This window comes from Pipra filicauda, unplaced genomic scaffold, assembly GCF_003945595.2.
Source record: "Pipra filicauda isolate LSUMZ 115617 unplaced genomic scaffold, ASM394559v2 scaffold5_size6683894_pilon, whole genome shotgun sequence".
NCBI classification, from domain to species: domain Eukaryota; kingdom Metazoa; phylum Chordata; class Aves; order Passeriformes; family Pipridae; genus Pipra; species Pipra filicauda.
Window position 1 is genome coordinate 2,659,182 of NW_024104754.1, and position 72,089 is coordinate 2,731,270.

The 72,089-nt window shown below is 39.2% G+C and overlaps 1 protein-coding gene and 3 long non-coding RNA genes across 6 annotated transcripts in view; all 4 read right to left on the reverse strand.

The window, feature by feature from the left end:
• The window catches only part of LOC113994460, a 4,894-nt gene extending 4,411 nt beyond the window's left edge, over positions 1 to 483 (reverse strand). Inside the window, exon 1 of the long non-coding RNA XR_003543084.2 lies at positions 404 to 483. This is a non-coding gene — a long non-coding RNA (uncharacterized LOC113994460). The remainder of the gene's footprint in view (positions 1 to 403) is intronic.
• Positions 484 to 9,150: 8,667 nt separating this feature from the next.
• LOC113994560 lies at positions 9,151 to 15,190 on the reverse strand. The gene is made up of 4 exons (XR_005566038.1): positions 14,927 to 15,190; positions 14,029 to 14,133; positions 13,793 to 13,921; positions 9,151 to 9,307 (listed from the first exon to the last, which is right to left on the reverse strand). It is a non-coding gene; the product is annotated as an uncharacterized LOC113994560 (long non-coding RNA).
• A 5,920-nt stretch (positions 15,191 to 21,110) lies between these two features.
• SP3 (Sp3 transcription factor) lies at positions 21,111 to 55,773 on the reverse strand. 2 transcript variants are annotated; one of them, XM_027733594.2, is made up of 8 exons: positions 55,509 to 55,773; positions 55,050 to 55,174; positions 54,757 to 54,870; positions 44,457 to 44,547; positions 43,182 to 44,351; positions 31,923 to 32,115; positions 25,102 to 25,298; positions 21,111 to 22,880 (listed from the first exon to the last, which is right to left on the reverse strand). In XM_027733594.2, the coding sequence occupies exons 1-8, from the start codon at positions 55,513 to 55,515 to the stop codon at positions 22,564 to 22,566; spliced, it is 2,214 nt and encodes a 737-aa protein (XP_027589395.1). In that variant the 5' UTR covers positions 55,516 to 55,773; the 3' UTR covers positions 21,111 to 22,563. The 2 variants fall into 2 exon arrangements, with proteins under 2 accessions (XP_027589395.1, XP_027589394.1); XM_027733593.2 differs by having other exon boundaries at positions 43,182 to 44,547.
• Positions 55,774 to 63,307: 7,534 nt separating this feature from the next.
• The window catches only part of LOC113994486, an 11,540-nt gene continuing 2,758 nt past the window's right edge, over positions 63,308 to 72,089 (reverse strand). For both annotated transcript variants that reach the window (XR_005566032.1, XR_005566031.1), the window contains exons 2-4: positions 70,472 to 70,682; positions 66,625 to 66,761; positions 63,308 to 65,292 (exon numbers count right to left, since the gene is read on the reverse strand). This is a non-coding gene — a long non-coding RNA (uncharacterized LOC113994486). The remainder of the gene's footprint in view (positions 65,293 to 66,624; positions 66,762 to 70,471; positions 70,683 to 72,089) is intronic.

A 72,089-nucleotide genomic window follows, 5' to 3' on the forward strand; every position in this document is an offset into this window, starting at 1 on the left:
TACAGCCAAAACTTTCTGGCTTTCCTTGTCTCAACTGAATATACATATTGTTTTTCTGACAATTAATGCAGCACGGGCTACACTATGTTCCTAGTCCACTTCTTTTAAAAAAATGTAAGACATAAAATTGTATTTAACTGTGTATAGACATAAATATTAAAGTGGTTACACCATTATATTTCAGAAATTTCATTAAACAGAAAATGCCAGTGTAGAAGCAAAGTCCCACTGGGTAAGAGCTGCCCCCTTTTCTAGGGTTCCAAGGAATTGTTGCCTTTGAAATACAAAACACATTCTTAAAACTGCTTAATGTATACATTTTGCTGGACATTTTTGGTTCCTCCTTCAAGGTCTATTTTGAGTATTTCTGTATAAGCTCATTTCAATTTCTGAAAATACATACAATTATACCCGTAAGTTTGAAATCTTGCACTTCTCTATTTCAAAATGAGATTCCAGTTAATCATATAGCTGTGCAATATCAGCCTGTGATAGTGATGATGCCCCTAAAAAAAAAAAAGAGTAACAATTGTTTTGCTCTACAATGCTTGATGTATAATAATCTGTGAATTAATACCCATTTTGTTCTAGAAGTGCATGAAATACAGAAAAACATATAAGTCTTGACAGACAAACTGACCAGAGATGCATGTGCATTACTATAACATTCAGAGCACATACTTAGTGGTATCACAGTGATCTGTAGTAGAGTAAGTCGAACAAATGAAACAAATTTCTAGAGCAGGAAAGGAGGCAGATGTAGCAATTTTTGGGGTTTTGAGGAGGATGTCTTGTGTAAAAATATCCCATGGATTGGCATCAATCTGCAGGTATTTTTCTACCCTTCTGAAGATTTTTATATTTTTTTTTCCAAATAAATTAAAAATGTCATACCAAAAAACAAGCCGAAAACCAAACTAACCAACCAAACAAAAAACCAAAACCACAAAAAAAGCCAAAGAAGAAACCTTTTTAAGAAAACAAAACAAAAGAAACAAACAAACAAACAAACCAAAACCAGAATGAATACTTAATATCAGATGTTCTGATTTTTTTTTCATTTTGCTTTAGTTTTTTTCCAAACATTTTTGCCAATGTTAAGCAGAAGTTAGGAAAGGTTTGAATTTTTCAAAGATTTTTTTTTATGATAAGTACACAATGAACAGTAAAAAACATCATCCTACTCTTAGAGCTATCTTTTCCTCAACATCATGCAAGATGTAGTAAATATTTACATCCTCATGCTTCACTCTACTCCCCTGTATAATGATATGCTGCCATACCTACACTGTCTTTATCTAAAGTCTGATTCATTAATGATTGTAAGGAACACTGAGAAGCTCACTTAAAAGCATAATATCAGAAACAGCTTTTGCAAGGAGCATCATAAATGAAGTGTCATTATAATAAAATTCAAGTTTTCTATAAGAAAGAATACTATTACATCTATATGCATTTCTTACAGACTAGAAAGAATTATATTGAAAGGTTTTAACCAATAAAAACGTACTGCTATCCACGTTTAAGTACAAAAGAGATCATTCAGTAATGATTCTATTATTAACATCATATATTTGTGAACGGGAAGCCAAGTACAAGAACAGGCTTAAGCTGATCCTTACCAGACACCAGGCACCTGAGGGTTAAAATCTGCACCCCTGCTTTGTTCCTGCTCTCCTATGCCAAGGTGCAACAAAGAGGCCTGGCTCCAGGTGATTCCATGTGCCATATGTGCTGCATTTCCTGCACACGCTAGGAGTTGGGAACAGTGTTTCCAGGTTTACAGCTAGTCTGATTTTTTTGCTTTTTGTCAGTTTAAGCCTGCCCTCTCCTGTTGTTTACACATTTTATTTAATTTGTGCCTTTTATTTTTCCCCCAAATACCAAGGACAATTAAAAGCATATAACAGGCAGGCACAGCAGGGAAAATGGAAGTATTCCCTCAAAGATATACAGCCAAATTCAGCCCTTTGCAGAATCTGCTCACACAAGCATGAAATTTTCACAGATGTCTGGGTAGTGCAAGGGTAGCATGACTGACGTGTTCTGCTGTCTTTGCTATCTGGAATATTTTCGTGGCTCTAGTGTGGGAGGGGCTTCTCTTTCAGAGCATTTCAAAACACAAATCCACATAGCCATTTCCGAAAGGGGAAGACATACACTAACAATGCTGACCCACATGCTGAGCTTTAGCCTCTCTGAGCGGTCCTACTGGCTTTGAAGGAGCCATTCATATGGAAAGGCATAGGCTTAGTTGCATGGCCAGATTTTAGGAGGTATGCCAGCTTTGCTGAGGCACCTCAAACTGATTACCGGGTTCTGAGTTCTACCATGGAGGGGCAACAATGAACACTGGAGGCAGAAACACTGTGGGTCATGCTGCAGCTGTGCTCTAGAGAGTTCCAACAGTGGTGATGCTGGCATGAAAGAAAAAGAACAGGGAAACAAGACCATTCAGACAACAGTTTTGAGGCTATTACTATAGCTGCCATGCAGCACATCTCTACTAGAAGAACACTCTACAAGCCAAAGGTAGTTCCTCGTACATAGACTCTTCATGGAGCAAGCATACTCACCCAGGTTTGCAGAGGCGCTAAGATGGCAATCACTGGCAGTAATTCTCTTTCTTCCTCTTGAAATTTGGAATGATCATGCTCTAAACATTGCCAGGAATGACAGAACAATAAAATAAGTCCAATGCTACAAACTAACCACTTTTCAAATTTATTTGGAAATTAAAAGTCTACAAAAGCAACTAGTATTAGTAAACATTTTGCATTTGTTACAAATACCGTGATCCATATTTCCCCCTCTCCAAATATCTCTCTTCCATAAAAAAAAGACAAAAACATTTTAAAATAAATTACATACATAAGCCTATTTTCCTATTTTTAGCAACCAAGTTATGTGTCTACAAAATCAGGGCTCAGGGTCAACAGTGTTAATAGAAAAAACACTGCTTGCAACAAAACCATATATTCAACATCACAATCCTATTTCCACTTTCTGGTCAGAAAGACTTTTTTCTGACCACATTCATGTAATTAAATAACAGTGAATCTCCTATTAAATATAAGGCCTGATTCTCATCTCACAAGAATTGATGACAAAGTTGCTAGCTGAAGTTTAAAAAAAAAAAAATCACAGTTTATTTATATCTAACATTATAAAATGCTACGTTTGGGGCAGAAGGAGGGGCCGTGTGATTGTTGTTGTTATGTGTTCTTTTTTTCCCACAGGAAAAAGATCAGGCAGCATACATCTGTTTCACAGTAAAACCAAGATATTAATATTATCCAGTAATTCAGCTGCTTCCCAGCCTTTGGGCAAACTTTGGTGAAGAGAGCAATACTTTTTCATACTTGTTAATTCTGCCAGTTTCCTCTTTAGGAATTTACATGAGAATATGTTCATTTTCATGCAAGTTAGAGTCTGGGGTTCTTTTTTCAAATAGTTTACCAGAGTAATAAATATCATCTGGTTGTAAAGCTACACCCTGCACTATGAGTTAGGTGCTGAGTGTCTGCTTAGTAAAGAAAATACAGTAAACTAATATCATAATGGCACAAAATGAAATACAGATACAATTCCAGACAGTTACATTGAATGCTGATCACTGGGGAAAAAAATTAAATCTTTCAGACAGTGTATTAATAACTCACAACAACACTGGAAAAACTGATAAACTTATAAATAAACTAAAAAATAATTGCTTTTTGTACTGAACACATTCACTCCCAAAAGAGAAGAAAGAGCTTTCTTGTTACAAAAAACTACATGAGGGTAGAAAATATACATTCTAGAATTCCAGATGAAACCCAGAAAATTAATATTTTCTATTTCTCCCAGGAGACATTTTTAAATTATCAAGGTAGAGACTCAGTAGGAAGTTATTTAACATATGAGTTTTATCAATTTTATCTGCCTTTGGAGTGAAATTGTTGTCCTTGGCTGCCTTGATTTCAGCCACTCCTGAATCTCCTTATGCCAGTTACCAACCATTCTTTCAGTGTATCAGCACAGGTCAAAAAATGAACACGTGCTTACATTCACTACTCCCACAATTCCAGTTCAGAACAAGCTAAGCAAATGCAACCTTTGTACTGCCAGGGCACTGGAAAAGGGCCTTTGTGTAAATCAAATGCAAGTCTTCAAGTTATGGCCTAGGGAAGACTTAAATAGTGCCAACACCTTTGAGTTACCCTCCATGTGTATCCTCAAACCACTGACTGAACTCCCAGCGTCTTGTCCCAGCACGCACAGGATTCAGAGTTAACCCTGGAGCTTGCTACCTGAGAAGACAGTTGTTTCAAGCTCCTAGTCAAGAGTTTGGAAGTGACGCTGACACAGCGATAGATCCTGAAAGCCAAAGGTTCAGGCTTTCAGTCGAATGGATGAAAATCACTTCTTGAAACCTGGACTACAGATAACCTAAAACATTTCTCTCTCTTAAAGAAAAAGTGAAGTGTTCGAAGTGTTCTCCCTTAAATGTGAGAGAGAGCATACAATAGCAAAAAAAAAAAAAAAAGCTTGTGAGATATATTCTGGAATAGTCAGTGTTAATTGTTTGACAAGAAATTCTAACACTGCTCAGAGATGATCTACATCGTTCAGAATATAATGTAATATGCTCCTCTTGAAAGAAGTTGTCAGTATCTGATGGGTTTTTATTACAATTGCTCACTATAAAACGCACTATTTAATTATTAGCATGAAAGTGATTCTAGCATAAAGGAAGAAGGGGAAATGAGACCTCTCCACCTTTTCAACAGTTAATGCACTTGTGCACGTAAAAATACAATGCTTTTTCATATGTATTTTTAATGATGCATTGCATTTTCTTAGATCTGTGAGATCTAATTTCTCTGTTGATGTCCTTAGATATGATGTAAAACCTAAAGCAATATATGATGACAGTATATAATTTAAATAAATCTAAAATTCTGAAGATATTGGTCAAGAAGAGATTTGTGATTTTGTGCCCAACTTGACAATCCATTAAATGGCACATGGTGCTCAGCTTCTAAAATATACTATCATTCCTAAGACATTTCATGTTGAGCTTCTAAGATAAGACAATTGTTTCCAAAATGTTGAATTAACACTTCTGCAAGGTTGTGTATAATCTGGAACTTTACGTTTTTTAACCAGACAGCCAGATTTCAAAACATCCATTCTTCAGATATTGTAATAAAGTAATTGTCAAAATAAACATACTAACACAGACCATAATGACAGAAAACACAAATATTTTTAACAGCGAGTGTCAGGTTTTCAATAAAGCAGAGCATAAGTCAGAGTTTATGACAAACAAGTTTTTTTCTTGTGTGCATCTTAGAATCTACAAACTGCAAGTGTACATGGCCATTCAATATTTATATACACTATCAAAGAAAAAACTGAACACAATGTGAATTTTCCTTACTCTGACTGAAAACTCTTGTACCAGGACAACCGTATCCACTAGGAAAGCAGTATTATTTGGAAAGAGGCCAGATCAGACAGATGGCAGAGAAAAGGGAATCAGTGAAATGTTCAGTGCTGGAAAGTTTCAGTAGCAATGTAACATGTTAAAGGACAAAAAATTGGTCAGTCTCTTCAGCTTCTGAGATTACTGAAACCAAAGAAAGGTATAGCATAAGCAAAACATTTTTCGAAATTAAATCAAATAAATATAATCACCTGTGGTTTTGAGAAAAATATCTGAAATATTTAGTGAAATAAGATATCAAGCAGTGCACTTTCTCTCCATATATAATCCAAAATATTATCCTGTGTTTTCCAAATGAGTATACACTGTATAAAAAAAATCATGGCCCTTTGCTACCTTAATTTTTAACATAAGTTTATGAAACTAGGGTAATTTGTTTCTTATTATTTTTATTATCTGTATGGCCACCTGTAACTTTCACCCTCCTAAGTATGATAAAAAGATAACAGACAGTTCAGGTGTATGATCAATAGGCTACACAGTTCAAGTCACTGATCTTTATATGATGTAGTGCTGCTCACAAAAACCCGAGACAGACACCATCTCTTTTCCTGTTTCAGGCACTGAGTTTAGAGATGCCTAGTGCAACCCTAAAGTAAAGATTTAACCAGAGCTAATTAAGCTATAAAACAAAGATTTGAGCAGATCTTCTTCTGTTGCAAACAACACACAAAATGTTGATGTGGCTCCATCATCCAGCCACTTGGACTCCTCACCTGGATACTCTGGGAGATTGATACATTTGGGAATGAAGCTCTGACTCATACGACAGCATCCATAGTGGTCAGGGACATAGGTGGCAACAAGCATCTGCTGAGACACTGGGGAGAATCCTGCGGAACTACAGTGAAACCACCTATCATTTGCAGACCCTCTGAACAGTTCAAGGGAAGTATTTTACATAGCCACACTATCAAGGGTCCTGCAAAAATTTTTGTTTTAAACACAAGTAATTTATATGTACATATTCTCTGTGTCTTCTCCTATCCAGCTCAAAAACAGGGACAATACGGATTCCACTGTGCCAGCCATCGTGCTATACAACTATTTTCATTTGTACTGCCACAAACAAAGAATTAAATATAAAAGTGGTACCTCTGGTATGAAATCTAGCTTTTGTTGTTGAGATTATTTCCTTGCCCAGTGACATAAAAGTGATCAGTATGCCATTATGTGGATAAAACAATTAAAAAGTTTCTCAGAACTAACTCTGTCATCTTGGACAGCAAAATTACTGCTGCAAGGAGCCACCAGCAAATTTGTTTTCATTATAATCAAATACATCGTCCTAATAAAAATGATAATTTGACAGGTTTTTTTTTGTTCAACTCATGCCAATTTATCTATGTCAGTTCAGTGTTTATTATCTTACTGTCATGAAAGCTCTTATGCAGACTGCTAGTTCATTATCTATACATGAGTTTAAAGCAGTAGTTTGCCTGATCAGAAATGCCAAGCAGCTTATCCTTTTACATTTGACAAAATTATTTTGTAATAGGTCACTGGGTTTTCCTCTTAGAAAGCAATCTGTACTGAATATTTTGTTAAAATATAAGATAGCCAATGCCTCTACTGGATAACTACAATTTCATTGGAGTACAGTGCTATTGTTTCAATTGATTGTATCTTGCAACAAAAATTTTGGCTAATTGTAACAAAAATAACTATCAATTCTCAACCATATATTCTATTAAACACCTCTCTGTAAATTCTCAGATGTCATTTCTTTTGTCCCCTTACAAGAATATAAAGCTGAAAAAAGTAGATATTTTTATTGGCAAAATACCAAGATTAATAAATGCTGAGTCTTAGCAAAAATCTGAACATTTTACATACTACTCTGGTAAAGTAACAAAGACACAGTAAAATATAACAACAAGGATATAGCCATGTAAAGAAATACAGATTACATTAGTGACGAGTGTTTCATTTATGAGGGAATTGGATTTCTAGCTGTAGTTTGTTCCTTCAAATTTTAAGATCTTGTCTGTAAAAAGCCTTCTCATAATCCTTGTAGAACATTTTCCTAACTACCACCAACACTCGGTACGTTCAGCTTCATATGATCTTGGTATATACTTTCTAAAGTTGTTTCATCTCTTCTGCCTGAATTTTTTTCTGATGTACCCCAGCCCTGACTTAGTCAGCATCAACAGTCAGCAACACTCTTCTTGATATACTGGTCTTTCTTGAGTTGAGGTTTAACATTTTCTTTTACTTTTAATATCTGCGCACCTTTGCAGGGGCTGTGTGAAGAAATCCCTGTGATTATGCCCTCCAGCTTGCCAGCTTTCTGTCAAGTGTTTTGTTTCCTTGTGCTCCCCTGTCTGCATCTGAAGCCTCTAATCTCACACCTACACTGCAACTTCTTTGGGATTCTGTCCTTGGTTAGTCTTCCCCAATCCCACCTTAAAAACCACCTCTCTTGACTTCAATAAATCCCTCTAGTGTACATGTGCCAACACAAACTACTTCAGTTCCCCAGTATCTGCATCTTTCTGTGACAGCTCTCTCTGAATCACTAGCTGATGATCAGTATGGCTGAAATAAAGTTGTTATTCTCTACACCCTTCTCTCTCTCCAAGTTAACCTTGCACAAGGTCTCCTGTTGTAATACTGCCATCCTTATGATCAGTCAAACACACAATTCAGATATCATCTTCAACTTAGACCTCTCTATAGATCCTCTCCTAATAGCCATGTACAAGGATTACAGAACCTTACTGCTTAGTGCATGAGGTAGTTTTCCCACACATCCATATAGGTAAAACTCTTCTCCAAACTCTTATCATCTCACATCGCAGTTATTCCAGTATTGTTTCTTCAAATCCTGCCCAAATGCCATCCTGTTGGATGGTCAAATAATAACACATATACCTTAGCCTACACTGCTTTTCATGCTTGAGAGGAGATTTTCAGAAATATCTGTAAAGGATACTGTTACCTTCAGATCCTTCCTTCAAACTTTCTCTTACACTGTGCCAATTAAATGCTGAGAAAACTGCTGTGCTACACTCTCAGCCCCGCACTGCCATTGGGTCTTCTGCTTCCTGGTTATACCTACACTGCAAGGACTTTTGGGCAGGGCCAGCTTCTTGTGTTTGTATAGTGCCACCCAGAGCAAAGCCCACTTTATGACCAGAACTTCTGGAGGACATTGACCAGTACTGCAAAGCACAGCAAAGCATCACTGTGGTAAAAGCAGCTCTCTTTTGTCAGCATAACTTTCCTTGATGCAGAAGGGAAACCCCAGCAGACCTTTCTTCCCAGACTTGTCTGCTGCAGCTTCTCTTAACAAAACAGTGTCTGCTTGACTTGGAGGCAGTCTGTCCAAGGGACATATCAGTGTCTCACCCTTTGAAGCCTGTCTAGCAGTCAACCAGCTTTCTTTTCCTCATCAGAGAAAGAATAAGGTAAAGTTTTAAGAGACAGAGTGAACAAAAACAGTGTCAAAACAAGCAGGGGCCAGATCCAGAACCTATTATATTTAAAGGAAATGCTAAATTTACTTTAATGGGATTTGACAAAGGTCCCCTGTTATAAAGAAAAACAGGCTAAAGTTGGCCGAGTCATCACAGTAAGAGGCAGAACTCTCTTCCAGTTCCACCACTGAGTTATTCAGCCATTCCCAGCCACCTGCTGGCAGTTCACACTCCCTCTCCAGGCTGCCTTCCTGTAAAACTAACATATTCCAGCTGTTCTGTGGTCCCAGGCCTTAACTCTTACCTCCCCTTACTAAGTACTTGTCTTCCTCCATATCTTCATTTTTCCCAAGGAACTTCATTTAATGGACTTTATGCAACTCTGTGATGAGGCCTAAGAGAAAGGTGAACTGTTTAGATTGTGGAGTAAAATAAAAAAACAAACAAGCCCCAAATTGGCATCTTCTTCCTTTGGGAATTCTAGAGGGGTGAATAAGATAAAAATAATAATCTGTTCTGGATCTGAATATTTTGCAACCACTTGGTATTTTAATTCTAATGAGAACATAAAAATAAGTGATAAACAGGTCTTTAGCATTTCCCTTTCAAATTTATATCTCAGGAACAAAATTAGTCCTTGCCACCCAAGTTTTACATACATATTCTATCTATACTTTTCAGATATATATGGATATAAACTTCTTTATTCTAGTTCTACAGGACAATTGCTGATTTGGTATATTTATAATACAGCAGATATAGCCTTAGTACTGTTGCCATGTGTCACCGGTCATCATGTGAAAAAAATCAAGGAAAAAACCCTACAGTTTCTTTATAAAAACAAATGAAAGCCTTAATTCAATTTCACTAAACTAAACAAAAAAGTGTTATGATAATTTTGTATGTGTCTTCTTGTCATACTGATAACCAGCTACAGTACAGAGAATGAATACTTCAATTCCATCCATGGTTCCCACCTATTAGGGGAAAGGTAAATAAGTTCTTGAAGAAGATTGCTTTACTTTGCTGCTTTTCAAAATACATTTTCACATAGGTTTGCACATCCTCAGGTACTGTGTGTGGCCAAGCATTGTAATTGTTTCAGTTGGAAGCAACATCAAGTAGAATCTGTCAGTAAGTCAAATGCAGGGACATAATTTAGGTTCTAAAATGTGAATCTGGGAGATGATGGGGGAAAATATAAGAGGTCTACAATGACAGTACAGACACCAAGATAACATGGTAGCATACATTTAACCTCCACCTTGCACTCCACCTGTTCACATGCAAAGAGTCAATTTATATTCTGTAGGTTCTGTCTGTTTTGTGACAGGACATACACAGTTCATATTACAAAGTCATTAGCTGATATGCCTTATTGCAGGACTAATGTACTCTGTCAAATGCCTATACATGGAAGGAAGCATTTGGGATTGCAATGAAAATATCCATGAGGGATAGCATTGATTCACACCTTACTGGAGGTACTTACATAAGGCAAGCCAGCTGTTAAAAGGAGAAAGCTGGTTCAGTGCATTCTACAAGGACTTAGGACAGTTTGAGAAACAGTCTCAGTTATTAGAAATACCAAAGTTTTGGTGATCATCAAACATCCTAACAGGTGGCTAAAATGCACCCAGACCTAGCTTACATCTCAACTTTCATGTAGTTGAGAGTCCTTATCAATAAAGTAAAAAGGATTAGAATAAGTTTTTACTACAGAGAAATTAAGCAACAAATAAAATTTATTCCAATTTTGATTTTTTTACTTGTATACAGTGATATATGTACATTCTCAATCTTTAAAAATAGTTTTAAAATTATATATTATTTCTAAGAGTATCAGAAACTGTACAGCATGAAAAGCAATTAGAGCATTGTATATTCATAGGAAGTACTTCAACAGGTAGATGTAGAAAAAGAGGGATAAAATGGATTCCCCTAAAGCATGCAGGAATTGGTCCAGAAATGTTTCAAAATTTTGCCATTGAATTGTGAAAGAAATAGTGAGAAAATATGGGAAATCCTATGCAAACCACAAAAAAAAATCCTGTGGATGATGACTAATCTTCTCTACTGAGCCCATATGCAGAGGTTTTTCCCTGCCCCTAAGAAAGCTAATCAATAAAATATGGAATCTAATTTGGATATTTATTTCTAGATCAAATATAAATTATTCATTGGTTCGTTTTGCCTTTTGTAATTTGGGGGGGTTTGATCCTGCCTCTTAAAATTTTTAAGTGAAGAGTCTATTTGAAACTTTTCACTATGATATGAGTACCCTGTGAAAGGAGAGAGTCAGTAGTGTCTACCAACCTAGACTACAACTGACTTTCAAGACAGCTAAGACGGCAGTCACATGGGGTTTGGTATATACTTCATTTAAGGATGCTAAAATTATATGTCTGAAGAGTGGAAATTTGAGAAGTACTGATTTTAACTCTGAGTTACAAATCTCTCCAATTTACTTTTGTATCTGACTCTTTAGGGAGATTTATAGGGGGAACTAGAATATGAGTCTCCCACGTAAACTTCCTTTTGTGTGAAGTGGTATGCTAGTAAAATAGCCTTCAATTGCCACACTCTTTAAATAGCAGGAGGTCCAAGGTGTGGGGACATGGGGCAAGAGACATAGAGCTTTGTCTACTATTTTAAGTAACTGGTGACCCTACTATAAAACAGGTTTATGCTGATGATTATATCTTTCTAATATACTGTACAACAATGACAGTTAACACAGATGCTTTAGCAAGATCTTGCTAAGCAATCTATCAACTTCCAAAAGCAAAGGCTGACAAGTCTTTAAAAGCATAGTGATTGCTATTACAAGTTGCTAAGTAAGGTGTTTAGAAGTATTTAAAAGACACAATCTCTGGGCTAGCTGACATTTTTTCTGACGATATTTTCTACTTTGTTTCTTACTCAGATGGCTTCAAATGGTGATTTGGGCAGCTGGAACCTGGGGGCATATTTGCTTCATTACATAGACTATTTTGTCAGCTGGAGCTGATTTTTTGTTAACACACAGATGGACACAGAAAACCTTCAAAGATGGTACAAATTTATTTTGTTTTAAATGTAAATACCACCCTGGTATCATTAATAGCCAAGCTAGCTTGTTTCTCTTAGCATTCTATGCCTTATATGCCAATAATCTCAGGGCTTTATTTTGCCTGATATAAATTTTCATTAAGCCTGAGGAGGGCTCTTTCTGTCTTTCCTGACTGATTCAGGTTTAATTGGCCTCTAAGGATAGTAAGCTGCTTGAGGGTTCTTTCAGAATCTGTGTTCCTCTGCTTCTTTGCCAAAAATTTTTTTATTTCATCTAGCAATTTGTTTCCATCAGCTTCTTTTCTCCATTTTTGCTGCCAGAGACAAAGCTGCTACATTTTTTCTCTCATTATATAAGCATTCCCCTTTCCATGTTCTTGGAACAAACACCATTTTTCAGGTAGCTCCACCTTTTCTTTCAAAGTCTATTTCTGACATGCCTTTAAAAAAGGTTTAGCCAGAAGGTTTTTGCTATTTGCCTCTACTCCGGTCTAACTGAATCTCTGTAATAGATGTGTGGGCTGACCATGCCATTTAACTTCTTTCCAGCAAGGCCAAACCAAGTATAAAGAAGTCAGAACATAACTGAATCTAAGATAGAGACAGCATGAAAAAAATAGAAAACCTTATCATATAAGAAATTCAAAATTATACAGAAAACTACTTTCCTCTTAACTTTCTTTTTCTTTCTTATAATCATATAACATTCTTGAAACTTTTTTTCCTTCTTTCTATTAGGGAAGACTAGGATTCTTATATGATTTCCTTTAAGCTGAACAGTTTTGCTATCCTTGTTCATTGTCCTGGTTTTTCATTCTCTTCAGTGTGGATATAGAAGCTTCCATTTCAGCAATATTTTATTTCCATAAGAGTACCGAATCTATTATTTGCTTGCCGTGTCTCTGTGCTATTATAGTTTCAAAAATAGTCCCATTCTGCAACAGCAATTAGCAGATTTCTAAGCTGGTAGCTCACGGTTTGCTTTTTTGGGCTGCCTTTGTAGCCAGTACTCCTCTGTTCCCCTATGCAGCTTTATTTATGTAACAGATTTCCAACCATAAAGTTTGTGACAGTCAAAGCCATCTCTCTTTTCATAGATGATCACAACATTCAAATTAATGGCCATTTCATATGGCTGAATACTCAGACAGCCAAGCTGAGCCTGAGATGGATTCTGATCTCTCACAGATGATACTTGGTTCTTCAGTGGTGTACACTACAAATTTGGAACCATAACATTGTCAAATATGCTCACATGTTCATGTCATATTCTGACATTAAAGAGTCTTTTAAAAAGGAAAACTATTCCAGAATTTGGTGAAGTCCTGGATAGTAACAGCAGAAATTTTATCAAGAGGAGTCTAGCAAAAGTCAATAATTTACTGCATAACATTTTTTATGTGTAAGAACTAAACATTGCACAGAAAGGCTAAAAAAATGTACTATTTATATAGGGAGAGAAGAAAGATGAAAGACTCCAGAGTGATAAAAGTAATGGGAAAGAAATAATAGGGAGGAGACAGAAAAATAAAATGTTAAGACAGAGATGACTGACAGAAGCAGTCTGCTTCTGACCCAAATGTGGTGAATGCTTCCCATTAAAGCAACTGTCTCAAACTAACGAACACCTTGAATGAAATTCTGCATCCACTAAACATCAAGGGGGACAAGATTCCATCACAGTCTTTGAGATAAAACCAAATAACTGTATAGATGTTTAAGACTGCTGTTAGTGTGCTTTTTGTAGTCTTTCTTGAAATGAAAAGAATGAGAGAGAAGAGCATGGAAGTAAATAGTTTAACAGTCTCATGCAAGTATTTATGCTTACCTGGCTGAAGAGAATCAGGAAAGTAAGTTCTCCTCACTCAAGTGCTTGTTTGTAATTAGTCTTGGACCCTTTAGTTACCTTTTTCTTCCTCAAAATGTGCAAAACTTTCATGCTCCAAGAAATATTAATCTAAGGTAACAAGTGATAATATATTTGCCTTAGTAAGTTTGCATATACAAAGAATATATGTCAATGGATACAAGATCTCTTTTATAAACAACAAAGCCTCACATTACCTGATAATCATCAAATACAGTAGCTGTATCTCAGCCTGGTTTTGAAGTCTTGGGATTGCAGGTTCACATTTCACTTCTCTGCTATGCACAAATTGTCTGCACACACTAAATGAACAGATCAAAAAGTGTGCTGCCAAACACAGAAACTAAACAAGAAAAGAGTAGAAAACTTTTGGCCTCTGTGGCATTTTCCAGGTATTGCTACTTTGAGTGTTCCTCAGATTAGGCGCAGGTTAAAATACCTCAAAGAGAAATGTCATTTTAAATCGCAGGGATCACTAATATGTGCTGAATGGTGCACTTGAAAAACAAATCACATTTTGCATGCACACACCAGTCTTTAAACACTCAGGCTGCAAACTGTTTATATTTGACATGCCAAGTGTTGGGGGGAGGGTTGGTGTTGACTTTTTTATAACTTAGATAACTATTAATTTTTTAAGAACTTCGTTGTAATCTTTTACAGCTGTTAACATTCTCTGGTTCTGAAATCTACAATCTTCTTACAGTATTTGGTGCTGAACTTCAAAACTAGCCTGTTTCTAAAGCATGAGAAAAGTCATGAACATTGAAAGAAAATTCACAGCCCTTACTCAAAATAATAAAGGTGTTTCACTTGACTCATTTTTTGTGGCATAACACTGAACAGAGCTTTAATATGGCAATCACTTATTTTTGTCAAAAAACTTAGCAAAACAAAAGAATATAACTTTTGTGTAAGCAATAAATTATTTATGAATTTGTAGATTTAATTATGTATTTTTATAAAACTGAGAATTTTTTCTAATTTTATAGGTTTAATTGCATGAAGTTATATAGATGGGATAATGCAGTCTTGCACAGTTTTAAAAACCTGTGTGATAACTGAACAGGGGACATCCACAAACAGCTCTTTTACCTTAACATTCTCAGATGTAAAGGTCCCTTGCAGTGACATCAGGCCAGTTAACTCTGCCTCCTTTTTATGTGTTCAACATTCAAGAGCAGAGTCCTTAGTTTGTTTTTTCACACTATCTCACTCATAAGCAGGACAGAACAAAGTTTTGACCATTTCTGCTCCAATGCTCGCTGCCTTCCACAAATAAACAGACAGGAAACATCTGTTGCTCTTGCTTGAAGAGGCAGGAGGAGCAAAGGGGCTTCTAAGAAATTTGGAGAGCTGCAGAAGAGGTAAGTGTTGAGTGAGGCTGAAAATGAAGGCGGTGAAAGGATTAACACTGGGAAGTTACAGTTCACTTCACATACTCTGCTCCCGAAGTCAGAGCTCATCCATGATTATTCCCACTCATTAGTGTTTGGTATCGTACATGTTCTAAGCAGGAAAATTGTAAAATATGCCAGATCCTTCAATCCTCCTGCATTTAAAATATCTCTTATAGCTACAGTCCTCTGAGGACTGTTAAGACTTTCAGGGAAGCTCTCTCCAAATCTCAGATGAGCAGATACATAATTGGTCATGTAAAGAGGTAATTAGCACAACCGAAAATGGTACTATTTCAATTCTTCGGGTAAATACTGATTGGAGAAGTCATTTTTTTTCTAAGAAAACACAAGAGAAGTCCCCAAATGACATTAAGAATTCCACATAACTTTAAAAGGTGTGTTATTTACAGAAACTACTTGAATAGCTCCTTTGGAAGCATTTTGAGCTGTTAAATAATAATGTATTTAGGATACATTACATGTAGTTAAAACAGCTACAAATGTACATGGAAAAATTATGATTAAATCCTGTTATCTCAGACGGGAGCTTTGGCACAAATAACCCCCAGACAGAATTCTGGATTTAAATCAAGAACACAAGGCTATGGCACCTGTGACCACCTATGACGCCCCCTCACCTCTCACTGGCATGGCAGCACGCTGGACAAACATCACTTAAAAACAAAGGCCACATGTTCGCACCCACAGCCCACTCTCACCACCTGCCTTTTCCCTCCTTAGCCCCGCAGGCCTTGTGCCACCTGGTAATGGGCAGAAGGGAGACGGGGCTTGGGGCCACAGTGCCCACCTTGCGCTAGGCCACAGATCCCCACTGCGAGCAGGACCTGGGCCAGCCCTTTGGGATGGTCTCTAAAATAAATAATGTCCATCAAATTGTGCTCTGTGTGTGCACATCCCTGTGGAGGTGGCTGCAGTGGAGTGATGGCCCGGGAGCTGCAGGGCTGTGGAGATGCGGGGGTCTGTGGGTCCTGCACCTGGCACGAGTGTATTGTGGGCCTGGGCCACCACAGGCCAGCTACCAGAGCCATGGAGACCAGCCCTCACCACAGCAGGGAGACTTGGCCCATGGGGCTGGGGAACTGAGAAATAACTTTTTCCTCTGACAATGAATAAAACCAATGTGCAAAAGAACTATGGAAGAGTCAACCAAGCTTGATGTTAGCACAAGGCCAACTCCCTCTCTCATTCTTAGCCTCCAATCTAGTTCCTAAACTAGCTACAATATTCTTGTACTTAAAATGAAAGGATTTAGCCAAGACACCACTCAAGCAGCAGCCCAGTTCAGTCATTAATGCACATCTGTTTTCCTCTATCATAAATCACCTATAGTAGTGCATATTGCCAGATACAAGCTTCATTAGTTCTCAAGCAATAATGCATAGTATGGCAAACCCCAGTGTAGCACGTGGGCTCCTGCTAGGATTATGGTATCTGATGACCTAGCAGGAGAATTACAGCAGGAAAGAGGTGCAGTGAAGAACCAAAAGGCAACAAAGACTGCTACGAAAGCAACATGAATATTAGAAAGCTTTATGCAGCTCTCAACTTTTTCTTTCTGGCCCCCTTTCCTTGCTTTGTTGCATCTTGTCTAACCCATTGATGGCCTCCCCCCAAATAGCTACAGTGACACTTGTCTGGAAACTGGACCCTAGAAGGTTTCAGTAAGGGCACCAGGGATTAGGACCCATATATCAACTCTTACTATTGTCTGTCTCCACAGCCTTCTGCAGCCCTGCTCCAACCCATCTGTTCCTACCTCTTCCCACCATCCTCCCATTGTTCCTGTGTTCACAAGTCTTCTTTCCCAGCCCATAAATTTGCCACAAGAACACTCTTTTCTTAACTGCTTGTTCAGTGTCTGGTACTAACAAGCTGCTTTATACCTGCTCACTTACCTGAGCTCTTCTTACCCACTCCCCCCTGCTGCTCTCGAAAAGTATGGCAAAGTGTTGCCATACAGCCCTGTGTCTGTCTGCTCCAACCACCCTTGAGCACGAAATGTTCCTTTATGCAAGGCTATAGCTGAGGTCCCAACAGAGATCCAAGGCTTACATAGTAAGGGATACAGCTGTGCCAGATTAGCTTGTCCTCAACAGCTCTGAAACAGGCAAAGAGTGTGACCAAAACCAGCAGGAGATCAGAGAAGTGGAAGGACTGGTGGAAGGCCCCAGGGCAGGTTGCAGCCAAGCTAACACTACAAGACATGGCTACTTCCCTTTCAGAAGCCATCATTTTCACCACTAAACCTTTCAGCAGTACCACTTGTAGTACTAAAATCAGACTCTAGTACCAGGGAGAGGAATGACTGATAGAACACAAAAAAAAAGTCTCCAAACCCTCAGCAGCAGAAGCAATAGGATCTTTTTGTATTCTAATACCTTCCCTACATACCAATAATGATTCATGCAGTGGCCTAGACAAAGAGAACAGAAATCGGAAATCAATTTAACCAGTAAATGTAGATCAGTCCCATCAGAAACATCATCGTAATGCCTCCACCACAGAGTAAACATATGCACAGAATCCCATTGATTTTCCCTGCAAACCTTACCATCATGTAATTTCTTCAGACACAGCAATGGTGGCTTGCAACATAATGGAGTAGACTTTCTCCTGTGTTTGTCTGTTAAATCAAAACATGTCCTGATGGAAGAAAAACATCTAGTTAGGAAGCACCTGTGATGAAGTAGCCACTTGTGGGGTTTGTGCATAAATTATAAATAAAATTCTGTGAATACCTTGCATGGAGGAGTATGTTCCACAGAAACAGAAGGCAGTACTTAACAATGTGGGTGGGTGGGTGGCCCAGTGTATGTGAAAGTCAGGGACTCCTTTAGATAATGTAAGATTTCAGTGATATTTTGTCGAGGCCTTGAACCCAGCTCAACCCTCTCTCTGATGGTTCTTTTCTTGTCAGGGGTCATGATATCCTTACTTGAAAGACCTTTTTGGATAAAGGCGTGCTGGATTATGTGATACCACTTATTGACTAATCATTGCTGCTTAAAAATTACTTGCTACTGTGATCTGGCAGCCTATAATCCTTGCAAAGGTTCTTGAAGTAGTCTTGTGAAAAATGCAGATACGGTGTAAGATACACAGAGAAGTAAATCTTGTTCTATCTGTAGGCATGACAGTAGTATGGTCAAGATTTGAGCTTTCGGAGGCCACAAGAAAAGCTATGCTCAAGCAACAAATAGTTCCGAATCTTGCTTTGGAACCTTTTTCTGGTGGTGTCCATCTCACATGGAGTTCAGAATCTGTGTAACTGAGCCTTTTGACTAAATAGAACACATATTTGGGGAAGAAAGGTTATTTCCTTGCAGGTAATTTTCATAGCATTCTTCTGCCAACTGTACTGACTTGTCCAGACAGAGGCTTGGTCAGTGTCAAAATGCCAAAGTGAGCTCTGGAGTTACATAGAGACTGTTTTGAAACAGAAATGGGGCTTTTTTTTGTTTTGTTCCAAGATTAAAGAAGGAATTGCACGTTAAACCGCTTGTAAAAAATTCTTCCTTTTGATACCATCTTTTAGAAACTAGAGCACAGAATAACCTGATGTCAACCACTGGTGTGGAAAATGGCTACTATTCCTGTCTAGTCGAGTCAGCCATGTCATCTTCTTCTGCCCTTTTCTACGGTACATGCTCTGCATTTGTGGTGGTAATGGTAGTAGTAGTAAAAAGCTGGAGGAAAGATAGCCAGCTGCTCATTAGTACTTTACTTAAAGGACACAAGAACCACTCTTGACAGATGACTATTTGCTCCATTCCCTCTTTCCCCAGTACACAGAACAACTTGTGAGAGCACATATCAGAGCTTTCCTGAAGCCATTGGGAAGGCTTATCTTACTGATTCCAGCAGCTCAAAATGCCTGAAATCAAGACCTGATATTTCTTCTTCAGACAAGTCCAAAGAAGTGCTTTGTTGAGTTCTTTGCCAGAGGAAAATCTGCATCATCAAACCAGAAATCCTGCTCCTCACAAGTCTTTCAGTGACGATGATACTCTTCTTAGTCATACTGCCCCTTGGCCTGGTAAGTAACTGATTAAAACCTCCTTCTCTGCAAGAATCAGTGGTCGTTTGTAACTTGCAAGGATCAAACCATTAGTTCATTCAGGAATGAGCCCAAGAATACTTAGATTATAGCAAGTGTATGTATGTACAGGCCTTGTACTTACTGAAAGTAAGTACCCCGACTACTGAAATTGATGCTCTCAAGCTCATGCTCTCTTGCAGAGCCAGTTTTAGAGTCTTCTTAATTAGTGATTACACCAGACTGCAAGAGATACAAACCACCCAAGGATCTAAAGGCTACTATACCAAGAAATCATACAAGCAAGGAAGCCTGACATGAAAATGAAAATAAGTATGTAAAATGCTAGACTGTACTAATAAAAAGCAAGAAGCACACCAAGCAACCCTCGTCAGGAATCCATGAAGAACTGGAAAGCCTCCTACAGAACGCACAATTTTGTCTTAGTATTGCATGAGTGACTAGAGGACCAGGAAAGCATGCCATGAGGTAGCAACAACCCTAGATACACCAAAGATCTTATACTTAGGCTTGTGAACCCTTTGCCCTGGAGGTGAGCAGAGGGTTTTCAAAAATCACTATCACACAACAGAGAAACAGTGGCTGTGAGCCATCAGGCAGACAGCCCTTAGACTGCAGGTTTTCCATCACTTTCCTACACATTTCCAGAGTTACTTTCTTCCAAAACATCTACCTTCTGACTTAACAACAAAATATCCTTTTAAAAACTGTGCTACCTAAACACTAATTAAAGTAACTATTTGATGTAGTGAGCATAAAAGCTCTGAGAGAAAAAAAGCAATCTCATCTTCAGCAACGAGGCATTAAAACACCTTCATCCACAGATGGACTTCAGTGAAAGTGTCATTCCATAGAACTTGTGAAAAGCAGTTTAAGAAAGTAGCCCTCTTCCCTCCCACTTAAAATAATGCACTAATATAGCTACTAATGGCTAGTAAGATGAGAAAGAGTACATAAATATTAGAAATATACTAACATGCTCTGTGAACTATAACAGCTTTTGGAAACCAAGCCCATTCACCTGCCTAAAGGAAGTGGATTCAGAGTATGTTAATATATTGACAACATCCATGGAACACTGAAGTCTGAGCAGAACTCTGTTCTCTCACAAGCTGCTGCCTTTGACTTCCCAACCAACTTCCCCCTTTTATTTATTAAACAGAAGATTAAGCTGATGGTGAATTAACTTCTCTGTACCTGTCAATTCCTGTTGCTCTGGATCTCAAAAGATTTGCATTAATTTTTTTTCCCCACTAAACTGTAAATTCGGAAAATCTTACCTACATGACTTTTTCCAGTTCTCACTTTTCTAGGCTGAACTCCACCTGGTTCATCCAAAATTATTCTGGTCTGTCCTCTGGCCATTTCATACTCCAAGACTTTAGACTGCACAAATAAAAGCTCTTCACTTTCATTAAGCATCACATACAACCATCACTCTAATTAACTCACAGTTCCCATTTAGTCACAGTTCCTTATCAGTACTCTCTGTATTATGGCATGTGCCAGAGGACTTAGATGCAACCTCTAGGATAGGGCCTACGTGTCCTTCATGCCCTGCTCAGCATAAGGTCAAAACATTACCACTACACCAACACAGCATATAGTACATTCACGTCCATGCACATATACATGGGGCTTTTTTTGGAGCGAGAAGGTGGTGTATTATCTCTACGCCCACAGGGAAAGGAAGGACCTTTTCTACTTTCCACCACCTAGCGCAAAATAAAACACGTCAGGCTATCAAGATGCATTATGAAATTACACCTTGTTAGTTAACAAGAAGCACAGTAAACTCATGTCAAAAGAAAAAAAAATAGTGTTTTATTAACTACCACACTGTTATAATACACTTTAAACGTACAATAAGGTAGCCTTTAAATTTGAGGTGGTTTTAAGAATAACAAATGAATAGATTTCCAAATGTTTGTAAATAGGTGAACTGCAGTAATTATTGTTGTACATTTTTTGAAAATGGTATAGCACTTACAGACTGGCTATATAACTTCATTTTGTACATTTTCTATAATTGAAAATATAAACAGTAATTAAAAAATAAAAAGAAAATTCAGCATAATAAAAAACATATATGTTTATCAGTTAAATGTACTGGATACATACAATTTTTAAGGGAAGAAGCAAAAAAAGGAAAGATGGCTGATATTTAAATGCAGATTGACTAACCAAAAACTAAACAACAAACAAATAAAAACCTCATAAACCCCCTAGTTCACTATGACTATATCCATATGTTTGGGAGTACTGTCAATATGGAAGTGATTTTTCTGTTGTATTTGCATATGTTATATTTTACTGGTAATTTACAAGATGGCTTTTAAGGCCCTGGGAGACACATGTTTTTTTGGAAAAAGATTTGAAAAAAAATCACTGCTGAGACGCAATACACCTTATTTTTGGTCCTCCAATGTTCAAAAGAAGGGATATACTTCACTATAACATTTGCCTTACCACCCAAATGCCTCAACCTATACATATTTATTTTTCTTAACATTTTAAGCTTTTTAAACATTGGTTATATTGCCCACCTTGGTTATTGAAAGAATATTAACAAGACATCATTTTGGCAAATTAAATCTTAAACATGGCTTTTCAATAGGATTTAAAAGGTGACTATCCCTAGAGTTCCATGTTAAAATGTAGTTTTCAAAATCTTACAAGAGTAATGCTTAAAATATTGTACATAGTTAACCTAATTAAAATAATTAGCTTCAAAATGACAAGTTGATGAGCTAAGTAAAGCCTACACTATGTAACATTTGCTTGGAAACTTGATTTGTCAGTTATGCATAATAAAAATTCCAGTCATCAAGAAAATTACAAAATTTCTTTTATCATAATGTGATTTCTTTTCACCCATCAACTTCTTTTATCTTACAATAGATAAATACCAACGTGTTCTCATTTTTTTTTACACTAAACCACACAGGATTGATGCATTTGGTTAGACTACCATTTCCATCGTTAAATTCTTTTTTTTTTTTTTTTAATATAACTTGGTAAAATTTCATCTCTTCTAGATTCCAAAAGTACCTACAAAACCCATGCAATTTTACCATTTTAATATACTATGGAATATCATACAAAGTAAGGCATTTCAGTGTCATGTATAACCAAGTTACTGTCAATCCAAAAATTTTTGCACATCAATAAAAAGATATCTAAGAACTTAGGAACAATATTCTTCTCACTACTGTATAAAAATAACCACAATTAATAGGTATCTTGTGTAATATTTACTCCATTGTCTCGTTTCCCGAAACTGTGACAAGCTGTAAAGGTATTTCAGTGTTGGTAAGAATATCCTGATTGCTGGTGCCAGATGTATTAACAGTTCCTATTCCTGAAACAGAACCTTGTTGAATATTTGCAAGGATAAGTGTTGTTCCTCCTGCAGTAATCAAAGTATCATCAGGTGTTGCTTCTACTGATGCCAGCACTGTACTGCTAGAGTGAATACCTTTTTTATTCTGATGTGTTTTAATGTGTTTGGCAAGGTGGTCACTTCTCATAAAGCGTTTTGAACATTCTGGACAGACAAATTTCTTCTCACCTGTCACAGAAGATAAGAAAAAAAAACACATTCAAGAACATTAAAAATATCACACATACACAAAAAACTGGAATAACTTACTGCCTTTAAGAGTCAGAATTTTAACAACATCTATACTGAAGAAAGCGATCCAACGTGTGTTAAATTTCTATACACCCATACAAATCCTTTATAGGAACTGAATTATTTTTTTGTGTCTAACTGAGTTTGTGGAGATCTTTCAGGCATGTAAAGAATATTGCCATCTCATATGCTAAGTTTCATTGCAATTATTACCAATAAATAACTTTTAGAAGGAGAACAAAACCTACGAAATGACGGACATGGAAGACTCTATCATCTCCAGCAGAATCACACTTAAGACTGACAAAGAAGATCATAGGGTAATTCAGGTCTGAAGGGACCTGTAAATGTCTTTATTACGATCACTTTCTAAGCAGTCACCTACGAGGTCAGATCTGGTTGCTGAGGAATTTATCCAGTTTTGCTGAAAATCTTTAAGGATGGAGAGTGCAGAAACTCTATAGGCATCCTCTTGCAGTGCCTGGCTATTCCTATTAGAAAAAGGTTTTGTCTATAGCTGGTCTCAATCTTTCCTGTTTCAACATATATCTGTTGTCTCATCCTCCAATCAATGCACCACCAGGGAAAGTTTGTCTTAATGGTAGCCTTTGCAGATACTAGAAGGTTGCTACTAAGCTCCCCCCTGCCATTACTGTTCTCTTTGTGCATCTAATAAGCCAAGTTCCCACAGCCCCTTCTCATAAGGCAAATGCTTCTGCTTCCTGATCATCTTGGTCACCCATTAGTGAATTCAGTAATGTCATAAATATCTTTCTTATACTGGGTGCTGAACACTAGATGCCATATTCTGGATGCAGTCTAACCAGTGCTGAGAAGGGGATAATCACTTCGCTACAACTAGTGTCTTTGCTTCTGTTGATACAGCCCTGGTCATCTTTGCTCCTGGCTCTTGCTCACATTCCAGTTGCCTATCAAGACTCCCAGATACTTTTCAGTAGAGCTGTTTCCCAACTCTTCGTGCTTAACCTGTGTTGCTGTAAGGGTTAATTTCATCCCAGGAGCAGTACTTTGCGATTATCCTCGCTGCATTTCCTAAGGTTCCCATCAGCCCATTCCTTTAGCCTCAATCCCTCTGAATACCAGCCATGCTGTCAAAATCATTGACTGGTCGCCCCAGTTTGGACTCATCCACAAAGCTAAGAAGAGTGAACTCTGCTGACTCCTCAGGTCAGTGATAAAGATGATAAAGATGTTAAAACAGGTCAAAGGATGGATCTCTGCATTTCTCTGCTTTTTACTGATATGCAGGTACACCAGGAGCCATTAACCATATCCTCTGATCTGGATCATTCAACTTGCCTTTCTTTTTAAAGCCATATCTGTCTGTCCATCCAGAAAAACTGTAACATCCTAGATTGGGTTAGAGCATTCAAGATGTCTAACAAAAGCACGATGTTAGGAACAAAACATAAAACATTTTCCATAGACATTGCAGAGACATTTTTCTAAGCAATGCAAATGCTGATAAGCACATAAATTATTTATCTATGGTCATGAGGTTTTTCAAATACTATAACCTTAAAAGGCAAGCATCCTGTAGAATGCAGTTTGTAGGAAAATAGGTAAAACTGACAACAGATTTGAAACTAACTTCTCTGGAAAGGTGGAATATCTAGAATTATTTCTTTTCTTTATATTAGACAAAAGGAGAAATGTGAACCTGGAGTTCCTAAAGGGTGGTCTAACCATGAAACTAAAAGATGCAGAATGAACCACCATCACATGCTCTTCCTTGATTTTGTGAATGATATCTAATCTCCTGGCCATCTAGTCCTCTATTTTTATTTTTCTTTTTTAAAATAATGGAAAATTATTGAAGTTTTGAGCTGGAACAACAGTTCTAATCTGGTTTAAACAATGACATGCACTGCTGAACCTGAATCAAAGTATTCTGATTAAACTATATTAAGCATTAGCTTAAATGTCAGTTCTGAATCAAGAGGTAGCTGTTTTCTCCTCAGACCTACCAAAGATTTTAAAGTGTATTAACAGCAATGAACTACTAGTTGATTTTAGAAAAGTCACATTGCATTAAAATCAATCCATTTCAAAGATATGTTCTCCTCTTAAAAGTTATTTATCAAAACCCTCTCGATAACATTCCTGCAGTAAAATACCCCAGAGCCAAAACTGAAACCTGTGTGCGTTCTTCGGTGTCGCTGAAGCTCATCACTGCGAGTGAACCTTTTGCCACAGAACATCCAGTTACAAACAAATGGACGCTCTCCAGAATGCCAGCGGAGATGAGCTCTCAAATGTGAAGTTTTCCCATATACTTTGCCACATCCTGGTATGTGACAAATGTGTTGCTTCTTTTTTCCCAAGTTGGAGCCTCTGCATTAAAAAGAAAAAAAAAAAGTTATTAATTCTAATACCTTCCTCCTAAATACTGGTTATGTATATACACAGGGCTACACATACCACAACAGATCTGCAAACCAACATGAGCAGCTTTCTGTTTTTGTTTCAAACACAGTCCAAGTCCAGTACACTCCAGAAGAAGCTGGACATAAATCCTATAATGCTATCCCAACTCTGCAATAAACTATAAATTCAATTTCAACTATGTGTAAAATTTACGTGAAAGAAGCATAATCTTTAGGAAGCATACATGTGAATGAAGTTGGAAATACAGCCATTACAGCAGTTCACACCATTTTGATGCTGAAGTGCCCATATTTTAAATTTCTCCCAGTTTCAGTTTTTACCATACCAAAGATAGTTTTGGCAAGGAAAAACACAAATTACTGCAACTGCCAAAATGGACACTGGAGATTCTGGCAACTGGGAAGAGAACAGATGGGACTTTTGGCATCTTGGGGAAACCTGAGAAGCAGTTTGGGGTTTGAAGACAAGCATAATAATCTGAGTATATTCACTAAAAGGGGTGGAAGCTAATCTTGCTGACATTTAAATTAATTCTTTCACATTTCAGGAAAAAGAAAATAAAAATCCATCACAATGAACACAGAATGCACAGATACTATAACTCAAACTAGTCAGCTTGACGATTATTTTAAGATGCTGCCTCACCAAAATGGCAGGTGATTGATTCAGGGGGAGCACCTGACACAAAAGTCTAATTTTTTTTTAATAAAATCACGAGAGATAAGAGCCTCTGAAGACCTAGAGAAAGAGATCAGTCTGGCCAGTGCAGGGCATCATGATTGATTTTAGTCAATTTAAGTGTTTGCTACTGCTGAAAGAAGCACTTCAGGGAATAGGTCTGGCTGACAACGCAGCTATATGAATGGTAAATGCTGGTACAAGGGAGGAGATTGGAAAATGCAGCCAAGCATCAGGCCACCTTATTCATCAGCAACGTTAACTCAGAACATCTTAAGTGGATTCTGAAATCACAGTCTTGGGTGCTCCATCCTCCATGACTGATTATACAATTTTCAGTTGTCTCCCCAGGTCAATTTTTTTCCCTTAAATTGTGTGCTAAGCTTCTGTTTAACTGTCCAGTGGCTGAAGGATTTGCCAAGTAACTGTTAAACCTAGATTCTCATCCCTGCATTCAGAACAATTCTGGTTTACATCTAATGATGGTTCAGGGTAAAGTGCATACACACTTCAAGGACCTAGTAAGCATTTCCAGACATGAACAGAAACTAAGGGAAATCCAACCTAAGCACATATGTACCTAAAACACTCCAGATAGCCCAGAACAGTAAGGAGATAAAATCTCATCAAGTCCTACAAAATGTATTTAAGACTTCTCAATACAGAGCAATTTTCATAGTACTTCATTAGTAATTTTGTTTCAGAAGAAAAAAATATCACTTTTACCTACTAATTATTTGTCATGACAATATACGTTTTGACTTCAGAAAAAATTCAAATGCAGTAGAAGCAGAGCCCAGAAGGCTTTTGACTCTGCTGTTGTCGCAGGAGAATCATATGAGCCTAGGACACAGTGACAGAAGAGATTCTGCTTATCTATCTAATTTTGTTGGCTTTATGGCTACCACTCAATCCTCAGCCTCAAAGAAAGTTCATCTGCCTATTTTATCCAGTTTCTTTATAAATTTCATGCAAAAAATTCTCTGACACCTGACCTGACATCTTAAGCTCTTCCCTCATTATTAGTTTTGGCAATAGTATTTTTGCCTTGATTTACCTTTTTCAAATGTCCTGAAAGATCACCACTTCTTCTGGGTAGGACAAATATTGCCTTTTTTACATCTCCTACCTCAGCTGAAACATCCATTTTTGGTAACCTTTGCTAAATCTAAACTGTCAGCTTTACACTCTTCTATGGCCTTCCCTCAAACCAAGATTAAAAAGCAAAATTAACTGTAACATCAGGCATTATATGCCACCTACACAAAAAGCTCAATACTCACAAGTTTTGAACATTCGGTTAATCTCAAAGGCATTTAGCAAAATGTCTTTAGATTGTGCCTCTTCTTTTCTAGTTTCTCACCCCTAAAGATGGTTAGGCTACCACACAAAACTCACTGTACCTGTAACAGTTCCAGGGGCATTCATCTATGAGCCCAAAGCACCCAGCTTCTCAGACTCCAAGGACAAAATGTTCTGCATTCCTCCATTTGCCTCACTGTAACCAGTTCCACTGTTCTCAGGATCTACATTCACTTTTATCTAATGACTCAGTTCTAGACAGCTCTTCTTCAGGTCCTCTTATTCAGTGGTTAAATGCATTTGGCAATTGCAGTGCAAGGCAAAGGAACAGCCAGGGAACTCTTCTCCATTATGCAGTCTTGGTAACTGAAAGAATTCTCCACAGGATCCCACTATTCTGTGTTTTTAGTTGCCTGTCCAACTCCATGTAACCCTAAGAAGTGCTCAGCCTGTACTTAGTAAAACAGAATATATTTCTGCATTTGAGAATGTATTTCTGTATACAGAATACCTCTTTGTATTTGGTATTTCATCCTCACACCATCTCCAAATATACCATAGTTTTCCTTTCCATAGTAATCACTACAAATATTTCGTAACTTGGCATGATACAGAATACAAACTAAATGAAATCACATCAAAATTCCCAATCATTTGAAGTTTCTTCATTGCACCTTTAGTCTAGACTGAAGGAAACTAAGGTTCAACTCATGATCAGCTTACTGTGCATAGGTGGTGTAGAATATGTAATTCTAAGCACCTCACCTAATTGGTGACAGAATTCCTTAGCAGATTCCAAAGTTCAAAGTGATGGGAAAGTTAGGGATCCCCAGAATGAAATCTGCATGACTACTGTGAGTTACTAACTAAGTGTATTTATTCTACACAGCTTCATATAGCCATCTGCATGTTTGCTTCATGTGTGCTCTAAACTGACAGGATAGGAGCCAAATTCTGTCTGGACACTTCACAGCTGTGACAGCCTGGCATTATGCTCTAACACATCATGCTAAGAGGCCTTTCTTGCTGCACTGGCCAATAACCATCATCACTGAGTAAAAGGATGTGACTCAGGCCTACTCCTTGACTGGAGTCTTAAAATCAATTAATATTTAAGTATTTTCATAATACATTTTAGCTTTACAGAGATTGGAAACCAAGTTTCTCAGTAACCAGACAGGTTGCTGCAACAATTTCAGCAGGAAACACCTTCATTCACTGAGAAACTAGACTATGTTCAGCAGTATTTCCAGGAAGAACATCAAGTATTTCAAAGGTAAAACATACACTTTTTAGTTATTTTAAGAGTGTGTATTTTAGAGTTACATACCTGAAAGCATACTCAGAAGCACTGTTCCTCTATAGATCCAGACAGGAGTAGTTACATCTGAATGTAATTCCAGATGTAAATTGAGAGGAGGGTAAATCTCTAGATGTAACTGAAAGGAGGCTGCACTTGTTACCCAAGTTGAGACACCCTAACTAAAAGCCTTATACAGCCTGTTTGAAATCAGAGTCATCCTTTGAGGTATGTCTCTCTCTCTGCCCACTTGCTTATTCCCCAATTACTACATAAGCTTGAGGCTATATAGTGGTGATTTACATACCATACTCTTCCTTTCCTACCTTCCCTCCTGCCAAGTAATGTAAAGATAATAGGCTTCCCATTTCAAAGAACTGGTACAAATCTGAAGACTGCAATGTAGTCCCAGTTCTTGTATCAAGAGTCAAAAAACTCCCAAAAGGCCAACAATAAAACCCAGAAAGAACCTCTCAACTCCCCTTTGCATCCAGAAAATACAAAATGCAAGAAATACAAAAACTAAGGCTATACAATAGATGAAATTATGATGAAGTCTGTATGTGAAGCCATGTACTACCTTCTCCTACTCCATTTAGTGCACAGGAGCAATAATATTAATTGAGTGAAACACTATTTTTTCATACCAATTTAATGTGCTTTTCTTGTCTTACTGGTAACATATTATTTAAGTACTTGTTAAATACAGAATTATTCATTTCTCCAGGGTTTTTTTCCTTGCCATGGGTACTGACAATACTCACTCACAGTGTCTAAGCAATTCACAAACATTAATGGATTTATCATCTTGTAACACTCCTGTGTAGTGAACTTGAACTAGTACAATCACTTTGTACATCCAGATAAGAGCTAGAAAGAGATTAAGGCCAAAATTGTCAAACACCCACCAGCTTGAGGTGTCAAGTTCAATATAGCAGAAGCATATTTTCTTAGAGTACTGTAGATGTTCACAATTCAGCTCAATCGACTTCTTTACAGGAATGAATTCAGTACTTCTGCAGTGGACAAGGTGGGGTGGATAGACAAACACCTCCAAAACTTCAGAGCCCTGTTGCTGCAGTCCCGTATCTCATTCCCTAAACGCCTCCCAATTTCTGCAATAAGTGAAGCAGGTGACAATCATTACACAGCCCTGATTCACTCACTCCCTGTGCATCATCCATCCCATCCACTGAATGGCACTGGGATCATATGAAAAAAATAGTATGCAGTCATGTAAATAGAAACTAAGTGATAATGTATATGCACAAGGGATTAAAGTTGCCCAGGATATCTTCACGTCAGCATTCACTCAATTTTCAATTTGTATCTTTAACATCATTTTAAGAATTGTGAATGCTATTGGAATAAATTTACAAAAACAAATGTCCTATTATATGAAACTCTGCAAGTCATCAGCAGAGTTGAAAGACAAATCAAAACTCAGCATTACAGCACTAAACAAGTAACTGTAGCAGCTACAGAACATGATCAGCGCTCAAAAATTCCTCCAAGTGGGCTTACTCCTTTTTCCTAGATTCTAAAGGAATTCTAAAGTTGCTCTAGCAACTGTAAGCATTTTCACTCTTTTTCTGTTTCCCTACCAGTGTCTCCTTCATTCTATTCCAGTTCTAATTCCTCTCACATCCTGACTCCTTGTCCTACTTTTCCTAGTTGCTTTATACATTTGATGTGCCCAGGCCCTCCTTTACAATGGATTTCAGATTCTCATCTAACTAAACTTTGTCCTAGCTGTTATCTCTCATCTGAGTTTTGCACATCTGAGTTTCAATCAGACCACACCCTTCTCCAGACTTCATCAAAACCATCTCTCAAAAAGATTCCCTCTTGGGCTTCACCTTTTTTGTGTTACAGCAACTCCACTCAGGAGGAAGAGGATTTTGCAGTACAGATTTCTAAATTAAAGCCACTGTAGTTTGGAATAGGGCATGAGGAAGATGAAGCATGTGAAATCTCTCCTAGGAGCACAGGCAGTGCAAATCACATTTTCAGAGTTTTTTCCCTAATTAAAACAAATCTCAACCCAGGGTGTACTTTTGGCAGATCTTCATGGCAGAGCCAAAGTTCACCAAGAACTTAGAAATGTCTGTGCCATGTTGCAGTGAAGTACCCACAGAAATTTAACAAGAGGACACTGATGGACAAAGATGCTGTATAACCCACAAATATTTTCACTAGCTTTGTTTGTGATGTAAATGTATGAAAGTGTTTCTGTCTTAAACACTTAAAACTTACTTGGCATGGTTGCCTAAGATATTACCTTTCTGTGCTTGCAAGGAAGGTATCTAGGATATTCAGCAAGAACTCACAAGAGACTGGACAATAGACATAATTCAGCCAGTACTATTAGAACTCTTAGTGCCACTGGACACGGACACGTTCTTTAAAGAGATTTTAGTAATTTGCACTGCAGTTCCCAAATAAATAAAGAAAAGAAACTATTATCAAAATGTAAAAATTTTAGTGTATTGGAAAGAAGTCCCTGCACAATTCTGCCAAGAACAAACACACCTAAATATTTTCACTTGCAAAAGGCAGCTTATTATCCCCACTTCCCTCTTATATCCATAATTGAGATTTTTAAAATGAAGTGTTTTGGAGCAGAATAAAATCTTTATAATAAAAAAACCCTGAATAATACTTTAACGAGATGCACAATAAAACATGGCTTCCAATGCAACTCTGAAGTTTTATGAGTTGGAACTTAGTACCTCTTTGTTAGTTAAATCTCCACTAACTTTGATTGAAAGGAATTGGACAATTCAAAATTTGGTATTTAGAGTTATTATACAAACTTTGTTTTTCCTAGGCAACCAGTGACTAAGAAAACTAGGATAACTGTATTTTTGTAACACTCTAAAGCAATCAAACTGTGGGAAAAAATGCTCAATCACTGAGGAAATGCAGGAACACAGGATTTAATCAAGTCCTTGACATATGATAGGAAGCCAATCACAGATGTGCATATTCCAAAATATTTCATTTTCATATTATTTAGGGCAATGTTCTATCTCCCTCAGTTTTACTAGGTGACATCTAACTCCAGACTTTTTCAACTAATCTCAGTGGAGTAACTCAGAAAGAATGGAATAATCTGCCTGTCCATCTGCAAACCCATAAATAAAAGTGGTAGTCCTTTATTGCATAAGCTCTTTTGCATAAGGCTTTAGTTTCCTCTCACTGCAGACAACTGTTTTTAACAAAGGCTCCTTTTTTCCTCACCCTTTGTTCGTTTTTCATCATTATATGCATTATAGGACATTACATACCTTCCACCACCTTCTTTGCAGTTGGGACATGTGCATGCTACTCGTCGCAGTCTTTTTCCCTCTTGATGTGGTTGGTCCCCTTCCTCATCTACAACCTGTACTCTCAAATGTGTTAGATCATTGGTATTCAGTGTAGAATCACCACTGAGCTGCCACTCTTCTGGATCAGGATCCTCTTCTTTAATCCTAATATCTGAGGAAAAGAACAAACACAGATCCATAAGTAGCCCATTAGAGAGAAGGAAACCATAATGATCAAATCTTTTTACTCTTAGAGCACTGTGTCAGTCAGAAGTCAACGTCCTTTAGTGCATACTGACATTACTTCTGTGCCCTTGTAACCTGTAATGTATTTAAAAAGTTTATCTTACTGCACATTTCAAAGTTAAAGGCAAGCTATAACGAAGTATTAAAGTTTAAGTCTGAACTGTTCTTGGTGAGGAACGATGCCACCAGGAGAATATTGCTTGCTTGAAACTTGGGAAAAACTGAGGAACAAGAGGTTGGACAAGAGGTTGAAAAAATGTAAACACGTTTCAAATGATCCTGAGTAGCCATTTCTCTTTCCACAGAATTTCTCAATTAGTGTCACATGCAGTAGAAACAGCCTTTCTCAATGGTCTTCAGTTTTCAGTATGCACAATGATATATAAAGTAAAATGAGAAATCAATCTAATAAAAGGTTTTGGCCTGAGAAAGACTGAGATACCTAAGGAAAACAAATTTATGTCTTCGTTCCATTTTCCCCTTCTCACCTGAAATTTATGTCTTTTCCACAATATACAGAGAAGAAAATATTTAGGGAAGAATGTTATTCAGCATTAGACAGAGGTAAGCAGCTCACAAACCACTTCAACATTTTCATGTGCCAGTAGTCAAAATAGGTCTTAGCAGTTTCATGGATGCAATAAAGCTCCTAGTTATTCCTCACAGGATGGACATTTGCAAGTATGTGTACCCTCTCCCTACAGAGCATTCATTCAATCTAATCCAAGAACTAATTACAGCATCACAACAACTATTTTAACAAATTTACATTTTAATAGGAACACTTTTCCCCTCAAACACTATTCTGTATTCCCAATGAGCTTAAAGTTTGGATTCCAAAAAGACAGTTTAGATATATAATTTTAGAAAGCTGAACCCCAACCTCTTGTTCAGTTCAGTAGAGTAACTTACTTTGTATTTTTTCTATGAAAATGATTAGTCACTAGCACAAACTAATAAGCAAACCACCATAATTTTTGTAGTTTTTTTTTTTCTTTAAATTTTGTTGAAGTTTCAAACTAAAGGCTGTGTATCTTTCTGGACATGTTCAAGAAACTACTGTCTCTAGAGAAAAAACTCAATTATCATGTAGATTTTTATCCTTAAGCACTGAAATTTTAACTGAGCATTGTGACCACTCTTAAGTTCTTTCTGGGAGTCAGTGCATCAGCCATCATCTGTGTAATGAAGATCACACCGCACAGATTGCATGATAAAATATGAGAAAAAATGAGCTGGGTCATATCATAAAGAGCCTCTTGTCCCAGTAGAGATTAAGAAAGAAACCGATGATAAAATACATAGAGTAATAGTTATGTGGTCTACCTTCAAAATCATCTCCAGCATTCATCTGTTTAGAGACAAAGGATTTGTCACTAAAATTTGTCACAAAAATTTGCTTGATGCTAATAAGGTCTCAGCCCAGTCATTCCCAACACCAGTTAGCCTTTCTTTTGCACATGTATAACCATTTGCAGGACTGTGCTGTTCACACTGATGTAACTATGGTTACAGTAACTCTCTAGGAAACCACTGCACTGGGAAGAGAATTCCAGGTCAGAAACAGGGAAGTCTAGAATATTTATCTGGTTTGGCTGCAAAAGTCAATGCCAAAACTAAGTTTGCATGAATATGATAGGCTCTGGCTGTGGGAATCCAGGAGCTAGCACACTCAGTTTTGCTGACTCTTTTACACATGTGGCACTACTGTGGTAAGCTCGTTCAAAGTCACCTGTTGCACACTAAGCTTCACTGTTACCATAACAAGTTCACAATTTCAGACAGCATCATAACAAATCTTTCACCTGAAGACATAGAAAATCTGTGGTGACTTCTGGTCTTCTGCATGAGCCACCAAACTATCTTTCCTACCAAATTAAGTAATTTTCTGAGACTCACCTATGAAGTAATTTTATTATCTGTAACAATTTCTATATATAGAATTAATTTTACATAAGCAAATATTAAAACAGTATACATCAAAAAATTTATAGAATTATCTTTCAAATTGGATACTATGAAGTATACTAATACATTCACTTAGAGCAACTTTAGAAAAAAACAAAAGCCTGCTCCACTCTTATGCAAAAGGGCACATAATAGGAATTTAAATACAGCAAAGCAGCAAGGCTGCCAGCACAGCCCAATGCAAGTCTCCAAGCAGTTCTTTTGGACTGGATACATTACACACCATACTCAAAATTCTTTTACCACTCAAAGGTTCTACAAAGCATACACTGTATAAATTGTTTTTATTTAAAATAAGAATTAAAGTACTGTTAATAAAATAACACATTGTATTAATAAGTAATTTCAGTATGATCTCACTAACATTAGACATTGACATTTAGTGTGTTTGTAAAGTCAGTAGCTGAGTCCACTTAACACTGCATATATATAATTCGAAAGAGGTATGTCCTAGCAAAGACGAATGGATCAAATTAGGGTATGGATCTGTGCTCCCAAGACCCAACTCCACTACTGAAGTCAAACATTCCATATAACATATGATTTCTCCTATTATACTGACCTTCCAAAGTCACACTCCAGTAACAGAGATACACCTAAAAATAGAAGCATGCCCAGAAAGTCTATTACTGCATGCTAGTATCCATGACTTTATACCTTCTTCTATGCAGTGTTTGTTTCATTTCACAAACTTTCATCATGAGTTCCTTTCCCTTGTCCATCAGTATGTCTCTATTCCCAGTCTCTCCCAATCACCACCATTATTGCAGCAGCACAAAGACTCATGATAGCTTTATAATGGTAGAGGCATAATTAAGACATTTATTTGGACCAAAAAAAAGAGGGACAGACAAAGCACCCCTAACAGTTGAGGAACTGGAGAAAATAACAATTTACATAGGCATACAATACTTAATACTATCATTTTTAAAAATGCAAAACTGAAATGAAGGCTAAGTAGTACTGTGTTTGTAATTTTGTGCTGTGTTTCCTGGTTATCTTGGTAAGACAGAAAGTCTAGCTATTGCTTTAGTTAATCCTCAGAAGGACTATCTTCTACTCCAGGCACACAGAAAAGTACAACGTAAACTGCCAATATACAGACAGGACTTCTTAATACTTAATTATGTAGATTATACTTTACACAAAAAACAATTAAAAGAAACATCAATAGATTAAGTGTTTATCTAGCCTCTCCAGGATATAGTATAGCAGAGAGTGGATTGCATCAAAACTCATAGTGAATGTGCCTTAATTGCCTTAAATGAGGTACTTGGAACCGCTGCGCCTGTTGCCCTCCAAGTAGGTTTTATATTATTGCAAGAGATAAAGTAAAATTCTGTGACTAATTTTTGGAGGGAAGAGGGCATGCCTCTCATGAAGGTGTTGAAAGGGCAAACCATGGAGAAGAGTAAAAGATTAAGTCTTCTCCAATGCAATAGAATTTGAGATTATGCAAATTCATGTAGATATCAAAGACTGCATTTCTCTCTTCGTGTTCTTCTAGATGTGTTCTGTTCTAATTCAGCCTCAACTGACAGGTTTTACACATATTCTGCAAAAAAACGGAACTAAAAGAATTTATATAATCCCTAAAGTCATGACAAGTTGACTAGTAGTAAATGACACTAGTAAATTTGAGACAACTTTTTGTCTTCTACCACTTAGACATAGGCTAAATGAAGGTTACATTTTCTTTACTACTATTTTATTTCCATGCCTTCAAATTTCTATATGTTATTACTTCTTAATTAAATTCAAGACTTATTATTAGGTAAGTATGAAGATGAAATTTAGACAAAGATACTGTTTTAAACTGCCAACAGATTCTGAAACTCATATATTCTGTTCAAATTCTTCTTCCTATTTAGCATTCTAGATTTGTTTTAGGTTTTACTTTTCTCTAACAGATGGAAATAGGGATCTCGGTGTACAATTTTGTTTCAAAGGTAGCCTTTTTATTCAGCTAAGCTTTACAAGTTCCTGATTGGAAAAGCAGAAATATGGTCTTTCAACTGAAAACAGATTTGCAGCAGCACTGCACATACCTTCACACCAATTTCCTCACAGCATCACAAATTGACTGCCTGCCATTTCAACATCTTGTAATCAGACATGTCTATTCATTTATTTTTCCGAATAGAGGCTTCTCTTCCTACCTCTCCCAAGAAAACAAATGTGAATTCCCATTTCCTTTCTGTCTTCTCTTGTTAATTTTGTTTTGTTTTCTCTACAGTGCAACCCACATTCCCTCAGTACCTTGACTCATCTTGCCTTAATCTCTAGATATGAGGAAGCTTTAATAAAGATGGTCAAATTTCTTAAGACACTATCCTTGTTCATTCCCATCTAAACTAAACTTTCTAAATTAAACTATCTAAATTAAACTCTCTCTACTAGTTGATCAGCTGTGCAAGTCTTTCAGATGGGAAACTGAACAGAGTTAATGATTTTTACTCTGATTTGCCCCCCAAAACTTAAGTGTAAATTTAGGCATTTTTATTACACAATAAATTACAAGGCAACATAAGATACACTACAGATTGTCTTCTTGAAATACTGGTGGACCTCAACTCAGAAGACAGACTGTCATCTAGATTCAATAGCTCTAAATCAGATTTTAATTTTCTGAGGAAAAACAACTGTTGTGTACAAGTCTAGGAGCAGGACCTCACAGTGCTGAATATTCAAGCAGTACCAGCAAAATGATTAAAAATAGAACTAGAGACTTTTTTCCTTGCAAGAAATGCCACAAACTGTATCTCCAAGTGATCCTATACAATATTCTAAGCCAATTATTTAAGAATTTGAATCACGAAAGCACTTAAGCCAGTGCTACCACAACACACATTATGCATCAAAGAACAGTTACTTCCCCTACATTAACTGTACTCCCTTGAGATGTGTTATCTACAGATCCTCAAGATTTTGGATTCTTACAGACAGTAATGCCTGCTGTAGCATGCCCTTACTTTTTCTGGTTTTCTCACGGTTGAAAATATAAGTAGGGATTAACTAAAAAGGGGGAAGAAGTCAATCATGCTTGACACAGAAGCCACGAACTCCATAAATATGTAAGGAAAGCAAGAGGACAGATCAGCAGGATCAAGTATTTCAACACAGAAGAGTATCAGACTGCTACTAGGGCCAGACAACAGAACTGTCAGCAGTAATTCAGGAAGACAGAACTGTTCAGCAAGTGTTTCTGCTCTGTATTTAGGCGAAAGTCAAACAATGGTTCTATCACTAGATGAGAATGAAAAGCTTCCCACTGACAACAAGTCAGGAAGATGTAAAAACAGATACTGAAGTAAACACTTAATAAATCAACAGATTAGGATAATTTTCATTCAACACTTTTAAGAGAAGGCTGAAGAGCTCTCTGTGGTTTTAATGCTGTAAGCCTTTGACCATGTGAATGCTCCAGTGGGTTAGAAAAAAGCTAGTACTGTGATAATACTGAAAGAGGGTAATCAAAGACTCAAAGAAGTAAGGAAAGAATTAATGCCACTCAAAATGGGATTATGTGAACAATTAGACTAAAAAGTAAATTTTTTTTAATCAATGATGACACCGTTGTTGATATAATATACTTGAGAGTTCTGCACAGCAAGTGACTTATTAGGATAAAGGAAAACATTTTGATTAAATGAAGTACAAAACATATGTGGAATACATGAATTAAAGACTGACATGAAGTTTAGATGCAGATTGAGAACTATCATTTCTATATGACAAATTACAAGAACATGTCACTGATGTCTGTTTTTATCTCCTTTTGTCCTTAGAAATTACTACCTTTTGAAAAAAAATTGTGCCTTCTCCAAGCAGTGAAAGACAACCCACCAACAACCCAGCCTGATCTTCAAGAGGGCAATCACAGCTAGGATCCTGGTGAGCATTCCTGGCATTATGAAAAGACTGTCACTGCCCTTGGAAGAAACTTCAGATACTTTTTACGAACCAGATGCACTGATAAGTTTTGTTCTGATCTGAGAGATCAGAGCCAAAGTATGTGATCATGCCAGGAGGTTCCAAAGGCAAGAAAACTGTACAGAACCTGAAACAATGGACCTAAAGTGCTGAGACTGCAAAAAGACAGAAGATGAGTTTCTAGCCTTTTTTAAGTCGACGCAGTACTGAAATAAAATCCCTTCCCTCTTTCACTTCATGGATACTTGCTGCACACTCCTACAGGTGTATGAGAGTTTTCCTTTTGCTTCAGGAGTATTTGCAAAAAGAGTATTTGAAAAATGAAAAAGAAACGAGCACCTGAAACTGGATAATATATTCTTTTGTGTACATCCTGAGGATATCTGAGACTAAGATAACTCAGGCTATCGTCCTTAACCTTGAGAATCTAAGTTGCACCCCCAGACACTTGGCATTCATGACAGATGTTTACTGAGGTACATATGTGCAACAAAGTTTCACCTTACCACTAGGGGCTGGAAGAAAATTGACGAAGACTCAGCTGTTTTGGAACATAGAGCAGAATAGCACATGAAGCACAGAACAGGAAGGATGCAACAATTTGATCTTTTCAAGAATTTGAAAAAAAAATGTAATTCTACTCCACAGCAATAGATTTGCATTAAAAAGTTATCCAGACTAACCATAGTTCTGCTAACTTTCTTACACTTGAATTGAGATAATTTACTATGTGCTGTTATAAGCAAGATTCTGAAACACATACAGCATGATCATCTAATTCTTCCACAATTTATTAATTTCCTTTGAAAATGATGCTAAAATAAGGAATGTAATTTAAGCATGCTGTAAGCAAACTATTTACACAAGATTGGTACATAAATAGCTCTAATTCCCGCACTAACTTAAATTCATCAGTTTCCAATTTTAATTTTCATATAAAAAATAAAACAGTAGGGGAATTGTTTTTAACTGTTTTGATTCTACAACATGCAAACTAAATGCCACAAATGAAAATTGGATAGCCCTAAACAGATGTTGTGAGATGAAAATATTTACTCAACATCATTGTTTCAGTTTACTTCATGCATTTCACAAGACTTTTTAAAATCAGATTTAATTTCATAATAATAACATGCCCTTGTCTCAAAAGCTTGGTATAAAGAATGCCTTAGAAGGGAAACCTGCATAACTGAAATTAAAATTAACAAGGCTAAAAACTGGAACTTAGAAAGGAAGAGAAAAAACTAAGTTGTGTAATACTGAAAACCAGCCAAAACTTTTTAAAAAGTTCTAAATGCCAGAAGAAAGTGCAGAACACTACTTAAAGCATAGCTATCTCATCAGAAGCATTAAAACATTAAAAATGGAGCATTCACAGTTTTACTTGCAGGGATGGTTGTTTCAATTTTGCTTGTTTGGGAGTTTAGACTGTTTTATGAAACAGATGTTAGACCAAAGCCTCACAAGATACCAGCAGATGAAAGATAAATTGTCGCCTGGGCAACTATTTACCTTGAAAATTGTCAGGCAATTTTTTGGCCAAATTTAGAGTAGCTAAATTACTCCAGCATAAGATATCTGGCAGGAATGGAATGAAGTCGCCACCACAAACATCTAGCCACTCCCACTCATTATCAACTGCTGTAAGCTGACCAACAGCCCTGACTGCAAGTTCAATGGCAGCAGGCAGATGAGTCCGACAAGGAGCTGTGTACACTCTTGCAGAGGAGGAGCTGGGAAGAAAGATGTAGAAATGCAGACCCCAGTTTTGCAGTGACACTTTGAGTCAACTCTTGAAAGGAATCCCTTTGACTTGATTCCAGCTGTAGACCAATCTGGAAAACTATTTGTAGAGGGTTTTTTCTATTTAAATAAATGAATCTTCCAGGTGAGCGTGTCTGGGCTGATAAGTAGCAAAGTCCATTCTCAAGCCAATGCTACTTTCTTTCAGGTAATTTCTAGTTTCTTCAGATGGTACTGGAATAGTCAAAAGAAGTATATATAAAGAAATGTATCCAGCATCCTATAAAACGTTAAGCAACCTATATAAGAGCTGGTAAAATTGCTTTTTTTTTTCCCAGGAAATAACCAATCCAAAACTGTGATTCAGTACATTAATAAATTAGCTGAGATGCTATTATGATTAGATTTTGATTGACACAGTAAGTTTCCTTTGTCCAGACAATGGCAGAGGGAGAAAGGGCAGTGCAGGCGGGAATCCAAAAACTTACAAATTCCTCCGAATTGACAAAACTTACAGGATCAGAAATACAAAAACCAAGTTGAAACATTTCAGTACCCAATATTTTTCAAAAAGAAACACTACTTTATATTAAATGTTTGAAGAAAAAAATCAAGATAAACATGCTAAAAAACCTTTCTTGAAGAAGTAAGTCACTAACGAGTAATGTGAACTGTGCATGTAATCGCTCTTTTTGTTACATACAACACAGTATCTTATTACAAACTGCCAACAAAAGGAGTAGACTGCTAGAGAGCTTTCTCAGGTTTAATTTCCTCTCAAGATCAAAAGACTGAAGCCAAAACACAGGTGAGAAAGATATCTCTTTGTCAGTGTTTAACATGTAGATACTATTTGATACAGTTTTTGTTGGAAAAGCAATGCCGAAGAGAGTTTCAGCTATGACTAACCAATACCCTTCCCTCTGCCACCACAAGACAACACTAAGCATAATGAGGAATATGAGCTCTAATAAACATTTGAAGATTAAAAAACGCTCAGCCAAGACTTTTCAGGAGAAATTCAGTGCAATGGAAGTCTCTGCATATGTATGCCTGGTAAAGTGGACATTTTGGTAGAAAAATAATTACTGGACATTTTTTAAAGAAAACTGTACATTTACTGGACAGAGCTGTTGGCTTTGTATTAGGGTTCTGGTGGCTTTCCATTATGCAAATAAAATGTAGGACCTAGGTATAGACATTTTTAATCTCTCACACATTCATGAGTACAGTAAAGATGTCCCCTGCTACTTACCTGGGAAGTGAGCCTTGGAAGAACACCTCTCACACAATGGCCTGTAACAACCAAAATCTAAAACCTAACTGTTTTCACAGCTACACTGCTAATAGAGCAAAATACATTATCTGGACCTCAGGCAGTTGCCAACCATCTCTGACTCAAGACTAGGAATATGTTCTTTCTATTTCTGCCTCAGGTAGAAAAATTTCCTTAAATGAAAACAGAAATTACAGCCTGACTCTATTTGTTATGAAAGGAAGTGCATTACCTGGCTAAGAGGGAAGAAAATACAGCGAAACTCTTCTATCTTGCTTCAAAGTTTGTTGTTAGTTTGCAGAAAAAAAGTAATCAAGTAGCTTCACACCCTTTAACTTCTCTCATTCTGCTGTCCCTTCCACATACCTTCCTCTTTCAGTTTAAAATTAAACCATTTTTCTTATTTGCAGAAGAACAACATACTTTTGACTTTAAAAAAAAATTATAATTTCATTATCTGCTTCTAACTGCATATTTATTTTTCAACCAAAAGAAAGGGTGCCATACTATATTGTGAGGGGTTATAAACAAGAAGGGGAAGAACAATGCTTTCTGTTACTTTGAAAAAGTGAGTTTCTTCTAACATAAAGAGGGACCAACTACATTCTCCCCAAATTTAGGGGATGGTAGTTTTAATACCTTCCAGTCCATTTACTACTTCTAGACAAGTAGGAAGAATGTCACTATAAATCTCCACCTTATCTTTAATATAATCAGGTATTTATAGCTATTCACTTCAGGCAATAGTTTCTGCTATTCATCTAGTACTTCTGTCTATTTAATCACATTTCATATATCCCATTTAGTCTCTTACCTTCCCATGTGAAATTTCTCATAGGAAAATACAGTTAAAGAATCCTTGATGGAACTCCCTTGCATTTTATTATGAACACTATTGAAATATTCTCAAGAACCATCAACAGACAAAGTGATACACATGGCACAGAGCAGGCTCAACTTCTTTTTCACGTGTCTTTTTTTTTTTTGCTTCCTTTCTCCTTTTCCTTCCTATCTTTCTTCTCAAGTTTCTGCTACATTTCTTCGCAAGCAGTAATATTAGCTACATACCAAACATAAATCTCAGAAATAAGTTCTCAACCTTCTTGTATTTGGTATTAGCCACAGGCCCTTTTTCCAAGATTTAGATTCTGACATCTGAGTTTACCTGTATTAACATGCACAATACGTGCTTTTTGTTACTCATGTCTGTACCCCGTGTCCGCATAGGTAACAAAGTTTGATGGAGACAAAGACCTTCTCACTGGAAACAGAAAATGCCCTGAAATTTGGAATGCACTGTATGAAATTTACCAAGATAAACAAGCGTTTTTATTTTTTCTCACATTAAGAAACACCTATTTTAAGAAAATAGTACTTCTTTGCTTACAGAGATAAAATACGCTGTGAAATTTATCACTCATGACTGTACATTCTGAAATATACTGCAAATAAGTAGTACTGGAATTCACACATGTTCATAAGCACAGACTCCATTTCGATATTTACATGCTTGTTTCGCTTCTGCTTACATGAGCTTCCTACATCATAGTTACACTGATACTAAATCAGCAGGAAATGAGTTGAACAAAAGAGCAAATGAATAACAGCACCACAGGGGGTCTGAAAATTTTCAAGGGAAAAAAATTGCATCAATAGATATCTTTGGATTTTCCACAGAAACTTCATCTATTCAGGACTAGGAAGAATGGGTATGCTTATGATGGGTATGCCTTAGAATAGTGGAAGTTGAAAGCCAGATTTTCCCTCTTTCATTTTAGTATGCAGATCTTCTGCATAGTTAAGTCTTGTAACCATCTATAAACACTGAAGTGCTGTTAACTAATAGGACCAGTTGGGAGTTACAGGAGCTTATATGAAAAGAAGTGAAGTAGGGCTATGTTCTACCATTCTAATGGAACAGTCCTTTCAAATAAAACCTATCATCACTATGCTTAACCCACTGTATTATGTAGGCTTCCACAGCAAAACAATCATGTTCCGATAATCACAGTTTAAACCAACGACATGCAGTAATATAAAAGAATTTTCTGCAAAAAGAGTAAAATAAATACCTGCAGGACTGCCAGCATTTTCTCCTTGATGCAGCTGAATACCAGCAGAATCTATAGAGTTTACTGTAACTGTCTGTAGATTTGGCAATTGAGCAGTGCTTAGACTAACTGGAGTTGACGTCAACGCCCCACCTGCTGCAACTTGGCCAAGAGTGAGAGTCTGCACAGGGGTCAGAGTTATTTGTTGACCAGGTGCATTCTGAATTTGCAAGTTCTGCAAGTTCTGAACTCCTTGCACTTGAAACGTCTGCCAGGTTATCTGCCCAGAAGGGGTCACTGTTTGTGCCTGAATTAAAAAAGTTCCAGGATTCAGCTGTAGTTGAAGATTTTGAAGAGCCTGTTGAGAAATACTTTGACTTGCTTGTACACCGTGGATTGTCTGTTGCGCAATACCTTGTACAATCTGGGCTTGACTGGTTGGTTGCTGAGATTCTTGTAGCTGTATGTGTTGTACAATTGGCTGTGCTGTGGAGACCTGAATATTCTGAGCCTGTGTGTCATCAGAGACTGACGTTTGGATGTAATTTCCCTGAAGATCAGAACTATGAACTTGAGCACTGGTTGTGGTCAAGTCATTTGCATTTTGTTCCAATATACTTGAACTGTCTATGGTAACGGGCAATTGTGATGAAGATGACGTTGGCACAAATAAGTCATTATCAGTCGCGGTTTCTGTAATTTCAGGAGAAACTTGCTCACCAGTCCTTTCAGAAGTATCTGAACTCTCCATGGCTTGTCCAGTATTTATCAAGTGCCCATCTGCATTAATGCCTGCTGTCATGGTTTGAGAACCACTGCCAAGTCCCAGAGAATCTAGATCGACACTATTGATGGGTACAAAAGTAATATTTCCTGGCAGTCCAAGAGGGACGTTAGCAACTACCTGTGCTTGGCCAGGGTAGGATGAACCACCAATTGCAACTCCCTGAACCTGGACTTGACCAGACTGACTAGATAAGATATTCTGAATATTAGCTGAAGATGTTCCAGAGGCAATGATGGTTTGATTAGAGCCAGGAATGATCTGAATTTGACCACTTTCTTGATTTATACTGCTATTATCAGAAGAGGCTGCAAAGCCAAGTTGAACTTGCTGACCGTCCGCTGTCTGGATCTGGGGTATTACTTGGTATTGTACGTTAGACACTGTACCATTCGACGAATCTGATCCTGGTGCAACAGAAAAGATTTGTTGATTTTGCAAACTCTGAATAGGAAGGACATACTGCCCACTTGAAGTTACTGTGGCAGCACCTGGAATCTGTACTATATTACCAGCTTCGTCCTTTATAGTGGTTGGAGCTGCAGACAAGACCTCCCATCTGTTTGGAGTTCCGGCTAATTGCACAGAAGCCAAATCCCCTGTCTGAATAAAAAGAAAAAAGAAAAGACAAAATTAAAACAAGTGATGTACAGACTATGTATTAGACCAATCACGCAATTCAACACTAGATATTGATACACTACTGGAAAACATGCAGTACAGCCTGTATGACCATCAGCAACTGGATTAAAACTATGAAATACAGATTTTGAAAGTGAGCTAATGCCTAACTCAGGGTAACCAATCTGTAGGTTTTGAGCTGCACGTTGCTTGCAAACTTGTCAAACACAGCTCCTATGTCATGGAGCTGGTCAGGTGACCAGCAGCAGGGTTATTCTGGGGGGGTAGGGCTGCTGGGTAATCTAAACCCCTGGCTCTGGGAAGAAGGGAGCTGGCAGGGGCTCCTGGAGCTCTCAGCACCAATTTACCCCAGGACTCAGCTACACCCTGCACCCAGCCTGGCACCTATCACACAGAAGTGGAGGAATCGCCGTGCAGCCAGTGCTGCCTGTATCTCCTGGAGCTCCACTGCCTTTTGACTCTGTTATATATGATAGAGGTGTGCATGTTGTGACTCTCAGCAGTACAGAGAATGTTAAGAGGTGACACAGTCACACAGCTGGAAAGACTGGACAGCCTCAGTTAAGTTACACTAACACAAAGTCCTACTATCTAGAAGCCTATAGGAGTTACTGTTTCACTAGGGAAGAAGGCTTCTAGACTAAGGATTTTTACACTGATATCATGGTTGGATTAGTCATATGTATCATTTGGAGAGGGGGGGAATCTCTCTTAATTAAGTTGGAACAACAGAAAAGACCAGTGTTTCAGAGCAGACCCCCTAGATGGTTAAAGAACCTAGTATGCTATTGGATTTTATTCAGCAAAGAAAAGGTAAAAAGCACTTACCTTTCTTTACCAAAGGAAGCTTTTTCAGAATAGGGTATTAAGAATTAGATTTAACATTCTGCAATGCTTAGCCCAGATTTGCATAGTCAACCAACTTGATATTGTAAATAATAATCAATCTAAAGAATATCAAGTTTCTCTTTATCTGTTTTACCACACTACAGTAAACCAATAGAATAACTTAATATTTATCAACAAGCAACCAACTTGTCTTACAACCAATTCAGCTTTGTGAAACAAATTTAGTCCCTTTGTCAGAGTCCAGAAGACATAGAAAGAAAACCTCTAGTTTGTCCTTCTGCACTGACACTGTGATCACTCCTGGTAGGGAAATTACCAGAGCATATCACAACTTCTTTGTGATGTTGCATTCTGACTTCATTTACAATAAAACCTGAATATGCAAAATATAGCATTCATCTAACTCTTTCCTAACACAGCACTGAGACTTAGCCAGCTTGAATGAATCCTGTGGCAGCTGAGTGAATTTAGTCCACAGCACTGGATGGGACTTTGCTCGTTTCACTTTCTTATCCTATTCCGGCCCACAACACTAAAATCTTCACATGTACAAAAAAAATATTCTATTTTCTAAGTGCTTATTAAAAAACAGTTTCACTATGCTTGTCAAGCTTCATTTCCAACAAGGAAACACATATCTTGGTTCTAAATACCTCTCAAGAACTGTACAAATAATGATTGTGAAAAAAAAAAGAATGCTGGCCTTCTTTAGCCCTCAAAGATATGGGCCATTCACTTAAGAGTTGGACTCAATGATCCTTGTGGGTACCTTCCAACTCAAGATACTCTGATTCATAAGTGTGATTCATAACCTTTCATGTAGTTTATTAGTAAACAGATTCAGCATCACCAGAACAAAACTAATTTTATGGCCTTAATGCTTCAAGGAAGAGAAAGAGTAAAAGGAGTAATTGTAATTCCATTTTGTTATTCTATTTCCTCTTATACTGATTAACCTGTCATTTACAGAATATATTTAAATCCTTTAGTCTTTCAAGCTTGTAACTTATGATATTTGAAAAAAAAAGTAATATTCCATATCATATATCTTATCTAGAAGGTGGCAAAAAATTCCATTTTCCTCTGCTATCACATGAGCTTTATACACTTGCGTTTAATATTGTTTACATACAGTTACCAGTTGCTGAAATGCTGCTAAGAAAGTTCATAACTACTCAATTCACAAGCATATAAATACTTATTAACTGAAGGTTTTATAAAGTAACAAAACACCTATAAAAGTTACAAGGTAAAACATCAGTCAGAAAATATCAAAAGCAAAAATATGATTGTTATATGGTTTAAGTGTGTAATTATAAAATAAATGTATAATATAACGTGCTGATAGTAGCTATTAGAACAAAAAAGAAAAAGTAATGGAAACCATTACAAGTCTGATATAATTCCTCACTGATATGAAACTATGTACAAGCAAATGCTGCATGCTTAGGCTAAAACTGGACTGATCCAGTGTGCAATAGCATGTCTATGTGTACTCTTATGTAATACATATGAACATCCTCCACAGAAATAGTTCAAAGGGAACCTGTCTCCTTCATGATATGGAAATAACCTCCGTTATTTTATTTCCAAAACATGTAGATTCCCATATTGCCATTTTCATGTTAGGCACACATCTCTTCTCACCTTTTCACGATCTAGTGAAATCTTCCCTCAAATCCTGCTCTGTAAGACTTTTAGCACAATAGAGCCACTCTTCTAGTAGATGTACTTGTCAGTCCATGGAGAAGTTCAGGGCAGCCATGCATGAGGATATGAAGCCATTGCTACACACAGCACTAAATGCCTGTTATTCACATGTTGCTCTTACAGCTGGCTATATCAGACACCACCAGACGAATCACGAGGAGGGAGGGGCAAAAAAAGGGTGAGGCTTTCAAGAAGCTATCTGGCAGCTATTGAAATTACTAGCATTAAAGCATGAAAAAAACCTGTATGGTAAAGAGTATTTAAGGATGATCTCTAACCTCAAATGGTCATCAACCTGACATAACAAGACTGACTCTTATACCCTTTCTCAAAGTCTGATGAGCTAGTAGGACATTTCTTGGACTTCTTTCCTACTAACTAAAGAGTAGTAACCTTTCTCAGCATCCTCAGGCAATTAAGCATTTTGGTAGTAACTCAAAAGTTCTGCAACTGCTATATGAGCAGTAACATCTGCAGCCTACTCGTTTACTGCTCTTTAACACGTAGTTGAAATCCTCCCAGTTTTATTTGTTGTCTCTCAGCCATCCGTGAAAAATACTTAAGAGGGTAGAGATAAGGCAACAGTTCTTTTCCTTATCAACTGATACTCAGGCAGCAGCTATTTGGAAGCTGTTCCTTTAAGAGAAGGATGGACGGTTGCAATCCAAAGGCTCCGTTTCAAGAGGAAGGGACAAAGATCTGAGGAAAGTTCAGCACTAGCCAGCCAAGGAGGAGAGAACAGGAAGCAATGGGGAATTCACTGGAAGCAGCATCAGGAAACAAGAGAAAGAGACAGGAACAGAGCAAAGAGAGTAGCTGACACAAGACATGGGAAGAATTAAAATCAAATGATATGTCCACCTGGAGAAAGGTCAAGTAGCAACAAAGAGTGGAAGCAACAACCGCTGTTCAGCTTGTCTTTTGATCCTTTAACAGGCCTTGTATAATTTCTAGTGGGTAAAATAAATAGATGTCTCTGAGCCAAAAATCCCATCCCTGAAGAATCAGGGGTCATGATAAATAAAAATCTAATAATTGTCTTGTTCAATGTGTTTAGAGAAAATTAAAGCAACATTAAGTCAAATGTGGAAGGATATAAAAGAAAGGCATAGAGAAGATAAAATACCTTTTAAAAGTGATCTAAACCATATTGAATGATAGGACTTGGGTTATAAAAAATAAAATATCCTTCACCAAAGTAAAATTGGAATGGAAGAAATATCCCTGTGAGAACCTGCCAGGTTGTAGACACCTGAATTTGTCCGTGTCAAATGTGACCAACTGAGTACATGCCTTTAGCCATCAGTATTTTATTGCTAAAGAACTACTGAATGCTTATCTCTGCTGCTCTATTGTGGACTGCTTTTTACTGCACTTTTTGGAAAGTCACTTTTGCCCCATTTAGTCCTGGAGCAAAAGCATCAACAAAATGAGCAGAGGTGGACAGATAATGAGTCACGAGCTCCTAAACATTTAAAAATCACATACCAAAAGAAGAAGATTGGACACTGCCTCATCCAAATTGTTGTTTTATGAAAGAGTTAGGGTTCTAATGCATGAGTTTAATACCCTGTGTTTACCAAGCTACAGTAAACTATCTGTGCATTCTTAGGTCATTACAAATACTAGATAAAATGCATTTGCTTCGACTCTTTCATTAAAGTATGAGCTAATACATTCTATCTTGTATTTGCCATAGGTTAAAAACATGTTAAACATCCGTCACTGTGGTTCAGTTGACATAAAGCTGCTTGTTAAGGCAAATTAATTCTGTTGCATGTTTCAGCCCTCTGCCAATGAAGCCACTCAATTCAGAGATATACATATGCCCAAATCAAATGTTTAGAGAAACAAAGAATGTTTCAGGGGAAAAGTATTATCTGGGCCTGCTTAAAATGTTACTTTAAAAGACATGCTAATTTGGTGAAATACATCTGTGTCTCTTTTAAAGAACATCATCTTTTTTCTTAACATAGACAACTGGAGTCAAAACTTCAGTAGCTTTTTATCAATCAGCAGAAGTTCAGAACCTGCCCAAATTAAGACAATACAATATTCCTGATGTTAGTAGAAACAAGGAAGCTGCAATACTAAGGAATGAGACATGGCAACAAGGAGACGTTTTTAAACAAGACTGTAGGTAACTTCATTTGTTTATCAATTATTAATCTCTATATGTGTATAAATCTCAATATAACTACATGCCAAACTAGAAATTAGCATTGTGTGAAATGGTTTGTTTTCCTTGTGCTTTTAACTCAGGTGCTGAAGGCTCATTCAAATCATCAAGAGGGACAAGACAGGAGGACCTGAGATCAGTCAGACCGAACTTGATCTTTGGGAAGGCAATGGAGCAAATAACCTTGAAAATAACCTTGAAAAAATTAGCCTTCAAATAAATTTAGGGGGTGTGGCAGGGGAGAAGGCAGTGATCAGAAGTAGCCAGCCTAGATTTAGAAAGTAGAAATAACTAAGTAACTAACCTGACAATGGGCTATGATCAGAAGACTGGCTTGGTAGATAAGGTTATGCAAGGAATATTATTTATCACTACTTCAGTCAGGCTTTTGACTCTGTCCCCCATAATGTAGGAAAAAACTTTTTTTTTTGTTACCATAAGGGTGATCAAACACTGGAACAGGCTACCCAGAGAGGCTGTGGAGTCTCCATCCTTGGAGGTATTCAAAACTCACTGGACGCAGTCCTGAGCAATCTCCTCTAACTGACCCGCTTAGAGCAAGTTGGGGGGAGACCAGACATTCTCCGGACTCCTTCCAAGCCTCAATTGTTCTATGAAATCTTAGACTTCTTACTAATGTTTAAAATTACAGAGAGAACTTTCTGGTTTATGCTGCCTTTAAATATGGAAATGTTTTAAAATGTACATTTTCTTACTTTCTCCAAAACTGTAAAGCAAAATAAAACATAATTTTTTAAAGAACATCCTTAAAGCAACTTCTTCTAGAAGAACTTCTATACTTGATTCTAATCCAGTACTAGAAAGACTGTGTTCCCCTGGACAGCAGCAGGGGAAATACACTGTTAGTCACTACATTCTACCTGAAACTTCTTTATTCTGCAAAAGTATAAAACAGAGAGAAGCAAGACAATTTCAGGCAGACTTTTCTATAGTGGCTGAACACATTCTGGTACATCTGTTCACATCCAGAAACACGGCATCAGGAAGCTATCTTATCACTCACAAAGGAAAAAATGGATGTCAGAATAATTCTGAACTTCCTCAAAATTATCATATAGGCCAGAGAACCAAGTGGTATAGTTAACTCTGACACGTGGCATTCATGCATATTTTTGCCTAGTGGAAAACATGAAATTTAAAATGCCTTCGATTTCTCTATGCTATCATCACTAGTAGTATTTCCCCCTAAACTGAGGTTGACCTAGGTGCATCTCAGATGGTTACAGTAATGTTCTGAGGCATAAACAAACTGGAATTCCAGATTTTCATTAAGTTCTGTGAAGCACTGATATTCAATTCTAAAGCTCAAGTTATGCCAAAGCAGTCTTAAAACACTGTAACCTTTATTTGTAAAAGATACAAAGAAATGCTTTGTCTACACCAGATAAATGATACTCATCTTCCCCACGTTGCTAATTATTAAGCTGTCCAAATGTTTTCCACATCATGTTGGTAAGCAACAAATCACAAATAATTCCCCTCAGCCTTTTTTTTTTTTAAGACTGGAGAATTAGCGTACCCGGCACCACACCAGATGCAAGTACATACCACAACTGGGGCAGTCATTTCTCACAGCTCCCATTCTTTGGCAGCTGCCAGAGCCCACAGTTATCAGCCAGCCTGCGCTTTTCCCAATTCACCCGCCTTCCAGACCTCCCAAACAACCTCCCATCAGTCTTGCACTGCATCCTCACCTATGCCAGTGCCACACAGACAACCATAAGAATGCTCTTGGAAGTGTGATAGTTAAAGTGAGTCTTTAGTTTTGCATTACAATGAAGTAAGAGAACATAAACAACTGGTTATCAGCTCAGCTTTATGGCTTCTTAAACAATTATCTGGTCACGCCAACCATACAGCTGACCATCAACGCTTTGTCTGACCTAAATCTGTTTGCTTTTTCGTTTTCACCCCTATGCACAGCTCTGCCACCTTCTGCTTTGTTTCTCATTTTCACCTAATGCTAAAATCTTCGCAGATGTGTAAACTGGAATGAAACTAGAGTATTTATAACTAAACGAAAAAGAATCCTAAATGTGACAGTTGGAAGTAGAATTATTAGTCAGTGATAAAGAGTGAAAAAGCAAGACCCAAAATAAAACTTCTCAGACTTTAAATTCCCAGGAAAGACATCCAGAGAGAACAAAACATGAGCTGTCATTCTAGGTCAAGCAGTAGTGCATACCATCCCAGCAAGGCTTTCACACATACTAGAAGGCAGCAATGAGGAAAAAGATTCTCAGGTAAACAAATTCAAGGCCATGTACATGAAAATCAAAAAGCAGCAAGCAACACACAAAACAGTGGTGTTGGTTGATCACAGGCAGAATAAATCATGGAATCAAAGCTGAAAGACTTCAATCTTCATCAATACACAGAGAGACAAGATTGGAAAGTAATGCCTGTTAGGGCCTCTCATTCAAAAGCAAATATAGTTCTAACCAGAATCCTGGGCCAAGCTGAAAACCTTGTGGACTAGAGACAGCCTGCCAGGTCATTGACAGGATGGAAAGAAGAAGAGGGTTGAGTTTAATTCTGTCAATTGTTTTCATGTGCTTTCCATTACAAGCAGTTGCCATTTTCATTAGTCTTTTTATTTTGCCACTAATCCTGTCAGTGGCATAACAGCAAAGTCCACTCAAACAGTAGGCCTGGACTCAGATACCAATACAGAATCATAGGATAATTTCAGTTGGAAAGGACTTATGAAGGTCATCTGTCCCAACCCCTGGGTTTAAAGCAGGGACAACTAGATCACAACAAACAAGATCACATTTGCTCCAGCTCTTCCTCAAATCCCATACACGCAATATTCCCTACATTCCTATGGGAGTTTTGCTGTTGCTTTTAAATCATACTGCTGGTCTCTTGGGGAGCAGCTGCAGCATTCCATTTCAGCCAGCAAAGCAGTGTGCTAGCCCAGCATATGGGCTCCAGCCCTGCCAGTTCCTAGGAAGCAAGTGTCAGTCAGTAAAACAGTAACAAAACAACCCCCAAACCACAGTGCCACTAGCCCTACACATGCAGGCTCTTCAAGCACTTCTAAGAGGAAATACTTAGTTTAACTTTTACTATCTCTTTGTACGGATTGAGAATTCTACCAGATGTTCAGCAGACAGAACTGCAGTCCAGGTATAGAACATACTGGGAAAGGGCTGCCTCCCCATCGCTACATTAGGCACTATCACCAACACACAGATATCAAACTGATTCATCTATACTCCTGGGAAAGGAAGGAGCATCACAAACTGCAGGCAGACGCTTATGTCGCTATCTATGCGTATAGATTTCATTTTCATTATGAGGTACCTACAACTTAAGGCTTTTTAGCTCCTTCCTCCTTCTTCCATCCTCTGATAAGATAAACTCAGGGGACCAGAAAAAAAAAATCTTTACTGCACTAAATCCCTTTTGGCCTTCTGTTTTTCACAAGGAATGTATTTCAGGGCCTTTAGTCCCTCCCCTCTCTTTATTAAGGTCATCTTAATTAACTCCAGTGTCTAGTTCAGCTACTGTAGGTATCTCTTCCAATTTATATTTAGTTTCCACCTAAAATATTCTGAATCATTCAAGAGTTATGTTGTAGGAGTGTAAAAATTACCAGAATGCTATAACCTAACTCACAGAAGATATGTAGGAGGGGCCTATCTGCATGTATGAAAAGTAGTGAGTGAGCTTATATTCAGATTTGGTTTAAGTAAGATTTTGGCTTCTCTTGAATTGCATCTGCCTTGCCCTGAAAAGCTTCTTATACGTAAACACAACAACAGATTAATTTAACAGGAATAAAGAAATACCATTTCAAAACTGCTTTGCCCATTTTGAACTATCAGGAACCATTTGTCCTGTACTACCATTCTAGTATCCTGTCAGACCTAGTACCGCTCGTCCTAAGCAAACAACCCCTCCTCACGGTGCACAATTCCAGATTTACAATGAGAACAACCTTAAGGTGAACATAGGAAAGGAAGCAATCGATAAAACATCATTTTTCAATATGTATGTTTATACTTTTTAGTGCTGTATGCATCCAGTATTATGAAACAAATCTCAGAGGTATCAGGCACCTAACGGCAACAGAAAGATTTTTAAAAACATACTGTTTGACCAAATAAACAAGTTTGGCAGAAAGGATGCTTGAAAGGGAGTCAGAATCTTAATATATTTTTGAGCTCTATCATTAGTCTACAACCTGCTGTATGACCTCAGACAGCTATTTTATTTCAGCTTCCCTTTACGTAAAGTAAGCTGAAATGCACAGATGAAAAGTGCTTTAAAGTTTAGCACTCAAGTATTTAGAAACTTAACAATATCACCAACACTTCCACATTTATTAAAAGCTTGCCATAGACACTTCACGCATCAGTATAATGCTTTGAGTTTTTCTTCCTATTTGCAGAATTCTAAAACATACAAGGTTGTTGTATGGCAAGTTTAAAAAACAAAACTTGTTTTAAAAGAAAAGAAAAAAGGTTTTTTTGCTAATTTTAAAAATGTTTTTGTAAAGAAAAACTAAAATTAGAGGTAATATGTCTGGTTTTCCAAGGCCAAAAAAACTACTTCAGCTTGTCATTTTAGAAGATATTTTGGAACTCTCCTTTAATATACCAATATTTTCAGCTATTTGGAAATGCACAAGAGCTTTGAGTTCTATAAGCGTATGCCAACAAAAGAGTTTAGCCAGACCAATTAAGAAACATGTGAGTTTCCATTTGGCTTTTGTTATGCGGATTGTTAAATTAGCTTCAGCACGAATATATTTCTAGTCTGCAAGATCCCTCTCATCACGCAAGGTCCCAAGGTCATCAAGGTTCCTTTTAGAGCCGACAGCGCATGAGAGATAAGGACAGAAATTCGGTTTGCAATACGAGGAACCGCACGATAACTCTCCCTAGAAAAAACAGCCTCGATACAGGAAGCTGCTTTCCACCACTGCGTTCGCTTCTAAACAGCCATTTTACTTCACTACATCCTTCCCTACAGCCAGCCTTCATTTTGTGTTCCTGCCTGGCTGCGCGGTTCCCGGCTGACAGCCTGGAGAGGATACCGGGGGCGCGCTCAGGTGGAGGTGAGATGCCTCCCAGCATCGCCGGGTGCCGAGCGAGCCGTTCCGGTGCCCGGGTCGGGGGAGGGAGGCTTCCCGCCTCCCCCCCTTTTTGAAAGTAAATGAAGCCGCCGCTCCCAATGGCGGGGGAGGGGGGAGCTTGGCTCCCTCCTCCTCCCGGGAGCCCGGCTCCTCCTGGAGAGGCAGGGGAGCCCGGGGACCCCTCTCCTGGCAGGTCGGCCCTGCTATCGTCCCTCCCCCCGGGCGGGCAGTGCCGTGTGTCCCGTCCCTCCCCCCGGGCGGGCGGGCTGGCTGTGCAGTCTCTCCCCCCGGCAGGCCGTGCGAGAGCGGCGGGGCGGGCACTCACCGCTCCGGCAGAGTGAGAGGCAGCGGCGGCGGCGGCCTCATCCTCCTCCGGCGACGGCGGGCCGATCTTGCTGCAGGTGGCCGCCAGCAGAGCGAGCGGTGACGGCTGCGCGTCCTACCCACAATGGGCGGGTTCAGGGAGAGAAGGGGGGTGGCGGTTAGTGCGGGACAGCGACCGGGCTCCTCGCAGACGCGCACACAGGAAGCGGCGGCGGCGGCACCGGCTCCGCACCCGCTCACAACGTGTCACCCGGGGGAGGGGGGGGGAAGGGGCCCGGCTGGGCCTGCGCTCACCTGGGGGGCGGCCGCCCCGGCGGAGGCCGAGGCGGCGCCGTTGCCGTGCTGGAGATACTCGCTGTGGCTGCTGCTGTCCACGTCTAAGGCAGCCATTTCCTCTTGTTTCACGGGCTTCTCGGGAGCTGCGGGCACAGCGGGGAGGGGGAGGGGAGAGTCACTGACGGGAGCGATCACCCCCCTCCCTCTCCCTCCCTCCCTTCCTCCCTCCCTCTCCCCCCCCCTAACCCCAGCGCTCCCCCCGCCCTCCCGCACGGAGCCCTCCTCCTCCTCCTCCTCCTCCTCCCCGTGCTGCTGCCCCTGCCCCTCTTCTCCCTCCTCCCCCTGCTCCTCCTGCTGCTGCTCTCAGTGCCGGTCTCGCCTCGCTCGCACACGGACGCTCCGGGGCCGGAGCGGGGACGCGCAGGGCCGGAGCAGGAGCGGGGAGCCCCCGGGGCGGCTCGGTCGGTGCGTACGTACCGGTCATGGTGTGAGTGCGAGCGGCCGGCTGGCTGGCTGGCTGGCTGGGCGGGAGGCAGGCAGGCAGGCAGGCTGGCTGGCTGGCTCGCACACAGGCCCTGCTGGCTGGGGCTAGGCGGCTGCCGCCGGGGACATGCTTATTGTGCTCACGGCGGGCTGAAGCGGCGGCGGCGGCCCGAGCCTACTCCGGTTTTTTTTTCCTATTTTGATTGACGGTGCGGGAAAGCCGAAAGGTGGGGCTTGCCGCGGGAGAGGGGGCCCGGCCGACACCGCCGCCCGCCCGCCCGCCTGCCAGCCCGGAACTCCCGCCCACGCCCGCGCGCGCGCACGCTTATTGGCTGCGCCGCGCCGCCGCCGCCGCCCGCACTGGCCGCCCGGGCTGCCAGTCACCCGCCGGGGGCGGGGGGGGCGCCCCATGCCGGGGCGGCTTCCTGTTTGCCAGGGCTGGTGCGGGGAACAATGAGCGGGACCCGCCGGGAGCCCGCGGCCCGTGCCCGCCGGGCCCCTCCGCCCCGCCGTCGCCCCGACAGGCGGCCCCGCCGCCGCGCCCTCTTGATTTCCCGGGACCTGTCCGCCCGCCCGCCCGCGGCGCAGGGGTCAGCGCACAGCCACAGCTGCGCGGCGGCGGTGGCGCTCTCTCCTCCCTGCCCGCCCCCCCGCGCCCCCGCCGCTCCTGCGCCCGGGGGGCGCCGGGCCGCGGCCGCGCTCGTTCGAAATCTCCCCGCCGGGGCTGTCAGTCACGGCTGGCGACAGCCGCGGCTCCGGGGCAGCGGCTGAGCTGCGTCCTGCCTGCACACAGCGCCACCGCCGCAGCGCTTTGTCCCGTCGGCGCTAAGATGTCGGCGCAGCGTCCCCAGGGGAGCGGGCCCTGCCCGGCGGGTGCCGCGGGCCGCCCCCCCTCGGGACAGGGCACCCGGGCCAGCGCCGGGGGCCGCTCACGCCTCAGTGGGGCGGCCCTGTCGCGACGCGGTTGCATAAGCGCTGTGGCTGCAGCGGGGTCGCACCTGCCTGACCCGGCCGGGCCGAACATAAAAACCTCCTCTGCCTCCTTTGCAAAACAGAGCCCGTCGAGGGTAGGGCCGTGAGTTAGATTTTAGCGCGACACGTCCTCCCAGCGGGAGTATCTGCCCTGAACTGGGGAGCCGAGCCTTGGCACCGATCGAGTGTTTGTGCCAGCAGGTTTTATTTTGGTCATGTTAAGGAGAATTAATAAGATTCCCCTCAGCGTCAGTTTGCTGCTCTGCCCCTCGTGTTACGCAACACAAAGGAAACTGGGAGCTCTCGGATTGTTAAACTAAGGCAGGAAATATGTTTAAAGCGTTACATAAGTATATGATGATACAGGAATGATTATTAGTGGGGCCTGTTTCTCTGTTACACCACGTAGCTTGTGAAGGGTTCCTGTAAAGGGGAACAACGTCGGCTTGGCCTTCCCTTACCTCTAAATGCATGTGCAGGGTGACAGGACAGTGCGTGGGTTGAAGCAGTGATTTTGACCCTTAGCTTGCAAATTCCCCTGAAGAATGAGTTTTTCTTAGTTACCTTTAGTGTGGTGCTCCAGACAGTCTGAATGAGGCGGAAAAGTGTTAGACTGAAGAGCACAAACCTACTATACTGTTACAATATTTAATGTAATTAGCACTGAGGATTACCTGGGAGATACAGCGAGCACAGTCTCTCATATGTCAGTAGTTATGCTGAGTATTTGTAGTCACCGGCTATGCAGATAAACCCAGGTGAGGTTAGTAACTGGGAAACCTAGAATTATGGTCAGGATTTTCAACAGCTTCTCTGAGCAGAGAATAAACAGTGCTTTTTAATCAGTCCAGTACTATGACCTTGCAGTAACTGCCCAGTCTTAGCTTAGAAACTATTACTGAACAGGAAAAAATGCACTGAGAAAATGTGAACTTAGTATCAGGAAGTTATGATGAAAGAAGATTGCTGTATCTTCACTGTCAGTGGAAGATTGCTCTTACTGTGTGATGTTTAGTCTTATTTCAAGCCAATTTACTTTTGCCAGTATGTTGAGAGTACCTTCAGATAACTTAATAGTAAGTTGTAAATTAAATCCCAAGGCTGTTCGTTACAATTCATTTTTTCCAGGGCAGTTAAAAAAAAAAAATCCCACTTCTGTTTGTGAAATATCTGTATTTGTTTACATAGTCTTTTGTCATTCTACTTTAGAATCAGTTGTTGGCAAGTTAAATAACATAGCCATAAAGAAGAAGCTTTGGTTGCAATTTGTATTTTTTGTTTTAATAATAAAACAATGAAAAGCAAAAGTTGTAACTAGTTAGAGAAGTCAATTCTTTTTTACATAGTGTCGGAAATAATTTTTTGCCAGTGTAAGCTAAAGTATGCAACATTTAAAGATGTGTCAGTAGGCATACATAAGGAAATTTTAGGAGATAAATGAAAATGCAATATCAGAAGTTACTAGTGAAATATATGATAGTCTGTCATCCTGGATCCAGAACTATTACAGATTACTTTGGACTTCCAGTAAGGAAGTCGTTCGTTTAAAGACTGATGTGTAAGAAAAATAATTCCTGTTCATATGCTGTGAAAGAGGGAATTATAGTAAAAAACTGGCCCTTGCTATTTAGCAGGGTATTGCCAAACACTGTCAATGGCATTTTGTTAGGACAATTATTTTGTTTAGGACTTAATCTAAATATGAAAGTTGGTCTGCCTTTTACAATTGGGTATATGTTGAGAGCTCTCTGACTTAAGTGAGGCCTTGTCAATAGAGCAGTTTACCTGCATGGATCTGATTGCAGGCTTGGGGTGTAACTGCAGTGCTTTAAGATAGAAGTATTTGAAATACCAATAATGGGATTGAGTTTATATATAAAGAGTTTTTCAGTGCAGTACAACTCAGAGGTAATTAGGCTTAACAGCACTAGCTGAGGACCATCTTTTTTCTAGTCAAGTATCTAAAATTAGGGAGGACACTGTTATGGTAACATTAAATTCAGATAAAAAAGAAACAAACCAGAACATTTGTAGACCATTTTAAAAGTATACAATTAAAAAGTAAAATTACAAGAAAGTTGCAAAAAAAGATGTACTGTTATAAAAAAGAGGTGTGAAGAGACTCAGAAATATGTTAAATGTTAAATAGAAAGTGGTTGGTAATAGAAATCAAGTGTTTATTTACCACTTCCCAGTGGAGATTAGGAACACGTGGGAAGGAAAAAAAATTAAAAAAGGAAAGAAAATACATTATTTGCAGAGTTTTTTGCTTATCAATATACTAGCATCAAGACGTTCACTAGGAAAATTCTGGATGTATCAAGGAGATACTGTTTTGGAACTGGACCGAAGTTCTGTTAGGGGCGATCTTCCTGCTGAGTTAGCACTGCTCTGATATCCCCACAGAGACTGAGCTCCATGCCCAATTAGAGGAGTCATTGTTTTCTCTTTCTTGAGATTACCCACCAGATGTACTGTATCAGTATGTGATCTGAATAAACTAACCATGACCAGTTTATTATTAAAGAGCTTTGCCTCTTTAAGCCCCTGCCTCCTGCTTCTAGCCTGTTCGTGGTAAACTGCAGGTCCTGGGATGAATTCTCAATCCATTTGCTGAAAATGGTGTGTTGCAATTTGAGCTGTGTACGTACAGAGAAAGTAACACTGGTCTATACATAATGAGAATACCTCCAGCAGACACCAGAATGCAGTAGTTTCAGAACTGAGATGCAGCCTTAGTGGTAAGTAGCAGTGTACTTTGGGAGAGGAAGCAATGCCTACCTGCTTCTGATAAAACTTGAGAGAAGGTTTTGACAGAACACTAGAACTTGATACCTACCCTGTATTTCAGCTCAATGCTGAATTTGTCCACTGTAAGTTATATCTCATTGGTGTAAGTCTTGGAGCTCAGTCTCTGTGTGAGTATGTTCAGTACAAATTCAGAAGAAAGTGCACCACCTAACACAATTTCCAACCAGCACAGTGCCTGCTATACTTGGAAATGCTGTTTCTGTCTTAATAGCCCTTTGAAACTTCTGAGCTATGACATAATATTTTTGTCTTTTAATAGTCCCTTCTATTGGTAACCCTGCATTTATTTAAAGGAATGTATTATTGAAGGGCTGTTGGTATGTGGTCCAGTTCAGTGTTCACTCACAGCTGTGGTACTCTGTTCCTCTGTAAAGTGGTGGGTTTGCTGTGCTGAAGGCTAGAATGCAACTGGACAAGACGGACAGGAATGCATTCTGCTGTGATGTGTTCTGTACCACTGGGAAAACTCAGGCTGAGGTCACTTTAGTTTGAAAGGCTGGGTTTAAAATTACTTTGAAGAATCAGTAGGGATTCCATTCAACAAGCTACCTTAACACTGCATTCAACAAGCTTCTGGAGAGACAACAAGCAGCATTATCTGCAAATCTTGTACCTCAGAAAGTAACTAGGACACAAAAAAAAATTCAAGGGAGGTATCCTTTTGAATTTGCTATAATAATCTGTTTAAAATTTAAGTAGAATACAGAAGGCCATATGTTTTGGTTTCTAAGTGCCAAATATTTACATGGTACTACAAAACCCAAGATAATTATAAGGTTCTGAATCAGACCTATTAAACTTACTAGAATTCATCTTCATTCTGGATTTTTGCCTTCCTTTGCAATTTGTTTGAGTCTTTCAGCAGACAGGAAAAGGAATGTAGCTACCAGTCCTGGATACTGCACTCTTAATTTCTGCATCCTGTAGGGGTCCATTTGCTTAAAAATATTGGGACATCTTTACAGAGGGCCACAGGAAGAACTGACAGGATGTTGCGAGCTTTCGTGAGTCAGCACACAGTAGTTGGAGACAGTTGCATGACTTGACTGTAGAAATAAACAGAGAAATGAGCTTTTGCCCGGTATAAAGTCAGCAGTGGTCAGAGAAAGGTGTTGACTGGCATTGTGTCATCATCCCCCAGAAAGCACCTCCCTGTTCTGACATGAGTGGCTACAAGACCACAAATTTTGCAAGGCAGGAGCAGGCTTGAGCAGTAGGTGTGGTTTGCCCAGAAGCTGAGCCAACCTGATAGCTCACAGACATCACCATAAGAAAATAAACCCTGCAAAAATACTGCTCCCCTTATTGTGAGCTAAACTGAGTCAAACTAGACACAGTGGGGAACAGTGGTCCATGGGTGGGAGCAGATGAGGAGAGTTAAGACTCCTTTCAACAGCAGCAAGTAGATTAATTCCATGTATCAAGCTTGCTAGACAACACAGGAATTTGCTTTTGGCTATGTTTTTGTAAAGTGCCTGTCAGTAGCCCAGGATTTTAAGCCTTAAAGGAGCACGAACGGTACCTGGGAGCATGTGAAATATCAAGATATTTGTATAGTCTGCTGCACAAGTATGAGGGTATCCAAGTGTAACCATCTAAAAGACAAATAATATTTATTAATAGTGAAATTGGATTTTAGAAGAGCAATTTTTCTGTTTTAAATGGGGAAGCAATTATAAAAATACTAGTATCTGCTTGAAACAACTCTGTTAAAGAGAGGTCAAATTGAAATCTGGTATCTGGATCCAGCTGTTAGCAGGGCAGACATTTGATTCCACTGGTCGGCTCACATCCAGTGGAAACTGTTGATGGGATAAAGGCAGGCCTAGCAAACTGATGGACAGTGTAGCAGCCACAGCAGGGACATGCCAGCTCCAGACACTTCCTGCACTTGGCTGGAGGTCTCAGACACACAGCCTAGCCACAGTAAGAGGAAGAACGTGTGAATAAGTAGCCGTAGCCTAACAACCTAGTCTGTGCACAAACCTAAAGGCCGTGACTGTTCACCGACACAGATGACAGATCTTCGAGGAATGAGGCCAACAGAAAGTCCGTCCAAGCTCTACATCCACCAGTGTGTGAGGACAATCCTCTGCAACATTGTTTCTAGCCTAGTCATTGTATTTATGAATTTTTTGGAGCAATTGAGACAAAGTAAGTCATGTTCCTTTTTAGTCAGAAATTCTTCCTCGTTTGTTACAGCTGTAACTCTCCCCAGGTGATATTTTCTTGTATATTTTGCAAATTGTCAAATTCCCTGAGGACATCTAATATTTGACTCGTAAACAGGTTCTTGTCTTTAATAACATGAGAGAAAACTGTTTCTGCTGTTTTTTCTTTCTTTCTTGTGTTTAACTATGTGACTACGATAGGGGATAAATTTCAGTGTATTTGCACAAGTTGGGTTTTTTCCCCCATTAATTTTTTTTCCTTTTAATTGTGTAACAAAATAAATAAAGAGAATATTAATTAAATCTTCCCTGTAAAATGTGTGGGTTTTATTCAACTGGCAGCATAGTCCATCTAAGTAAAAATTTATTTCATTAACAATATTTGTTTCTTATGAAGATAAAATGAATTCATCTAAGCTCCCTCCCATTTGGAGAGAGGTGGCAGGAAAAAGCAGATGGGTATATATCTGAAAACTTGCCATTTAGTGGGTTAATCACTCTAGACACTTCTTTCATTTTACCTCCCTTAAATTAGAAATACATATCTCTTTTTTCAAGCTTCCTGAAAGTTACTGCCTTTGGGCCCCATCATTATCCTGTTTGTTTATGCTTAATTCCTACCCTTCAAGGTCATCAGAACAGATAAAATTTAATTATAGAAATAATTGGGGGAAAAAATCATAGATCCTTTAGGTAAGGCCACATAATGATGACTTGCAGAATCAGTAATAGAGCATCTAAGGATCTTTCTCCAGAGCCCATCGCAAAATTGGAATAGAAGTAATAAATAGATACATAGATAAAGTCACCTGAAAGGAAAACATGTCTTGTATACTTCTTGCGTAATGTAATTCTGTCTTTCTCACAATTTGGCATTTTATTTTTAATAGTACCAATAGAAAAGTAGGCCACTGAAATGAAAGAGCCTGGCAAATTATATACTTGCACATATGTTTACTGAAAAATTGAAAACTTAATAGGAGTTACGAATTCTGAAAGGAAATACTTCTGGAGGGATGAAATGACTTATTTTTATGAATCTCTGTCTGAATTTTCCTTCCCAAAACAAAAGCAAGTAGGACTCTCTGGCTCCCTCTAGAAGAAGGAAGTGGGGGACTGTAGTCCGAACCACATCCTGTGCTCTCTCTGGCATTTCTCAGTTCCAGCAGCCTAAAGGCCTGAATAGACAGTGAGGGGTCAAGTGAGTGTCCATTTAAGGACATTCCAAACCTGAATGGCGGTTCTAAATTCTTACCTATCTTTAGGTGAGGGGTGTTTTTTGTTGCTTAGGAGACAAAAATCCCTCACTGAATCTTTGAAAGAGGAGTTGTGGGTAGTGACTTGCAAAAGAGGGCTGGACAGGGGAACCTTCCCTGAGAGGTGTCTGGTGCAGGGAACAACCTGACCTCATAGTGGTTCTCAGCATTTTGTTTTAGTCAGTGCTAGGAGACTGCACTCAGCCCATGTCATCTCAACTGGCTGGCTTGGATGCCCTCAAGGTGCCTGGTCTACTCACCCTATGAGGATTTCTAGTTGTTGAACAGAGTTCTGGCATGTTCAGAGTGGCATATAAAACCTTTGTTGTTTTTCCTACCAGCATCATTTCATTAAAGTAGACAAAAGCACTAAGAGGAGCAGAACAAATTAGGTTTGCGCCTTTCTACTTACTAACTTTGAAAAAGAAGGTAGATAGTTCTAAGGATCATTTCACATTTTTCCGTGTCTACATTGCAGAGAAGTCAAAATTTAAAATTTGGACAAGACAGATGCATTCCCCTTACCTTCCTGCAATACCACAGACAACCAGAACTGCATCACACATACCAAAGAAGAGAAGGCTGAGTGAGAGATGAAATTCCAGTTCTGGTCATAGAAGAAAACTGATTTCGCAGGGGGAAAGGGGGAAGTTACTAATTAAAATTTATCTAAGAAACGTCTCAGTAAAAGAATCATCAATCTATTTCATCTGAAGTCTGAAAGAGGCACATTTGAGGCTGAAAATACAATAATTAACACACCGATGGTACTGACATAAAACACCAGTAGATGCTTTTTAACTGCTAATTAACCTCTGGCTTCTATAAATATCCTTTAAAAAAATGCACATCTTCATCACCTTTTTTGCTGCTCACTAGCAATCACATAGTTTATACTATTAGTCAGACCATGCTGCAGATTGCTCCTGGTCCTTTTGACCTGTTTCCATTTCCAAATTACTGCACAACCTTCCCAATCTAATGACACCTGCAAACATCTGCACTTGCTGCAGGTGTCCTTCCTATTTCTAAAAATTAATTAACGAAAGTTAATTATTTCTTAATGTATTGTTTCTCTCTCTTGTTTCAATTAATATCTGAGTTATTGAAGTGGATCATTTCTATTAGTTTGTTTTCACAAAGTTGGAAAACTCTAACTCCACTATCATCTTAATTACTTACAAATGAAGGGTAAAATGCCTTCTTTTCTGTGGCAAAGATCCAAAAGATGTAATGGAGACGGGATGTCGCGGCAAACCTACATTCCCTACACATTCCTCCAGTCTCAGCAGGACCACTCAGGCACTGGAGGCGAAGCGTGCGTGCCGTGCACAAGCACAAGTATACAGTTCCAGGACACAGAGCCCACTACATCTTTTACTTTATAATAGTGGTGCCAGATTTTCAGCAACACATGTTACGTTTAAACAAAGCAATAATTTAATATTCTGTCTGCTGCATAGAAAAAAATTAGTTCATCCTCCTTTTCCTCTCCCAAAGAAATAGCATTCCGATACTTTCTTACCTAGCTGGATTCCTATAGAAATTAAAAGGGGTTTGAGATCATTATCTCTTCATATGTATAATAAATCTCTGTGTGCGTCCGCATGTGTGCACACATACGTGCTTGTACATACTTGTGTGTTGTGCAAGAGAAAGGGAACGAGAACAAACAGTAGCCAATTTTAACCACATCTGACAGAGCAATAAAGTGCTGAAAATGCTACATTCCTATACATTTCATAAGAACAGGCTGCTAAGAAAAAGGAGACCCACTGCAGCTTGAGTTAAACCCTTATTAAACACCAAGAAAGCTGCAATGATGAAAGATGTTATGAATACCCACCCACAGGAAAAGCTGCAGCCAGAGCTTTCAGCTATGTAGACCTAGGAGAATCCAAAGATTTGCCCAAGGGAAACAAAGCCCTATCAGATTTGCAGCTCACAGGACTACTGGTTTGTGCTGGATTTCTAATCCATCACTGTCCTGCTCTGAAGATAACATACTCCATTTTTGCCCCTTGACTTCAGGGGAAAAAAAATTTTTTTTTTTTTTTTTAATACAGATTTCTCAATCCTGATGAGCTGAAACCTAAGATGAAAGGAAGGACCAGAACTGGTTCTTAAAAACCCCATGCAATACCCTCACCAGAATCCACACATACAGCACACTAGACAAAGAGAAAACAGCATCTTCAGTTTCTGGTGCACTGGAGACTGGAGAAAAACTTCATACTCTGTCAGCTTGGACTTTGGTCTTAAGTTAGCAAGAGTCAGTACTATTAAAAAGCCTTTCATCTCACCTTCTGACCTGTCACATCACTTATGTCCATTCTCAAAAGTTTGGTGAGGAACACGCATCTTCGGTCTTTAGATTTTCTTTTTTTTTCTGTAATACAGCTGGGGTATCTGTGCAGAGGACACAGCTGGAGGAGGGAGTTAAGTCAGGGTTCTTGGCAATGTTGACCTTGCCAGTGCAGTGCAGAGTCCCTGGCTCTGCTGGTCTTCCAGAGACACTCCTGCCAGTGTCACATCTCTTTGGCACATCACTTGGATGGTAAAGGAAAGCTGAAAGTGAGAGAGGACCCAAACCCAGTCATGCACCATGGATCAGTAAGCAGACTATCTTCAAGAAGACACTCAGTATAGTGTTTGTCTCAGTCACGTTTCCTCCCTGTTCGTAGCTTGGGAGTGGTTTGACAAAGTTTGTTTGCTTCACCCCCTAGTTGTGTGTTCATCACCTATCAGTCACACATCCAGGGACAAACTCTGGCACTCCAACATTCACAATCCCTTCTGGATGACTGCCTGACTTTTTATGTTCTAGTCACAGTAAGTCACCTTTCATCTATACCTCTCTTCTGCACTGTATACCCTCAGATCTTTCTTTGCTAGGCACGTTCACATCTCTAAAAATACAATCCAGGAACTTTTTATTCTTCTTGTTGTGTAGCAAGGAAACTTGTCTCTTAAGCTCAGCAGTCTTACTTTTGGGTGCTGAGGCAATCAATGCACCTAGGCTGCCTTGGATGCCTGTAGCCATATCTCGCAGTGCTCTGATACACTGTCCTTCCTCCCCCACACAAAGGAAGGAGAGCTAATGAAAGAGTTCAGCAGCCAAATCCTGCTATTCCCCTCTTCTTCCGAAAGAGATTAACTCCAGAAAAAGAGAAGTGCCCATTCTTATTGTAGGGTGACAAAGGGATGTGTGTGGTATTGTTATTATTCTTGCTGCTACATGTTTGTGAGGTTATTTTGAAATATTTTCTATGAAATTTTTTTGGGGGTCTTTTTTTGCAAAGAGTATAATAATGACCTAAATGGTAATAAGAATCTCCAAATCTTGGAGCAATAAAGTCTTCTGAACCCTTAACTTCTAAACTCTAACAGTCTTCTAAACTAGCTACATTTTGCAATTTTATGGGAAAATAAATACCCATTCAATTCAGTATGTAATATCTATCAGTCCCTGTTCTTCCTAGTGTAAGATATGTTAGATGAGTAGCCTACTTTTTGTGCTTTGTCATTCATTACTTAAGGATATAGAGAGGAAGTTAGAACGGCATGTTGGTTAACTAAGTAAATATTTAACAAATTGGCTCTGATTTTAACAATCTAAGGGAACAGTATCATAAAACCTTAGAAATTTGGCAGTATTCATCTGAGGTTTTTTATGTGACTCTCAAGTTAGTCATTGGAGCCATTTCATTTCCTGGATGAATTATGTAATTCCTGTAGTAGGACAGTTTAACATAAACACGTATAATAAAACAAGTCAGTTAAACCTGCAAGTTAATTCTAGGGCAAAGGGAGAAAGCTGCCTCCTTCTTATTTACTGTTCCCTAAGGAGTCAAGGCCCCAGAGCAGTAGGACTCTGTACGGACTAAAAGTTAAACTCACATTTGGTTTCTGAGTTCCTGGGACCCAGACCCTTACAGTTCTGTTGTAATTCACATTTGGACGTGCTGTAGTCAGCAAACATTTCCTTATACCCCTGATATTCAGGCAACGGAGGAGACAGGCTGGGAAGCAGGTTTCTAAAGGTCACAGAAAAAAAAAAAAACAGCAGAGAACAATTTCAGGGGTTTACAAATTACCTGTGAAATTTAGCAATCTACCCTGGGGCTTTCCAAAGGGAAAAGAAACTTACTGGTAAAAGTCAGCATAAAGGACTCCCATTTTTGGCTTCTGTAAAGTGTGAGTTAAACACCACTTTTGTCAAATAGAAATCTATAAGAATTATTGTATGTTAATGATTTCCCACAGGGGCAAAGAGGCAGCTATTTGCTCATCAAAAATGAGCAGCAACCAACACAACAGTGAGCTGATGATCCTTTCTCCCATTTCCTCATTGGTTTGTCTACTGTTTGTCCACATTTGCTGTGCAGGTCATCAGTATCAGGATTACAAGCAGAGACTTCACAGGGAACATAACTTGCGGTGTCTTAAGTGAAAAAGCCTCAACCTGCCCAGTATTTCATGGTTAATTCAATTCCCCATTTCAGCCTGTACCAGACTATTTAGAATGTATTAACCGAGTCTGAGAACCCCCAACTAGAGAGTATGCAAAGTATTTTCATTGCTGCAGCTAATCTATGAAGACAAATATTATTGTGTTTACACTGTTAGAAACAAAATATCCTTATCTCCAATAAAAAACATTTGCTCTTTGTTGGATACCAACACTGTTCAACTCCAAAGCTGTTTGAAATCCTGGCTTGTTGCTTATCTAACTCAGTGGTGCCTGTACTAGAAGGAAATCAGAGAACTCCCTCTGATACTGCTCTACCTCCCTGCTTGAGGACTCAATCTGTTGAGGATGTTCTCCTCATGAAATCTCTTTTGGTCATGGAAGAGATTACCCCCATTTCACAGACATGAGTGAGATGTGCAAGAGCGTCAAGAGCCTTGCCAGAGGTTACACATGAAATCTCATGGCAGGACCAAGTAATAAAGTCCCATTTTTTTAATCCCAGTCCATCCTCTATTTCACCATCTTTTTACCTCAAAGAAGAAAAATGGATCAACATTATTCCTTGTCCTCTCTTTTGAATAAGAACCTAATTATTTGACTACTGCTCTATTCCATTCTTCAGAAAATATTTTTCCTTACTTTTGTAGATTTTCCCCATACCTTCACAATTTACAAATTGCTGCCACACAGCACCAGTTAGTGTCCCTGGAAGCAGCAGGCCAGTTGTGGACACAGCTCCCAAGCAGTACCAGCCCAGGTTCTGTCTGTACTGTGCATCTGTAGTGATGCAGAATGAGAAAACTCAAGGCATTAATGGTGAGAGATGCTCTGAATTCAGCAGTATCTCACTGTCCTCTTGGGTGCCCCGATGCCTGAGCAGGGAATCCTGCAAAGCCCATAGAGATCCTGCTGCTGCCTGCCTCATGCTCTCTGCTTTGGACCATTTTGCACATGCTGATGTGTAGGAAGTGTCTCTTTACAGCCCTATGGTGTTAGAGCCAACTTGAGCTTTTCAGCCTGGATGTTAATAGAAGCCATTCCCAACATTTTGTCAATTAGTTCTACTACCAAGATACTGGATGGAGACAACTTAGATCTGGTTTTCCACCTTTTTTTTTTAAGGTTGTGCTGCACTTAATAAAACCCCCAAACTAATCTTTCCAAGCCCACCACCTGTGCAGTATTAGTAGCTGTTTCCTTGTGGGACAGTACACTTCTCTCAATCATCTCTGTACGGTTTTCAAGCCTTGCCATCCGCCCATCTAAGCTGTTAATTCTCTGTGACATTTCCCTGTATTTTTCTTTCAGAGAAGAAAGGGACCATTGAAGAATATCGTGCAGAGTCTCAAGCAGTTACCGAATTAATTCCTCAAGGATCGGGCTGGTGAGAGGGCAGCACAACTCAGAGGCAGAGCCCAGCAGAACTTGTGGAGGAACCTTTGAGCCAGCAGCATGCTGCTTGAAAAGCCTTTCTCCTTCAGACACATTCGTGCCTCAAATCACTCACTACCAAATATAGAATGTATTCTTTAAAGGATACTACTTTCCCCACATGAGGTATATAAAACTGATGGAAAAAGCAAAGCTGAAAAATACAAGGATACCATATGAGATGTGATTAAATCAAAATGCCCACACAGCCTGACCTGGTGGCCATACAAGCCTTCACTTTACTCGCACAGGTAGGCATATGAGATAGAACCACACTGCCCAGGGGAGTAGAGGTATCCACACACACATGCTGCCAGCTATGGGATAGACCACGTGGGCACGCCGGCGTTCAAGCAGCCTGTCTGCGTATAGGAAGGGGCATTCAGCAGGACCACTCTTAATAACAGGAAGATATTAAAAGTAACCAAAGCAAAGAGGCACTGGCGGTTCACAGTTGCTGCTCCCACTGTCATCATATCTGGCCATCACAGAAATGGTCAGTCTCAACTTTTTGTCTCGGTCAGATAGAAAACAATATTATCAGGTCCTTTCCCACCAGGGCTCCAGACCCAGGCACCCACTGCTCCCTTGGCCCCTGGCCTTTCTGCCCAGTTGCCCTCTGGCTGCTCCTGCAATGCAAGCACTGCAGAGTGATGGGTAAAGCAACAGTGCATGCCTTAGGCACACACACTCACCTGAGAAGCCCAGAAAAAATGCAGTGCAGTACATGTATTTTTACGTTTGAAGTGAAATAATGATATAAAAAACTGCCTAATTTGCATGGTTTACATAACATATCCTATAATCAGGAAAGGTAGTTCCTAGGAAAAAGTAAAGCATGAGTAGGAGAAGGATAAAGTCCTTCCTGCTACTTTTTAATCCCTTTCTTGCTGTATATGCTTCCTTTTTCCTTCCAAGGAAGCAGTCTTGCATTTTAGGGGCAATTCTTGATCTAAAACACATTCTAGATTCTTTCACACAAAGAAGAAAAAAATGTTTCTGATTCAGTCCTTACACTGGATAGTTGTTTTAGTCCCAAAAACTGTGGCCAGCAAGACTAGGGCAGTGATCATACCCCTGTACTCGGAACTGGTGAGGCCAGACCTCCAATTCTGTGTTCAGTCTTGGGCCCCTCACTACAAGAAAGACATTGAGGTGCTGAAGCATGTTCAGAGAAAGGCAAGGAAGATGCTGAAGGGTCAAGACAGAAAGTCATGTGAAGAGCAGCTGAGGGAGCTGGAGCTATTTAGTCTGGAGAAAAGGAGACACAGGGGGGACCTCATCGCTCTCTATAGCTACCTGAAAGGAGGTTGTAGCAAGGTGGGGTTTGGTCTTTTCTCCTAAGTAACAAGCAACAGAGCAAGAGGAAACAGCCTCAAGTTGTGCCAGGGGAGGTTTAGATTAGATGTTAGGAAAAATCTCTTCACTGAAAGGGTTATCAAGCATTGAAACAGGCTGCCCAGGGAAGTGGTGGAGATACCATCCCTGGAGGGATTTAAAAGCCATGTAGATGTGACCCTTAGGGACATGGTTTAGTGGTGTACTTGGCAGTGCTGGGTTTAACGCTAGACTTGATCTTAAAGAACTTTTCCAATCTAAATAATTCAATGATTCTAAAAAAGGACGAATAACTCTCTCTCCCTTTGTTTCTTTTCCACTTTTGCCCAGTCCCTGGTCTGCTTCCTCTGTGGCTGATCTCATCTCTGTGTTTTTCTCATATATCTTGTGAGATTGCTCACTCCATCCATCACCTGTGCATTTGACACGCATTTGCTTCCATGCCAAAGTCCCGAGTGAGCTCTGTTATGTAGTCCAAACCAGCTCGAAGTTGCAGCCACCTACCTTGTCTGCCAGCACTGCTTAAATTTCTCTCTCTTCAGGTATGTCCTTGACAGGTGTTTTGAGCTGATCCAGGCTTCGCTGTGGGGGCCCAAAACCCTCAGAGCTGGTGGTCCCAGCTGGACTCATTTGCTCCTTCCCACCAGTGCTGCCCTGAATGCCATTAAGGCACAACATTCGCCAGGAAACAATGACCTTGAGCAAATTCCCTCTGCTGCTGCAACACAAAGTGTGAAAAGCAAGATCACAAATACTGCTGCAAATACTGCTGATGCACATCTGCTTGAACATTCAGAGATCCCAGGTCATCTCAACAGCTTTTAGACTTTGTCAACATTTGCCTTGGTGTTTCTTTACCTCATACATAAAGACTAACCATATCTAAGCCACTATTCAGGCCAAAACTACAGGCTACACAAGCAAATGGACTGTTCATTTGTTGTGTAGTGTTTAACCATGGTATGAAATGAGCCATAAGAAAATGGCAGCCATTTACTGGAATTAGCACACTTAGAAATAGATTGGGATAGTCATAATAAAAAGATGCAACTTATACACCAGAAAAGCCTGTGCTTTGGGTTGTGTGCATCTGTTGCAAAATAGCACTTAGATGCTGCAGCACTGGGTGGTCATGCTGCTTGGTTGAATGAAGGGAAAAAAACAGACATGAGGAGAGAAAGCAAACTGTCCCTGCCCCTTGGGTCAGAGCACTGACAGTCTGCCCGCTCTGTTGCTCTGCCTGAGCACCTGAACGTGATCACACTTGCACTTCTGAGACATGAATACAAATATATCCCTAAAGTGCTGGCCAGCTGATTGCTTCTGTCTTGCAACATTTTGATATTGATTTTGGTATCCTTTTCTTATAAGGTTGATAAATACAATCTGAACATTGAGGAAACTGGAAGATCCAGTGTACTTCCACACTGACATTGCATTCCTAGAAGGTAAATCGAGTTAAGGCAAATCTTACCCCTCCGCAGGAACTCAAAGAAAACGCCACATACTCCTACTTTAGATCTTTGATCCACCAGCTTTACACATGGAGCACAGCATGCCTCCCATGGAATTTTGCTGAGGGCTATTTTTCCCTTGTACTGCCAGTGAGACCCCAGGAGGTGCAGTGTGCGTCTGTTCCAGCTGCAGGACAACAGCTGGGGTCAAGAAAATCAGAGGCAGAAGGGGCATCAAAACTATTTTCTGACTCATCACAAAAAAGCAATAGAGGAAAAAAAGTCTTTAAAATCCTCTCAAGATGTTTTTAATATTAAACATTAAAAATTATACAGATGTGAAACAAGTTGCTCCCAAATAAATGAGAACTTTACAATCAGCTATTAGAATACTATACAGTTTGTAGTAATACTATTAAAACATAAAAATATTTATAGTCTTCTCTTCTAACCCAGGGATGTGCCAAAATGCAAAAAATAATTCCGGTAACAAGAAGACTTACAGACAAAATTGTCCTGCAACATTTCCCAAGCTGCAAATAGTGGAAATGCATTGGGATCCTGCTTGTTCACAGACATGGTTTAAGCAGCAAACATCGGGTTTAAATATCAGGTCTCATCATAGGAGAGACACTCTACAGCTCCTGCTGGACACCTGGCAGTGGGTG

Coding starts and splice junctions, on each gene's coding strand:
- SP3 (XM_027733593.2), bottom strand. Junction 32,116..43,181: donor AAATGCTGGCAGTCCTGCAG/GTATTTATTTTA, acceptor TCTTTTCCTCAG/ATATTAGGATTAAAGAAGAG. Junction 22,881..25,101: donor ACACCGAAGAACGCACACAG/GTTTCAGTTTTG, acceptor CTTCTGTGACAG/GTGAGAAGAAATTTGTCTGT.